At 50.0% G+C, this 72,089-nt stretch overlaps 1 protein-coding gene across 1 annotated transcript; it reads left to right on the top strand.

The window, feature by feature from the left end:
• The first annotated feature begins 44,575 nt into the window (after positions 1-44,575).
• On the top strand, positions 44,576-71,760 carry LOC140382524 (heterogeneous nuclear ribonucleoprotein Q-like). The gene is made up of 9 exons (XM_072465920.1): positions 44,576-44,719; positions 58,464-58,735; positions 61,309-61,530; positions 63,121-63,297; positions 64,620-64,755; positions 64,827-65,035; positions 65,987-66,136; positions 66,219-66,340; positions 70,865-71,760. The coding sequence occupies exons 2-9, from the start codon at positions 58,466-58,468 to the stop codon at positions 71,451-71,453; spliced, it is 1,875 nt and encodes a 624-aa protein (XP_072322021.1). The 5' UTR covers positions 44,576-44,719; positions 58,464-58,465; the 3' UTR covers positions 71,454-71,760.
• Positions 71,761-72,089: the final 329 nt, after the last annotated feature.

Raw genomic sequence — 72,089 nt, 5'->3', positions numbered from 1 at the left:
GGTAACACACTGTCACACTGTAACCACGGTAACACACTGTCACACTGTAACCATGGTAACACACTGTCACACTGTAGCCATGGTAACACACTGTCACAATGTATCCATGGTAACACACTGTCACAGCTATAACCATGGTAACACACTGTCACAGCTGTAGCCATGGTAACACACTGTCACACCGTAGTCATGGTAACACACTGTCACACTGTAGCCATGGTAACATGCTGTCACACTGTAGTCATGGTAACACACTGTCACAGCTGTAGCCATGGTAACACACTGTCACAGCTGTAACCATGGTAACACACTCTCACTCTGTAGTCATGGTAACACACTGTCACAGCTGTAGCCATGGTAACACACTGTCACAGCTGTACCATGGTAACACACTGTAACAGCTGTAGCCATGGTAACACACTGTCACACTGTAGCCATGGTAACACACTGTCACAGCTGTAGCCATGGTAGCACACTGTCACACTGTAGTCATGGTAAAACACTGCCACAGCTGTAACCATGGTAACACACTGTCACAGCTATAGTCATGGTAACACACTGTCACAGCTGTAACCATGGTAACACACTGTCACAGCTGTAGTCATGGTAACACGCTGTCACACTGTAGTCATGGTAACACACTGTCACAGCTGTAACCATGGTAACACACTGTCACAGCTGTAGCCACAGTAACACACTGTAACACTGTAACCACGGTAACACAATGTCACACTGTAACCACGGTAACACACTGTCACACTGTAACCATGGTAACACACTGTCACACTGTAGCCATGGTAACACACTGTCACACTGTATCCATGGTAACACACTGTCACAGCTGTAACCATGGTAACACACTGTCACAGCTATAACCATGGTAACACACTGTCACAGCTGTAGCCATGGTAACACACTGTCACACCGTAGTCATGGTAACACACTGTCACAGCTGTAGCCCTGGTAACACACTGTCAAACTGTAGCCATGGTAACATGCTGTCACACTGTAGTCATGGTAAATCACTGTAACAGCTGTAACCATGGTAACACACTCTCACAGCTGTAGCCATGGTAACACACTGTCACATTTGTAACCACGGTAACACACTGTCACACTGTAACCACGGTAACACACTGTCACACTGTAACCATGGTAACACACTGTCACAGCTGTAGCCATGGTAACACACTGTCACACTGTAACCATGGTAACACACTGTCACACTGTAACCATGGTAACACACTGTCACACTGTAGCCATGGTAACACACTGTCACAGTTGAAGCCATGGTAACACACTGTCACAGCTGTAGTCATGGTAACACACTGTCACAGCTGTAACCACGGTAACACAATGTCACACTGTAACCACGGTAACACACTGTCACACTGTAACCACGGAAACACACTGTCACACTGTAGCCATAGTAACACACTTTCACAGCTGTAGTCATGGTAACACACTGTCACACTGTAGGAATGGTAACACACTGTCACACTGTTGTCATGGTAACACACATTCATACTGTGGCCATGGTAGCACTGTCACAGCTGTAGCCATGGTAACACACTTTCACAGCTGTAACCATGGTAACACATTGTCACACTTTAGTCATGGTAACACACTGTCAGAGTTGTAGCCATGGTAACACACTGTCACACTGTAACCACGGTAATACACTGTCACACTGTAGCCATAGTAACACACTTTCACAGCTGTAGTCATGGTAACACACTGTCACAGCTGTAGCCACAGCAACATACTGTCACACTGTAACCATGGTAACACACTGTCACAGCTGTAGCCATGGTAACATACTGTCACACTGTAACCATGGTAACACACTGTCACACTGTAGTCATGGTAACACACTGTCACAGCTGTAGCCATGGTAACACACTGTCACAGCTGTAGCCATAGTAACACACTGTCACACTGTAGCCATGGTAACACACTGTCACAGCTGTAACCATGGTAACACACTGTCAGACTGTAGCCATGGTAACACACTGTCACAGCTGTAACCATGGTAACACACTGTCACACTGTAGCCATGGTAACATACTCTCACAGCTGTAACCATGGCAACACACTGTAGCCATGGTAACACACTGTAGCCATAGTAACATACTCTCACAGCTGTAACCATGGTAACACACTGTCACACTGTAGCCATGGTAACACAGTGTGACACTGTAGGCATGGTAACACACTGTCACACTGCAGTTATGGTAACACACATTTTTACTGTAGCCATGGTAACACACTGTCACAGCTGTAACCATGGTAACACACTGTAGCCATGGTAACACACTGTCACAGCTGTAACCATGGTAACACACTGTAGCCATGGTAACACACTGTCACAGCTGTAACCATGATAAAACACTGTCACACTGTAGCCATGGTAACACACTGTCACATTGTAGCCATGGTAACACACTGTCACAGCTGTAACCATAGTAACAAACTGTCACACTGTAGCAATGGTAACACACTGTCACACCTTAGCCATGGTAACACACTGTCACACTGTAACCATGGTAACATACTCCAACAGCTGTAACCATGATAACACACTGTCACACTGTAGCCATGGTAACATACTGTCACACTGTAGTCATGGTAACACACTGTCACAGCTGTAACCATGGTAACACACTGTCAAAGCTGTAGCCATGGTAACACACTGTCACACTGTAGCCATGGTAACACACTGTCACAGCTGTAGCCATGGTAACACACTGTCACACTGTAGCCATGGTAACACACTGTCACACTGTAATCATGGTAAAATACTGCCACAGCTGTAACCATGGTAACACACTGTCACAGCTGTAGTCATGGTAACACACTGTCACAGCTGTAACCATGGTAACACACTGTCACAGCTGTAGCCATGGTAACACACTGTCACACTGTAGCCATGGTAACACACTGTCACAATGTATCCATGGTAACACACTGTCACAGCTATAACCATGGTAACACACTGTCACAGCTGTAGCCATGGTAACACACTGTCACACCGTAGTCATGGTAACACACTGTCACACTGTAGCCATGGTAACATGCTGTCACACTGTAGTCATGGTAACACACTGTCACAGCTGTAGCCATGGTAACACACTGTCACACTGTAACAACGGTAACACACTGTCAAACTGTAACCACGGTAACACACTGTCAAACTGTAACCATGGTAACAAACTGTCACAACTGTAGCCATGGTAACACACTGTCACAGCTGTAACCATGCTAACACACTGTCACACTGTAGTCATGGTAACACACTGTCACAGCTGTAGCCACGGTAACACACTGTCACACTGTAACCACGGGAACACACTGTCACACTGTAGCCATAGTAACACACCTTCACAGCTGTAGTCATGGTAACACACTGTCACACTGTAGCCATGGTAACACACTGTAACACTGTAGGCATGGTAACACACATTCATACTGTGGCCATGGTAGCACTGTCACAGCTGTAGCCATGGTAACACACTTTCACAGCTGTAACCATGGTAACACATTGTCACACTGTCGTCATGGTAACACACTGTCACAGTTGTAGCCATGGTAACACACTGTCACACTGTAACCACGGTAATACACTGTCACACTATAACCATGTTAACACACTGTCAAAGCTGTAGCCACGGTAACACACTGTCACACTGTAACCACGGAATCACACTGTCACACTGTAGCCATAGTTACACACCTTCACAGCTGTAGTCACGGTAACACACTGTCACAGCTGTAGCCACGGTAACACACTGTCACAGCTGTAGCCATGGTAACACACTGTCACACTGTAGCCATGGTAACACACTGTCACAGCTGTAGCCATGGTAACACACTGTCACAGCTGTAACCATGCTAACACACTGTCACAGCTGTAACCATGGTAACACACTTTCACAGCTGTAGTCATGGTAACACACTGTCACACTGTAGTCATGGTAACACACTGTCACAGCTGTAACCATGGTAACACACTGTCACAGCTGTAGTCATGGTAACACACTGTCACAGCTGTAGCCACAGTAACACACTGTCACAGCTGTAGCCATGGTAACACACTGTCACACTGTAGCCATGGTAACACACTGTCACACTGTAACCACGGTAACACACTGTCACACTGTAACCATGGTAACACACTGTCACACTGTAGCCATGGTAACACACTGTCACAATGTATCCATGGTAACACACTGTCACAGCTATAACCATGGTAACACACTGTCACAGCTGTAGCCATGGTAACACACTGTCACACCGTAGTCATGGTAACACACTGTCACACTGTAGCCATGGTAACATGCTGTCACACTGTAGTCATGGTAACACACTGTCACAGCTGTAGCCATGGTAACACACTGTCACAGCTGTAACCATGGTAACACACTCTCACTCTGTAGTCATGGTAACACACTGTCACAGCTGTAGCCATGGTAACACACTGTCACAGCTGTACCATGGTAACACACTGTAACAGCTGTAGCCATGGTAACACACTGTCACACTGTAGCCATGGTAACACACTGTCACAGCTGTAGCCATGGTAGCACACTGTCACACTGTAGTCATGGTCAAACACTGCCACAGCTGTAACCATGGTAACACACTGTCACAGCTGTAGTCATGGTAACACACTGTCACAGCTGTAACCATGGTAACACACTGTCACAGCTGTAGTCATGGTAACACACTGTCACACTGTAGTCATGGTAACACACTGTCACAGCTGTAACCATGGTAACACACTGTCACAGCTGTAGCCACAGTAACACACTGTAACACTGTAACCACGGTAACACAATGTCACACTGTAACCACGGTAACACACTGTCACACTGTAACCATGGTAACACACTGTCACACTGTAGCCATGGTAACACACTGTCACACTGTATCCATGGTAACACACTGTCACAGCTGTAACCATGGTAACACACTGTCACAGCTATAACCATGGTAACACACTGTCACAGCTGTAGCCATGGTAACACACTGTCACACCGTAGTCATGGTAACACACTGTCACAGCTGTAGCCCTGGTAACACACTGTCAAACTGTAGCCATGGTAACATGCTGTCACACTGTAGTCATGGTAAATCACTGTAACAGCTGTAACCATGGTAACACACTCTCACAGCTGTAGCCATGGTAACACACTGTCACATTTGTAACCACGGTAACACACTGTCATACTGTAACCACGGTAACACACTGTCACACTGTAACCATGGTAACACACTGTCACAGCTGTAGCCATGGTAACACACTGTCACACTGTAACCATGGTAACACACTGTCACACTGTAACCATGGTAACACACTGTGACACCATAGCCATGGTAACACACTGTCACACTGTAGCCATGGTAACACACTGTCACAGTTGAAGCCATGGTAACACACTGTCACAGCTGTAGTCATGGTAACACACTGTCACAGCTGTAGCCACAGTAACACACTGTCACACTGTAACCACGGTAACACAATGTCACACTGTAACCACGGTAACACACTGTCACACTGTAACCACGGAAACACACTGTCACACTGTAGCCATAGTAACACACTTTCACAGCTGTAGTCATGGTAACACACTGTCACACTGTAGGCATGGTAACACACTGTCACACTGTTGTCATGGTAACACACATTCATACTGTGGCCATGGTAGCACTGTCACAGCTGTAGCCATGGTAACACACTTTCACAGCTGTAACCATGGTAACACATTGTCACACTGTAGTCATGGTAACACACTGTCACAGTTGTAGCCATGGTAACACACTGTCACACTGTAACCACGGTAATACACTGTCACACTGTAGCCATAGTAACACACTTTCACAGCTGTAGCCACAGCAACATACTGTCACACTGTAACCATGGTAACACACTGTCACAGCTGTAGCCATGGTAACATACTGTCACACTGTAACCATGGTAACACACTGTCACACTGTAGTCATGGTAACACACTGTCACAGCTGTAGCCATGGTAACACACTGTCACAGCTGTAGCCATAGTAACACACTGTCACACTGTAGCCATGGTAACACACTGTCACAGCTGTAACCATGGTAACACACTGTCACACTGTAGCCATGGTAACACACTGTCACAGCTGTAACCATGGTAACACACTGTCACACTGTAGCCATGGTAACATACTCTCACAGCTGTAACCATGGCAACACACTGTAGCCATGGTAACACACTGTAGCCATAGTAACATACTCTCACAGCTGTAACCATGGTAACACACTGTCACACTGTAGCCATGGTAACACAGTGTGACACTGTAGGCATGGTAACACACTGTCACACTGCAGTTATGGTAACACACATTTTTACTGTAGCCATGGTAACACACTGTCACAGCTGTAACCATGGTAACACACTGTAGCCATGGTAACACACTGTCACAGCTGTAACCATGGTAACACACTGTAGCCATGGTAACACACTGTCACAGCTGTAACCATGATAAAACACTGTCACACTGTAGCCATGGTAACACACTGTCACACTGTAGCCATGGTAACACACTGTCACAGCTGTAACCATAGTAACAAACTGTCACACTGTAGCAATGGTAACACACTGTCACACCTTAGCCATGGTAACACACTGTCACACTGTAGCCATGGTAACACACTGTCACACTGTAGCCATGGTAACATACTCCAACAGCTGTAACCATGATAACACACTGTCACACTGTAGCCATGGTAACATACTGTCACACTGTAGTCATGGTAACACACTGTCACAGCTGTAACCATGGTAACACACTGTCAAAGCTGTAGCCATGGTAACACACTGTCACACTTTAGCCATGGTAACACACTGTCACAGCTGTAGCCATGGTAACACACTGTCACACTGTAGCCATGGTAACACACTGTCACACTGTAATCATGGTAAAACACTGCCACAGCTGTAACCATGGTAACACACTGTCACAGCTGTAGTCATGGTAACACACTGTCACAGCTGTAACCATGGTAACACACTGTCACAGCTGTAGTCATGGTAACACACTGTCACACTGTAGTCATGGTAACACACTGTCACAGCTGTAACCATGGTAACACACTGTCACAGCTGTAGTCATGGTAACACACTGTCACAGCTGTAGCCACAGTAACACACTGTCACACTGTAACCACGGTAACACAATGTCACACTGTAACCACGGTAACACACTGTCACACTGTAACCATGGTAACACACTGTCACACTGTAGCCATAGTAACACACTGTCACACTGTATCCATGGTAACACACTGTCACAGCTGTAACCATGGTAACACACTGTCACAGCTATAACCATGGTAACACACTGTCACAGCTGTAGCCATGGTAACACACTTTCACACCGTAGTCATGGTAACACACTGTCACACTTCAGCCATGGTAACATGCTGTCACACTGTAGTCATGATAACACACTGTCACAGCTGTAGCCATGGTAACACACTGTCACAGCTGTAACCATGGTAACACACTGTCACACTGTAGTCATGGTAACACACTGTCACAGCTGTACCATGGTAACACACTGTCACAGCTATAACCATGGTAACACACTGTCACAGCTGTAGCCATGGTAACACACTGTCACACTGTAGCCATGGTAACACACTGTCACAGCTGTAGCCATGGTAACACACTGTCACACTGTAGCCATGGTAACACACTGTCACACTGTAGTCATGGTAAAACACTGCCACAGCTGTAACCATGGTAACACACTGTCACAGCTGTAGTCATGGTAACACACTGTCACAGCTGTAACCATGGTAACACACTGTCACAGCTGTAGCCATGGTAACACACTGTCACAACGTAGTCATGGTAACACACTGTCACACTGTAGCCATGGTAACATGCTGTCACACTGTAGTCATGATAACACACTGTCACAGCTGTAGCCATGGTAACACACTGTCACACTGTAGTCATGGTAACACACTGTCACAGCTGTACCATGGTAACACACTGTCACAGCTGTAGCCATGGTAACACACTGTCACACTGTAGCCATGGTAACACACTGTCACAGCTGTAGCCATGGTAACACACTGTCACACTGTAGCCATGGTAACACACTGTCACACTGTAGTCATGGTAAAACACTGCCACAGCTGTAAACATGGTAACACACTGTCACAGCTGTAGTCATGGTAACATACTGTCACAGCTGTAACCATGGTAACACACTGTCACAGCTGTAGCCATGGTAACACACTGTCACACCGTAGTCATGGTAACACACTGTCACACTGTAGCCATGGTAACATGCTGTCACACTGTAGTCATGGTAACACACTGTCACAGCTGTAGCCATGGTAACACACTGTCACACTGTAACAACGGTAACACACTGTCAAACTGTAACCACGGTAACACACTGTCAAACTGTAGCCATGGTAACAAACTGCCACAACTGTAGCCATGGTAACACACTGTCACACTGTAGCCATAGTAACACACTTTCACAGCTGTAGTCATGGTAACACACTGTAGCCATGGTAACACACTGTAACACTGTAGGCATGGTAACACACATTCATACTGTGGCCATGGTAGCACTGTCACAGCTGTAGCCATGGTAACACATTGTCACACTGTAGTCATGGTAACACACTGTCACAGTTGTAGCCATGGTAACACACTGTCACACTGTAACCACGGTAATACACTGTCACACTATAACCATGTTAACACGCTGTCAAAGCTGTAGCCACGGTAACACACTGTCACAGCTGTAGTCATGGTAACACACTGTCACAGCTGTAACCATGGTAACACATTGTCACAGCTGTAGTCATGGTAACACACTTTCACACTGTAACCATGGTAACACACTGTCACAGCTGTAGCCATGGTAACACACTGTCACACCTGTAGCCATGGTAACACACTGTCACACTGTAACCATGGTAAAACACTGTCACACTGTAGCCATGGTAACACACTGTCACACTGTAGCCATGGTAACACACTGTCACAGCTGTAGCCATGGTAACACACTGTCACACTGTAGCCATGGTAACACACTGTCACAGCTGTAGCCATGGTAACACACTGTCACAGCTGTAACCATGCTAACACACTGTCACAGCTTTAACCATGGTAACACACTTTCACAGCTGTAGTCATGGTAACACACTGTCACACTGTAGTCATGGTAACACACTGTCACAGCTGTAACCATGGTAACACACTGTCACAGCTGTAGTCATGGTAACACACTGTCACAGCTGTAGCCACAGTAACACACTGTCACAGCTGTAGCCATGGTAACACACTGTCACACTGTAGCCATGGTAACACACTGTCACACTGTAACCACGGTAACACACTGTCACACTGTAACCATGGTAACACACTGTCACACTGTAGCCATGGTAACACACTGTCACAATGTATCCATGGTAACACACTGTCACAGCTATAACCATGGTAACACACTGTCACAGCTGTAGCCATGGTAACACACTGTCACACCGTAGTCATGGTAACACACTGTCACACTGTAGCCATGGTAACATGCTGTCACACTGTAGTCATGGTAACACACTGTCACAGCTCTAGCCATGGTAACACACTGTCACAGCTGTAACCATGGTAACACACTCTCACTCTGTAGTCATGGTAACACACTGTCACAGCTGTAGCCATGGTAACACACTGTCACAGCTGTACCATGGTAACACACTGTAACAGCTGTAGCCATGGTAACACACTGTCACACTGTAGCCATGGTAACACACTGTCACAGCTGTAGCCATGGTAGCACACTGTCACACTGTAGTCATGGTAAAACACTGCCACAGCTGTAACCATGGTAACACACTGTCACAGCTATAGTCATGGTAACACACTGTCACAGCTGTAACCATGGTAACACACTGTCACAGCTGTAGTCATGGTAACACGCTGTCACACTGTAGTCATGGTAACACACTGTCACAGCTGTAACCATGGTAACACACTGTCACAGCTGTAGCCACAGTAACACACTGTAACACTGTAACCACGGTAACACAATGTCACACTGTAACCACGGTAACACACTGTCACACTGTAACCATGGTAACACACTGTCACACTGTAGCCATGGTAACACACTGTCACACTGTATCCATGGTAACACACTGTCACAGCTGTAACCATGGTAACACACTGTCACAGCTATAACCATGGTAACACACTGTCACAGCTGTAGCCATGGTAACACACTGTCACACCGTAGTCATGGTAACACACTGTCACAGCTGTAGCCCTGGTAACACACTGTCAAACTGTAGCCATGGTAACATGCTGTCACACTGTAGTCATGGTAAATCACTGTAACTGCTGTAACCATGGTAACACACTCTCACAGCTGTAGCCACAGTAACACACTGTAACACTGTAACCACGGTAACACAATGTCACACTGTAACCACGGTAACACACTGTCACACTGTAACCATGGTAACACACTGTCACAGCTGTAGCCATGGTAACACACTGTCACACTGTAACCATGGTAACACACTGTCACACTGTAACCATGGTAACACACTGTCACACTGTAGCCATGGTAACACACTGTCACAGTTGAAGCCATGGTAACACACTGTCACAGCTGTAGTCATGGTAACACACTGTCACAGCTGTAGCCACAGTAACACACTGTCACACTGTAACCACGGTAACACAATGTCACACTGTAACCACGGTAACACACTGTCACACTGTAACCACGGAAACACACTGTCACACTGTAGCCATAGTAACACACTTTCACAGCTGTAGTCATGGTAACACACTGTCACACTGTAGGAATGGTAACACACTGTCACACTGTTGTCATGGTAACACACATTCATACTGTGGCCATGGTAGCACTGTCACAGCTGTAGCCATGGTAACACACTTTCACAGCTGTAACCATGGTAACACATTGTCACACTATAGTCATGGTAACACACTGTCAGAGTTGTAGCCATGGTAACACACTGTCACACTGTAACCACGGTAATACACTGTCACACTGTAGCCATAGTAACACACTTTCACAGCTGTAGTCATGGTAACACACTGTCACAGCTGTAGCCACAGCAACATACTGTCACACTGTAACCATGGTAACACACTGTCACAGCTGTAGCCATGGTAACATACTGTCACACTGTAACCATGGTAACACACTGTCACACTGTAGTCATGGTAACACACTGTCACAGCTGTAGCCATGGTAACACACTGTCACAGCTGTAGCCATAGTAACACACTGTCACACTGTAGCCATGGTAACAAACTGTCACAGCTGTAACCATGGTAACACACTGTCACACTGTAGCCATGGTAACACACTGTCACAGCTGTAACCATGGTAACACACTGTCACACTGTAGCCATGGTAACATACTCTCACAGCTGTAACCATGGCAACACACTGTAGCCATGGTAACACACTGTAGCCATAGTAACATACTCTCACAGCTGAAACCATGGTAACACACTGTCACACTGTAGCCATGGTAACACAGTGTGACACTGTAGGCATGGTAACACACTGTCACACTGCAGTTATGGTAACACACATTTTTACTGTAGCCATGGTAACACACTGTCACAGCTGTAACCATGGTAACACACTGTAGCCATGGTAACACACTGTCACAGCTGTAACCATGGTAACACACTGTAGCCATGGTAACACACTGTCACATTGTAGCCATGGTAACACACTGTCACAGCTGTAACCATAGTAACAAACTGTCACACTGTAGCAATGGTAACACACTGTCACACCTTAGCCATGGTAACACACTGTCACACTGTAGCCATGGTAACATACTCCAACAGCTGTAACCATGATAACACACTGTCACACTGTAGCCATGGTAACATACTGTCACACTGTAGTCATGGTAACACACTGTCACAGCTGTAACCATGGTAACACACTGTCAAAGCTGTAGCCATGGTAACACACTGTCACACTGTAGCCATGGTAACACACTGTCACAGCTGTAGCCATGGTAACACACTGTCACACTGTAGCCATGGTAACACACTGTCACACTGTAATCATGGTAAAACACTGCCACAGCTGTAACCATGGTAACACACTGTCACAGCTGTAGTCATGGTAACACACTGTCACAGCTGTAACCATGGTAACACACTGTCACAGCTGTAGTCATGGTAACACACTGTCACACTGTAGTCATGGTAACACACTGTCACAGCTGTAGTCATGGTAACACACTGTCACAGCTGTAGCCACAGTAACACACTGTCACACTGTAACCACGGTAACACAATGTCACACTGTAGCCATGGTAACAAACTGTCACAGCTGTAACCATGGTAACACACTGTCACACTGTAGCCATGGTAACACACTGTCACAGCTGTAACCATGGTAACACACTGTCACACTGTAGCCATGGTAACATACTCTCACAGCTGTAACCATGGCAACACACTGTAGCCATGGTAACACACTGTAGCCATAGTAACATACTCTCACAGCTGAAACCATGGTAACACACTGTCACACTGTAGCCATGGTAACACAGTGTGACACTGTAGGCATGGTAACACACTGTCACACTGCAGTTATGGTAACACACATTTTTACTGTAGCCATGGTAACACACTGTCACAGCTGTAACCATGGTAACACACTGTAGCCATGGTAACACACTGTCACAGCTGTAACCATGGTAACACACTGTAGCCATGGTAACACACTGTCACATTGTAGCCATGGTAACACACTGTCACAGCTGTAACCATAGTAACACACTGTCACAGCTGTAGCCACAGTAACACACTGTCACACTGTAACCACGGTAACACAATGTCACACTGTAACCACGGTAACACACTGTCACACTGTAACCATGGTAACACACTGTCACACTGTAGCCATAGTAACACACTGTCACACTGTATCCATGGTAACACACTGTCACAGCTGTAACCATGGTAACACACTGTCACAGCTATAACCATGGTAACACACTGTCACAGCTGTAGCCATGGTAACACACTGTCACACCGTAGTCATGGTAACACACTGTCACACTGTAGCCATGGTAACATGCTGTCACACTGTAGCCATGATAACACACTGTCACAGCTGTAGCCATGGTAACACACTGTCACAGCTGTAACCATGGTAACACACTGTCACACTGTAGTCATGGTAACACACTGTCACAGCTGTACCATGGTAACACACTGCCACAGCTATAACCATGGTAACACACTGTCACAGCTGTAGTCATGGTAACACGCTGTCACACTGTAGTCATGGTAACACACTGTCACAGCTGTAACCATGGTAACACACTGTCACACTGTAGCCATGGTAACATACTCTCACAGCTGTAACCATGGCAACACACTGTAGCCATGGTAACACACTGTAGCCATAGTAACATACTCTCACAGCTGAAACCATGGTAACACACTGTCACACTGTAGCCATGGTAACACAGTGTGACACTGTAGGCATGGTAACACACTGTCACACTGCAGTTATGGTAACACACATTTTTACTGTAGCCATGGTAACACACTGTCACAGCTGTAACCATGGTAACACACTGTAGCCATGGTAACACACTGTCACAGCTGTAACCATGGTAACACACTGTAGCCATGGTAACACACTGTCACATTGTAGCCATGGTAACACACTGTCACAGCTGTAACCATAGTAACAAACTGTCACACTGTAGCAATGGTAACACACTGTCACACCTTAGCCATGGTAACACACTGTCACACTGTAGCCATGGTAACATACTCCAACAGCTGTAACCATGATAACACACTGTCACACTGTAGCCATGGTAACATACTGTCACACTGTAGTCATGGTAACACACTGTCACAGCTGTAACCATGGTAACACACTGTCAAAGCTGTAGCCATGGTAACACACTGTCACACTGTAGCCATGGTAACACACTGTCACAGCTGTAGCCATGGTAACACACTGTCACACTGTAGCCATGGTAACACACTGTCACACTGTAATCATGGTAAAACACTGCCACAGCTGTAACCATGGTAACACACTGTCACAGCTGTAGTCATGGTAACACACTGTCACAGCTGTAACCATGGTAACACACTGTCACAGCTGTAGTCATGGTAACACACTGTCACACTGTAGTCATGGTAACACACTGTCACAGCTGTAGTCATGGTAACACACTGTCACAGCTGTAGCCACAGTAACACACTGTCACACTGTAACCACGGTAACACAATGTCACACTGTAACCACGGTAACACACTGTCACACTGTAACCATGGTAACACACTGTCACACTGTAGCCATAGTAACACACTGTCACACTGTATCCATGGTAACACACTGTCACAGCTGTAACCATGGTAACACACTGTCACAGCTATAACCATGGTAACACACTGTCACAGCTGTAGCCATGGTAACACACTGTCACACCGTAGTCATGGTAACACACTGTCACACTGTAGCCATGGTAACATGCTGTCACACTGTAGCCATGATAACACACTGTCACAGCTGTAGCCATGGTAACACACTGTCACAGCTGTAACCATGGTAACACACTGTCACACTGTAGTCATGGTAACACACTGTCACAGCTGTACCATGGTAACACACTGCCACAGCTATAACCATGGTAACACACTGTCACAGCTGTAGCCATGGTAACACACTGTCACACTGTAGCCATGGTAACACACTGTCACAGCTGTAGCCATGGTAACACACTGTCACACTGTAGCCATGGTAACACACTGTCACACTGTAGTCACGGTAAAACACTGCCACAGCTGTAACCATGGTAACACACTGTCACAGCTGTAGTCATGGTAACACACTGTCACAGCTGTAACCATGGTAACACACTGTCACAGCTGTAACCATGGTAACACACTGTCACAGCTGTAGTCATGGTAACACACTGTCACACTGTAGTCATGGTAACACACTGTCACAGCTGTAACCATGGTAACACACTGTCACAGCTGTAACCATGGTAACACACTGTCACAGCTGTAGTCATGGTAACACACTGTCACACTGTAACCACGGTAACACAATGTCCCACTGTAACCACGGTAACACACTGTCACACTGTAACCATGGTAACACACTGTCAGACTGTAGCCATGGTAACACACTGTCAGACTGTAACCATGGTAACACACTGTCAGACTGTAGCCATGGTAACACACTGTCACACTGTAACCATGGTAACACACTGTCACACTGTAGCCATGGTAACACACTGTCACAGCTGTAGCCATGGTAACACACTGTCACACCGTGGTCATGGTAACACACTGTCACAGCTGTAGCCCTGGTAACACACTGTCAAACTGTAGCCATGGTAAGATGCTGTCACACTGTAGTCATGGTAACACACTGTCACAGCTGTAACCATGGTAACACACTGTCACACTGTTGTCATGGTAACACACTCTCACAGCTGTAGCCATGGTAACACACTGTCACAGCTGTAACCACGGTAACACACTGTCACACTGTAACCACGGTAACACACTGTCACACTGTAACCATGGTAACACACTGTCACAGCTGTAGCCATGGTAACACACTGTCACACTGTAACCACGGTAACACACTGTCACACTGTTACCATGGTAACACACTGTGACACCATAGCCATGGTAACACACTGTCACACTGTAACCATGGTAACACACTGTGACACCATAGCCATGGTAACACACTGTCACACTGTAGCCATGGTAACACACTGTCACAGTTGTAGCCATGGTAACACACTGTCACACTGTCACCACGGTAACACACTGTCACACTGTAGCCATGGTAACACACTGTCACACTGTAGCCATGGTAACACACTGTCACACTGTAACCATGGTAACACATTGTCACAGCTGTAGCCACGGTAACACACTGTCACACTGTAACCATGGCAACACACTGTCACAGCTGTAGCCACGGTAACACACTGTCACAGCTGTAGCCATGGTAACACACTGTCACACTGTAGCCACGGCAACAAACTGTCACACTGTAACCATGGTAACACACTGTCACAGCTGTAGCCACGGTAACACACTGTCACAGCTGTAGCCATGGTAACACACTGTCACAGCTGTAGCCATGGTAACACACTGTCACACTATAGCCACGGCAACAAACTGTCACACTGTAACCATGGTAACACACTGTCACAGCTGTAGCCACGGTAACACACTGTCACAGCTGTAGCCATGGTAACACACTGTCACAGCTGTAGCCATGGTAACACACTGTCACACTATAGCCACGGCAACAAACTGTCACACTGTAACCATGGTAACACACTGTCACAGCTGTAGCCATGGTAACATGGCTACAGAGAGGAGAGGATCTGTGTCAAACCTCAAGGTCACAGAGAGGATCTGTGTCAAACCTCAAGGTCACAGAGAGGATCTGTGTCAAACCTCAAGGTCACAGAGAGGATCTGTGTCAAACCTCAAGGTCACAGAGAGGATCTGTGTCAAACCTCAAGGTCACAGAGAGGATCTGTGTCAAACCTCAAGGTCACACCTGATTGGAGACGGTGCGATAAGTCACAGGGTCCTGAGGAGATATATAGAGAAGAGAGGAATGAGAGAAGAATTCCTGCTCCATCAGCCAGAGACAATGTTTCAACATCAACAGCACCACAACCTCAGCCTCCACCAGAGGATCCATCAGCAGCTGCTCCACCTTCACCTCCACCGCCTCCAGCGAAGGACTCATCAGCAACAGCACCACAACAATCTTCAAAGGCCTCGGACCCATCTGTGACAGGCTCGACAACATCCCTGTCATCGCCCCTGTCATTGCCCCAGTCATCGCCCCTGCCTTCAGAGCAGCCCTGGGTTCCCCCTGCAACATCTTCTCCCACTACAGATTCCTCACTCTCCTTCTCATCTCCTCCCTCACCTAGGGGCCTTCTCATCTCCTCCCTCCCCCAGGGGCCTTCTCATCTCCTCCCTCCCCCAGGGGCCTTCTCATCTCGTCCCTCCCCCAGGGCCCTTCTCATCTCCTCTCTCCCCCAGGGGCCTTCTCATCTCCTCCCTCCCCCAGGGGCCTTCTCATCTCCTCCCTCCCCCAGGGGCCTTCTCATCTCCTCTCTCCCCCAGGGGCCTTCTCATCTCCTCTCTCCCCCAGGGGCCTTCTCAGTCATTTTGAATGTCTGATCAAATCAGGACTTCAGATAGCTCCACGATAGCTTCACCGCACAAGCCGACTACCAACAAGAACCCCTCTCACCTGGTATCTCCCCCCTCCCCTCTCACCTGGTATCTCCCCCCTCCCCTTTCAACTGGTATCTCCCATAAATAGGATGCACTGGGTCTCAGCGTTGCCGGGACTTATTGTCACATTAAAAATCAAATCAAACCCGGGGCCCCGTGTAAAAAGAGCCCCCCCTAGTGCTGTTTCTGTGTCACATCACACAGTGGTGGCGCCCGAGCGCCACAAGCTGGCGAGAGGCCTATTAGTCTCGTAAGGCCGTGCGAAGCACGGCTGCGAAAGTGCGCACGTAGTGTGCACGAAATCGAGCGCCAAGCGCTCGCCCACTTCCAAACACTCACTAACGCACTCCTCCTCACGCCCCGTGCAGACTAATTAGTAGTAGGAAAATGGAACATTACCGTTGTAAACGGGCGAAGCCCGTGCAAAAGTTCGCACTAAACGAGCACTTTACATTGGGATGACGACCCCATATAAAGCACTCATTTGCGCTAAGTAGCTCACGAATACGTTCCCCATCTCTTGCATGTTCCGTGCATATAAGCATGTAATGCAAAAATTGAACATTATTACTGTATAGAGGGCCAAAAACACAAAGTGGGCGGAGGCCACTCAAAATTATCGAAAGTACCCGTAAGTGACCAGGGACCCACACCATGAGGTAGGAAAGCGCGAGCGCTTTCCGAAAATGTATAGTTTATGATATTTGAAAAATGGGAAACATTGTTTTCGCATCGGAATATTCTTCTTCTTCTTCTCGGGACCAACCCCCCTATTTTTCACCCAGTGAAGATTGACAAAAAGTCACAAAAATTTACACACCTCTAAAAATCGTGCCTCTCTACATTCTGGCTATCTCCCTTTTCTAAAATTTAAAAAATTGGCGTGTCAGCGCCCCCAAATGTACCAAAAATGCATTAAGATAGAAAATGACCCCAAAAAAATCTTATCGTAGAATCATGAAATTTGGCGCAGAGGTAGATGGTGACAAGAGAAGTAAAAAATATTATTACGGCAACGCCGTCCGCCCAACCAAATGTTGGCCATATTGGTTCAAAAATGGCTAATTATGACTTGGGAATTTTTCCAAACGTCTTACTTTTACAAACTCCTCCCAGGGCGTTGGCCCTAAAAAGCTGAAATTTGGTGAAAATGCTACTGAGGAGTGGGACATCAAAAGTTATCCAAATTACATTGACCCTGTCACGGTCTCTGTGCGGCGAAGCCGCAAACTGTAGCTAGAATTTCAGAAATCTCCCAAATTTAACATTTCTGCCGTTTGCGCAGATAAAGTCCGAATTGCGTCAAATTAGAATCAGTTGTTAAACTCTTTGCGCTTAACGTACTTGAAGTGAAATAAATTAATTTGGCGCCACAACGCCCCCTACAGATTGTATATGGAGGTTAAATGTTTAGTTTTGCGAAATTTAATGAAATTTGACACACAACTCAATTTTAGCATCCCCATCAAAAAAGTCAATGAGACCCATGTCATAATTGTTATGGTTTTGCCGTAATGATGACCAAAACCTGCCATGTTATTCCAATGGGGAAATCGCCAGAACATGTTTACACTTTAGACTTTCACAAACTCCTCCCAGGGCGTCAGCCCTATTAACCTGAAATTTGGTGAGACTCATCTTCAGGGGTGAACCATCAAAAGTTATTCACATTTTTATTCAAAGAGTCACGGTGTCTGTGCGACAAAGCCGCACATTTTGCCAAGAATTCAAAATAAAATAGCTCGTGGTGCCGCACGCACCACGAGCGAGCGGCGCCGCTTCTCCTCCGCTGCACCTGCGTTTCCACGCCCGAACACCGGCTCCGCGCTCCCGCACCCGCCGCCCCGGAGGTCTGTACCTGGGCGAAGGTGTGGCCCCAGCCCGCCACAGGAGCAGACACGGAGAGCGGGGCACCGGCTCCACCCGGAGAAAAGCAGCCCCATACAACCAAGGTACAGCCCCGTTTCTCTGCTTTCCCCGCTCCACAGACGGGGGCGATCTGGTCACAAAACTGGACTCAAATGCGTCTTGATTGGGCTAGAGCAACGCCGGCGTCTGGTATGTGGACTGCCGCTTCTGTCCCAACGTCTTTGTTTTGTTAGTCGTTTCCATTGTTTTGTTTTGTTCCCGCGTCTCTGTGTTGTCTTCTGTCTACATCCCTGTTCCTTCACTTCATCGGACATTACTGCACCGTCCATCGCTCATCTCCTCCCTCACTCCTGGACTATCTACTGCCCTAGCCGCCAGCTAACAGCTGGCTTAACACCTGCTGAGGTCCGTCATGGTATCGCGGGGCCTCCCTGCCGTGCAGACAAGGTCTGGGGCAACCAACGCCACTCACTCCACCAGCTTCAACACCCGGTCCACTGCTGCTTTTTCACAACTCTCTGCCCACCAGCTTCTAGTTAACCAGCCTCTAGCCACCGCCAACATTCTAACTGGATTACTCTCATCTGCTGCTACGTTCCATCTCCTCCTCGGACTATCACTCCCACGCCTCCAGGCCACCGCTCCACCAACTTCTCGCCTACTCGCCTACACCGCTGCTGACCTTCACCTCCTCAACCATAACCACCGTCTCCCAGCTGCTGCTGCCTCTGCAGCTAGCTCAGCTGGGATCCTTCGCCGGCCCCGCTACATCCACAGGGGCTCTGGTCTCTCCCATAACCAACACTCCAACGACGGCTCACCTATCCCCTCACTCTGGACTAGTTTTCGCCCTCCCGTCACCCCCACCTGCCGCACTGCCAACCTCAGCAACCTCCGCCCCCCCACCCCTGCGCCCCCATCCATCTCCGCGCCCCCATCCATCTCCCTTGCACTGCTGAACTGCCGCTCCCTCTCCAACAAATCACCTGTTATATCTGAACTGCTACTGGACAATAACATTGATCTGCTTCTCCTCTGTGAAACATGGCAACAGCCCCTGGACTTCTATGCTCTCAACCAAGCCACTCCCTCCAACTACACTTACACTGCCAAACCCCGCCTCTCCGGGCGTGGGGGAGGTCTTGCTGTTATTCATAAAAAATCTACATCCATCACTGAACTGAACCTCAACCTTCCATCCATCTCATCATTTGAATACCTCGCCTTCTCCCTCCCCAACTCTATCACCGCTATCCTGATCTATCGTCCCCCAAAGCCCCACCCCTCTTTCCTCACTGAATTGTCTGAACTCCTCACCATCGCATCCTCTCTCTCTGCCCGCCTCCTACTCACTGGTGACTTCAACATCCACATTGACTGCCCCAACGCCCCACTGACATCCGACTTCCTCTCTCTCCTGGACTGCTTCCATCTCACCCAACATATTGACTTCCCCACCCATACCAAAGGCCACACTCTGGACTTAGTCTGTTCCTCTCTCCTACCCATATCTAAGCCCCACCCCCTCCCCTTCCCACTCTCTGATCATCTCTGCATCCTTTTCTCCGCCCCCCTACCCTCGCCCCACAACCCCAAAAAACGCACCATCACCTACCGCAATATCAAGTCAGTCAACCCCCTCACGCTCTCCCAGCTCATATCCTCTGCTTTCCCCCCTGACTCCCCCCCCCTCTTCCCCCAACGACTATGCTGTCATGCTCAACACCACCCTCTCCGACTCCCTTGACTCCCTAGCCCCCTGGAAAACCTCCTCCGTCTCATACATCAACCCCGCCCCCTGGTACACCCCTGAACTCCGCACCATGAAGCAGACTGGCCGCCAACTCGAACGACTCCTCAAAAGAACCCGCCTCACCGTCCACGCCGAAGCTTTCAAATTACACATCTCCTCCTACCGTGACGCTCTCCAAGCCGCCAAATCTGCCCACCTCTCCACCCTCATCAACAGCTCCCACCGGAGCCCTCGCACCCTGTTCTCCACCGTCAACAAGCTGCTCCAGCCACCGGACATTACTCCACCCTCCTCCCCTGACCTCTGCAACTCTTTCCTCCTTGCCTTCAATGACAACATTTCCAAAATCAACAGCTCCATGACTGCCGTCTCCATTAACTCCATCACCACCCCCACCCCTGCCCCCCCTCCTCTCCCTGACCACCCACCCTTCCCTGCCCTCACCACCTTCTCCTCTGTTAACTCCTCTCATATCATAGACCTCATCACCGCTTCCAAAATCACCACCTGCTCTCTCGACCCCCTCCCAACGACTCTAACCAAGGCCTGCCTCCTGCTCTCATCCCCCATCTCACCACCCTCTTCAACCAGTCTTTATCCCTCGGCCATGTTCCTTCCATCTACAAACTGGCCTCCATCACCCCCATCCTCAAAAAACCCACCCTCGACTCCGCCAACCTCTCCAACTACCGCCCCATCTCCAACCTGCCGTTCCTCTCAAAAACGCTGGAACGCATCGTCGCCGCCCAACTTCACACCCACCTCCAGTCAAACAACCTCTATGAACCCCTCCAATCTGGCTTCCGCCCACTTCACAGCACTGAAACAGCCCTGGTCAAAGTACTCAACGATCTCCTCACCTCTGCAGACTCCGGGGCCCTCAACATCCTGTTACTACTAGACCTCAGCGCAGCCTTTGACACTATAAACCATTCCATCCTCCTACAAAGGCTGCGCCAACTGGGTGTTGAGGGCTCTGCACTCGACTGGCTCACATCCTACCTCACCAACAGGCAAGAGTTCATTTCCCTCTCCGGTCACTCATCCACCCTCTCCCCAGTAACGCAGGGGGTCCCCCAGGGCTCAGTCCTCGGCCCCCTCCTCTTCATCTGCTACATCTTCCCCCTTGGTCACATCCTCCGCCAACTCAACCTGGACTTTCACTGCTACGCTGACGACACCCAGATATACCTCACCACCAAATCCACCCAAAACCCTCCCCTCAGCCACATCCAAACCTGCATCTCTACAATAAAATCATGGCTCACTCTCAACTTCCTCAAACTGAACAGTGACAAAACAGAGCTCCTCCTCATTGGCACCAAATCCACTCTCAATAAAACTGGCCCCTTTTCACTCAGCATCGACACCTCGACCATCACCCCCTCTACCCTGGTACGCAATCTCGGTGTCATCATGGACCCCACCCTCTCCTTCACTCCCCATGTCAGCCACATCGTCAAGACCTCATACTTCCACCTCCGCCGCATCGCCAAAATCCGACACTGCCTCACCCTCCCCGCTGCTGAATCCCTCATCCAGGCCATCATCTCCTCCCGCCTCGACTACTGCACCTCCCTCCTCACTGGCATCTTCTCCCATTCCCTCCACAGACTCCAAATGGTCCAAAACTCCGCTGCCCGCCTCCTCACCCACACCCGCCTCCTCACCCACACCCGCCTCCTCACCCACACCCGCCTCCTCACCCACACCCGGTCCCGTGATCACATCACTCCCGTTCTCCGCTCTCTCCACTCTCTCCCCATCAAGCAGCGCATAAACTTTTAAATACTCCTCCTCACCTTCAAAGCTCTTCACCACCTTGCCCCCCCCTACCTGTCTGACCTCCTCATCCCCCACCGCCCCACCCGAGCTCTCCGATCCTCCTCCTCTCTCACCCTGACTGCACCAACATCCCGACTCAAAACTTTTGGCAACAGAGCATTCTCCCGAACAGCACCCCGACTCTGGAACTCCCTCCCCCAACCTGTCCCCCACTCTCCCTCACTCACAACATTCAAATCCCGCCTAAAAACATACCTCTTCACCCAAGCCTATGACCTCCCCTACCCCTAGCCTCCTCTACCCCATTGCCTACTCTTCTACCCCCTGTTACATCCCCATCTTTTTCTCTCTACTTCTTCTGTCTTGTTCATTTTATCTGTATATTAATGTGTATTGTACGTGTTGTCCCCCCTGTCTGTAAATACACCCCCTTTTTTTATTATGTTCAGCGTCTTTGGGTCACTGAAAAGCGCTATATAAATAAAAGTTATTATTATTATTATTATTAAAACAAAGGGGAGAAGATGTGAGAGTGTCACAGATTCAGCAGTAGGCGTAATAAAAGGACCATTGGCGTTAGCACCCCCTCCTCTTGCGGCGTGGCGGCGGCGTAGCGGTGGCGGCGTGCCGATCATTGCCGCTTGCGGCTTTAATTTTATTTCTTCTTATAATCTTGATTTTATGTTTTTAACTGAAACATGACTTGACAAAAACACAGGAAATGTAGTTCTGATAGAATCTGCTCCACCCAACTTTAAGTTTGAATCTGAAACACGAGAAAACAAAAAAGGGGGTGGAGTCTGTGCTGTCTTTAGAGATGAAATAATGACCCGCAGGTTGTTCTTTTGGGGTGTTTTCATCATTTGAGTTTGTCTCCTTTAAAATGGAGCTAAAACAGTCTCATTCTCTTCATTGTTTTACACAAGCCTCTCCAGCACTGACAACGTTTCACTGATGATTTTACTGAGATGTTTCAGTCGCACGGACTTTGATGGTTTGGTCATTACAGGTGATTTCAATGTTCATGTTGATAATATTTGTGACAGAAACGCTAAAGAGATGGATGCTGTCCTTGAAACCTTCAGTCTTACTCAGCATGTGAGGCCCCACCCACAGCAGGGTGGCCCCACCCACAGCAGAATAGCCCCACCCACAGCAGAGGGCTCACTTCAGATCTCATAATTACAAAGGGGGTAAATATTTCAAATGTCAGATGTTGCTCTGTCTGATCATTTCTGTGTCTTTGACCCGTCTGTTTCTCCCAAACCACCGGCTGCTCCTGCAGCTGTTCAGAGGCTGCTCCTGCAGCTGTTCAGAGGCTGCTCCTGCAGCTGTTTAGAGGCTGCTCCTGCAGCTGTTTAGAGGCTGCTCCTGCAGCTGTTTAGAGGCTGCTCCTGCAGCTGTTCAGAGGCTGGTCCTGCAGCTGTTCAGAGGCTGGTCCTGCAGCTGTTCAGAGGACAAGTTCCTATGTCCGTGAGTTATGTTCATTGACAAATGGCAATAAACTTTATTCTGATTCTGGTCCTGCAGCTGTTCAGAGGCTGGTCCTGCAGTTGTTCAGATTATTCGTTCAATTATTACAGCTTGAATATGAAGAAAACACATGATTTTATTATCTTTCCAGCAGGAGGCGCAAAGGGACCTGTGTTTTATCATCTTATTGTAATAGAAATCACTGCAAAATTAAAATATGAGTAACAGTAATAATTCTGCTGATGTAACAAGATCTCTGAGATAAAAGAGGAAGTTTGAGGAAAGAGCGCGAGAGAAGGGGAAGTGAGAGAAGACAAGAGAGAAGACGAGAGAAGGAGAGAGAGAAGACAAGAGAGAAGACAAGAGAAGGAGAGAGAAGAAGAGAGAGAAGACGAGAGAGAAGACGAGAGAGAAGACGAGAGAGAAGACGAGAGAAGGAGAGAGAAGATGTCGGGGTTCGGAACAATCCTTTTCGTCCTGATCCTTCTGCCGTTCACTGGTGAAAAACTCTTCATATTTCTACAGATCTGAGTTGTTTTCGGGATGTTTGCAGTTTGACTTTCCTGAGCAGTTTTTACAGACGTGATCATCTGTTTGTGAGTTGAAACACCCTGAAGTTTAAATTCAGTGAAGGGTCTGATGTCTTTATTTAAAGGTTGTTAAAATCCAGGAAGTGCTGCTAAATGAGGAAGAATATTTGACAGTGTAACTAAGAAGACACAGATCTGCTTTATTTCACTCCTAAACTATTTAGACAAAGTAAAAGTGTCTAAACTTTTCACTTTTTTCAAGATCTTTCCTTGTAGTGGAGAAAAGAGGAGCATAGATTCTTATAGTTTAGTTCTTCATGCAGGACCACACCTAAATATTTAAAGGATTCCGCTTGCCAATGGGTAGGTCTAATGGACAGAGGGGGGCGCCAGTGAGAGGTGGTTTCATTTTTTTGTACATTTAATTTGTATTGTCGAAAAAGGTTCAGTTGTTTCATCTGGACTCATCATTTCGACTCTCATCCAAGAGTCATTCTCAATCTGTGAATCAGGACCAGGAACTCAGATATTTATGGACCATCAGCCTCCTATTGTCCCTGGCTCACTCTCTCTCCTCCTGTGTAACTGATGACATCAGAATGCTCTGGGCGTCGACCTCTTCAGGGATTTAAAATTCCATTATGAACAACAGGAAGGTTGGATCTTAAACCCTTTGTTCCTATTTAATGATGGTCTTTCTTTTTCTCCTCTTTAACTCTTTCAAACCATCTTTTCTCATGTTTGAGCTTTTGTACGAACATGATCTGATTCTTGTTCTTGAGAGTTCCTTTCTGTTGAACTCGTCTGATCAAAGGGTGAGATAGAGATCTTTCTGTTGAACTCGTCTGATCAAAGGGTGAGATAGAGATCCTTCTGTTGAACTCGTCTGATCAAAGGGTGAGATAGAGATCCTTCTGTTGAACTCGTCTGATCAAAGGGTGAGATAGAGATCCTTCTGTTGAACTCGTCTGATCAAAGGGTGAGATAGAGATCCTTCTGTTGAACTCGTCTGATCAAAGGGTGAGATAGAGATCCTTTCTGTTGAACTCGTCTGATCAAAGGGTGAGATAGAGATCCTTCTGTTGAACTCGTCTGATCAAAGGGTGAGATAGAGATCTTTCTGTTGAACTCGTATGATCAAAGGGTGAGATGCAGATGCTTTTGCTTGTGCGGTGCTGACTCGAGGTTGCTGGTTCAATCCGTTTGTTTTATTTCTCCTCCACAGAAACAGAATCCGCTCGGTTTGTGAGGGAAGGAGAAGATGCTGTTTTACCCTGTGACAGTTTCAGACCAGAACAGGACGGGTGCATTCAGACCACATGGGCGTTTGCTGCAGCCGGTGGACGCGCCGCGGTGGAGGTCATCACACTGGGACAGGTCGGCTCCAGTGTCCAGGGTCAGTCACACAGATTAGGACTGACGGAGACGTGTGCTCTGAGGGTCAAACAGGTCCAACCTCAGGACGCCGGAGAGTTCCACTGTCAGCAGTACGATCGACCACACGGATCACTCGGCAAGTCTTCTGTTACTGACCTGTCTGTGGTCTCGTGTGAGTACTTTAATATACTGACCTGTCTGTGGTCTCGTGTGAGTACTTTAATATACTGACCTGTCTGTGGTCTCGTGTGAGTACTTTAATATACTGACCTGTCTGTGGTCTTGTGTGAGTACTTTAATATACTGACCTGTCTGTGGTCTTGTGTGAGTACTTTAATATACTGACCTGTCTGTGGTCTTGTGTGAGTACTTTAATATACTGACCTGTCTGTGGTCTTGTGTGAGTACTTTAATATACTGACCTGTCTGTGGTCTTGTGTGAGTACTTTAATATACTGACCTGTCTGTGGTCTTGTGTGAGTACTTTAATATACTGACCTGTCTGTGGTCTCGTGTGAGTACTTTAATATACTGACCTGTCTGTGGTCTCGTGTGAGTACTTTAATATACTGACCTGTCTGTGGTCTCGTGTGAGTACTTTAATATACTGACCTGTCTGTGGTCTCGTGTGAGTACTTTAATATACTGACCTGTCTGTGGTCTTGTGTGAGTACTTTAATATACTGACCTGTCTGTGGTCTCGTGTGAGTACTTTAATATACTGACCTGTCTGTGGTCTCGTGTGAGTACTTTAATATACTGACCTGTCTGTGGTCTTGTGTGAGTACTTTAATATACTGACCTGTCTGTGGTCTCGTGTGAGTACTTTAATATACTGACCTGTCTGTGGTCTCGTGTGAGTACTTTAATATACTGACCTGTCTGTGGTCTCGTGTGAGTACTTTAATATACTGACCTGTCTGTGGTCTCGTGTGAGTACTTTAATATACTGACCTGTCTGTGGTCTCGTGTGAGTACTTTAATATACTGACCTGTCTGTGGTCTCGTGTGAGTACTTTAATATACTGACCTGTCTGTGGTCTCGTGTGAGTACTTTAATATACTGACCTGTCTGTGGTCTCGTGTGAGTACTTTAATATACTGACCTGTCTGTGGTCTCGTGTGAGTACTTTATATACTGACCTGTCTGTGGTCTCGTGTGAGTACTTTAATATACTGACCTGTCTGTGGTCTTGTGTGAGTACTTTAATATACTGACCTGTCTGTGGTCTCGTGTGAGTACTTTAATATACTGACCTGTCTGTGGTCTCGTGTGAGTACTGTAATATACTGACCTGTCTGTGGTCTCGTGTGAGTACTTTAATATACTGACCTGTCTGTGGTCTCGTGTGAGTACTTTAATATACTGACCTGTCTGTGGTCTCGTGTGAGTACTTTAATATACTGACCTGTCTGTGGTCTTGTGTGAGTACTTTAATATACTGACCTGTCTGTGGTCTCGTGTGAGTACTTTAATATACTGACCTGTCTGTGGTCTCGTGTGAGTACTTTAATATACTGACCTGTCTGTGGTCTTGTGTGAGTACTTTAATATACTGACCTGTCTGTGGTCTCGTGTGAGTACTTTAATATACTGACCTGTCTGTGGTCTCGTGTGAGTACTTTAATATACTGACCTGTCTGTGGTCTCGTGTGAGTACTTTAATATACTGACCTGTCTGTGGTCTCGTGTGAGTACTTTATATACTGACCTGTCTGTGGTCTCGTGTGAGTACTTTAATATACTGACCTGTCTGTGGTCTTGTGTGAGTACTTTAATATACTGACCTGTCTGTGGTCTCGTGTGAGTACTTTAATATACTGACCTGTCTGTGGTCTCGTGTGAGTACTTTAATATACTGACCTGTCTGTGGTCTCGTGTGAGTACTTTAATATACTGACCTGTCTGTGGTCTCGTGTGAGTACTGTAATATACTGACCTGTCTGTGGTCTCGTGTGAGTACTTTAATATACTGACCTGTCTGTGGTCTCGTGTGAGTACTTTAATATACTGACCTGTCTGTGGTCTCGTGTGAGTACTTTAATATACTGACCTGTCTGTGGTCTTGTGTGAGTACTTTAATATACTGACCTGTCTGTGGTCTCGTGTGAGTACTTTAATATACTGACCTGTCTGTGGTCTCGTGTGAGTACTTTAATATACTGACCTGTCTGTGGTCTTGTGTGAGTACTTTAATATACTGACCTGTCTGTGGTCTCGTGTGAGTACTTTAATATACTGACCTGTCTGTGGTCTCGTGTGAGTACTTTAATATACTGACCTGTCTGTGGTCTCGTGTGAGTACTTTAATATACTGACCTGTCTGTGGTCTCGTGTGAGTACTTTAATATACTGACCTGTCTGTGGTCTCGTGTGAGTACTTTATATACTGACCTGTCTGTGGTCTCGTGTGAGTACTTTAATATACTGACCTGTCTGTGGTCTCGTGTGAGTACTTTAATATACTGACCTGTCTGTGGTCTCGTGTGAGTACTTTAATATACTGACCTGTCTGTGGTCTCGTGTGAGTACTTTAATATACTGACCTGTCTGTGGTCTCGTGTGAGTACTTTATATACTGACCTGTCTGTGGTCTCGTGTGAGTACTTTAATATACTGACCTGTCTGTGGTCTTGTGTGAGTACTTTAATATACTGACCTGTCTGTGGTCTCGTGTGAGTACTTTAATATACTGACCTGTCTGTGGTCTCGTGTGAGTACTGTAATATACTGACCTGTCTGTGGTCTCGTGTGAGTACTTTAATATACTGACCTGTCTGTGGTCTCGTGTGAGTACTTTAATATACTGACCTGTCTGTGGTCTCGTGTGAGTACTTTAATATACTGACCTGTCTGTGGTCTTGTGTGAGTACTTTAATATACTGACCTGTCTGTGGTCTCGTGTGAGTACTTTAATATACTGACCTGTCTGTGGTCTCGTGTGAGTACTTTAATATACTGACCTGTCTGTGGTCTTGTGTGAGTACTTTAATATACTGACCTGTCTGTGGTCTCGTGTGAGTACTTTAATATACTGACCTGTCTGTGGTCTCGTGTGAGTACTTTAATATACTGACCTGTCTGTGGTCTCGTGTGAGTACTTTAATATACTGACCTGTCTGTGGTCTCGTGTGAGTACTTTATATACTGACCTGTCTGTGGTCTCGTGTGAGTACTTTAATATACTGACCTGTCTGTGGTCTTGTGTGAGTACTTTAATATACTGACCTGTCTGTGGTCTCGTGTGAGTACTTTAATATACTGACCTGTCTGTGGTCTCGTGTGAGTACTTTAATATACTGACCTGTCTGTGGTCTCGTGTGAGTACTTTAATATACTGACCTGTCTGTGGTCTCGTGTGAGTACTGTAATATACTGACCTGTCTGTGGTCTCGTGTGAGTACTTTAATATACTGACCTGTCTGTGGTCTCGTGTGAGTACTTTAATATACTGACCTGTCTGTGGTCTCGTGTGAGTACTTTAATATACTGACCTGTCTGTGGTCTTGTGTGAGTACTTTAATATACTGACCTGTCTGTGGTCTCGTGTGAGTACTTTAATATACTGACCTGTCTGTGGTCTTGTGTGAGTACTTTAATATACTGACCTGTCTGTGGTCTCGTGTGAGTACTTTAATATACTGACCTGTCTGTGGTCTTGTGTGAGTACTTTAATATACTGACCTGTCTGTGGTCTCGTGTGAGTACTTTAATATACTGACCTGTCTGTGGTCTCGTGTGAGTACTTTAATATACTGACCTGTCTGTGGTCTCGTGTTGATACTGTAACACGTCTGTGTGTTCCAGTGACTGAAGAAGAGACAGAGCAGAGTCTGAAGCTTCAGTGTGATGTTCGGTCCTCGGAGTCTGACCTCACGGTGCGATGGCTGCTCAGTGGACACATTCTGCAGATGGAGCATTCTCAGATACAGACCACCTCAGAGCAGAGAAGATCCGTCCTCCAGGTTTTGGAACCACATTTCCTTTTTCAGAACAAACATCTGCTCAAATGTGAAGTGATGAAAGGAGCTCAATCCCAGAAGAACTTCACCTTCACCAAGACTCAAGGTGAGACCAGGGCAGGGAGAGCATCTGACAGGGTCATGGAGCATCCGACAGGGTCATGGAGCATCTGACAGGGTTATGGAGCATCTGACAGGGTCATGGAGCATCCGACAGGGTCATGGAGCATCCGACAGGGTTATGGAGCATCCGACAGGGTCATGGAGCATCCGACAGGGTCATGGAGCATCTGACAGGGTCATGGAGCATCCGACAGGGTTATGGAGCATCTGACAGGGTCATGGAGCATCCGACAGGGTCATGGAGCATCTGACAGGGTCATGGAGCATCTGACAGGGTCATGGAGCATCCGACAGGGTCATGGAGCATCCGACAGGGTTATGGAGCATCCGACAGGGTCATGGAGCATCCGACAGGGTCATGGAGCATCCGACAGGGTTATGGAGCATCCGACAGGGTCATGGAGCATCCGACAGGGTCATGGAGCATCCGACAGGGTTATGGAGCATCTGACAGGGTCATGGAGCATCCGACAGGGTCATGGAGCATCCGACAGGGTTATGGAGCATCTGACAGGGTCATGGAGCATCCGACAGGGTCATGGAGCATCTGACAGGGTCATGGAGCATCTGACAGGGTCATGGAGCATCCGACAGGGTTATGGAGCATCTGACAGGGTCATGGAGCATCCGACAGGGTCATGGAGCATCCGACAGGGTTATGGAGCATCTGACAGGGTCATGGAGCATCCGACAGGGTCATGGAGCATCCGACAGGGTCATGGAGCATCTGACAGGGTCATGGAGCATCTGACAGGGTTATGGAGCATCCGACAGGGTCATGGAGCATCTGACAGGGTTATGGAGCATCTGACAGGGTTATGGAGCATCCGACAGGGTTATGGAGCATCTGACAGGGTTTATGAAGAATATTTTCTATTTTCAGATAAAACAAACACAAACCCTCGGATTAAGAGTAGAGACAGTGACGACGACGGTGAAAACGACGACGGCGACATAGGTGAGGACAGGATTTAATTTAAAGGTTTAGTCCTGGTTTGGACTTGTTCTGGTTCTGGTCCAGGTTCTGGTTCTGGTCCAGGTTCTGGTTCTGGTTCTGGTTCTGGTTGGATCATGCCAGCGTGTGCTGTGGCTCTGGTTTTTCTGGTTCTGGTCATTTTGGGGTTGATCTTCTGGACGAAACTCAGAGGTGAGAAAACAAACTTCTGTGAATAATATATTGGAGTTCTGAAGGATTTAAACTTGTGCTTCTGCTACAGCGAAACCAGGAGACACGAGAACGTCTCCTCAGAAGCCTGGAGACACGTCCTGGAGACACGTCCTGGAGACACGTCCTGGAGACACGTCCTGGAGACACGTCCTGGAGACACGTCCTGGAGACACGTCCTGGAGACACGTCCTGGAGACACGTCTCAGGTCAGGCACATCCTCATATTTTACTTCAGTAAAAGGTCCTTCCCATGTCATACGTTGCCGCCCCCTTGTCATACGTTGCCGCCCCTTGTCATACGTTACCGCCCCCTTGTCATACGTTGCCGCCCCCTTGTCATACGTTGCCGCCCCCTTGTCATACGTTGCCGCCCCCTTGTCACACGTTGCCGCCCCCTTGTCATACGTTGCCGCCCCCATGTCATACGTTGCCGCCCCCTTGTCATACGTTGCCGCCCCTTGTCATACGTTACCGCCCCCTTGTCATACGTTGCCGCCCCCTTGTCATACGTTGCCGCCCCCTTGTCATACGTTGCCGCCCCCTTGTCACACGTTGCCGCCCCCTTGTCATACGTTGCCGCCCCCTTGTCATACGTTGCCGCCCCCATGTCATACGTTGCCGCCCCCTTGTCATACGTTGCCGCCCCTTGTCATACGTTGCCGCCCCTTGTCATACGTTGCCGCCCCCTTGTCATACGTTGCCGCCCCCTTGTCATACGTTGCCGCCCCCTTGTCATACGTTGCCGCCCCCTTGTCATATGTTGCCGCCCCCTTGTCATATGTTGCCGCCCCTTGTCATACTTTACCGCCCCCTTGTCATACGTTGCCGCCCCCTTGTCATACGTTGCCGCCCCCATGTCATACGTTGCCGCCCCCTTGTCATACGTTGCCGCCCCCTTGTCATACGTTGCCGCCCCCTTGTCATACGTTGCCGCCCCCATGTCATATGTTGCCGCCCCTTGTCATACGTTACCGCCCCCTTGTCATACGTTGCGGCCCCCTTGTCATACGTTGCCGCCCCCTTGTCATACGTTGCCGCCCCTTGTCATACGTTACCGCCCCCTTGTCATACGTTGCCGCCCCCTTGTCATACGTTGCCGCCCCCTTGTCATACGTTGCCACCCCCTTGTCATACGTTGCCGCCCCTTGTCATACGTTACCGCCCCCTTGTCATACGTTGCCGCCCCCTTGTCATACGTTGCCGCCCCTTGTCATACGTTACCGCCCCCTTGTCATACGTTGCCGCCCCCATGTCATACGTTGCCGCCCCCTTGTCATACGTTGCCGCCCCCTTGTCATACGTTGCCGCCCCCTTGTCATACGTTGCCGCCCCCATGTCATACGTTGCCGCCCCCATGTCATACGTTGCCGCCCCCATGTCATACGTTACCGCCCCCTTGTCATACGTTGCCGCCCCCTTGTCATACGTTGCCGCCCCCTTGTCACACGTTGCCGCCCCCTTGTCACACGTTGCCGCCCCCTTGTCATACGTTGCCGCCCCCATGTCATACGTTGCCGCCCCCTTGTCATACGTTGCCGCCCCTTGTCATACGTTGCCGCCCCCTTGTCATACGTTGCCGCCCCCTTGTCATACGTTGCCGCCCCCATGTCATACGTTGCCGCCCCCTTGTCATACGTTGCCGCCCCTTGTCATACGTTGCCGCCCCCTTGTCATACGTTGCCGCCCCCTTGTCATACGTTGCCGCCCCCATGTCATACGTTGCCGCCCCCTTGTCATACGTTGCCGCCCCCATGTCATACGTTGCCGCCCCCTTGTCATACGTTGCCGCCCCCTTGTCATACGTTGCCGCCCCCTTGTCATACGTTGCCGCCCCCATGTCATACGTTGCCGCCCCCTTGTCATACGTTGCCGCCCCCTTGTCATACGTTGCCGCCCCCTTGTCATACGTTACCGCCCCCTTGTCATACGTTACCGCCCCCTTGTCATACGTTGCCGCCCCCTTGTCATACGTTGCCGCCCCCTTGTCATACGTTGCCGCCCCCTTGTCACACGTTGCCGCCCCCTTGTCATACGTTGCCGCCCCCTTGTCATACGTTGCCGCCCCCATGTCATACGTTGCCGCCCCTTGTCATACGTTGCCGCCCCCTTGTCATACGTTGCCGCCCCCTTGTCATACGTTGCCGCCCCCTTGTCATACGTTGCCGCCCCCTTGTCATACGTTGCCGCCCCCTTGTCATACGTTGCCGCCCCCATGTCATACGTTGCCGCCCCCTTGTCATACGTTGCCGCCCCCTTGTCATACGTTGCCGCCCCCTTGTCATACGTTGCCGCCCCCTTGTCATACGTTGCCGCCCCCTTGTCATACGTTGCCGCCCCTTGTCATACGTTACCGCCCCCTTGTCATACGTTGCCGCCCCCATGTCATACGTTGCCGCCCCCTTGTCATACGTTGCCGCCCCCTTGTCATACGTTGCCGCCCCCTTGTCATACGTTACCGCCCCCTTGTCATACGTTGCCGCCCCCATGTCATACGTTGCCGCCCCCTTGTCATACGTTGCCGCCCCCTTGTCATACGTTGCCGCCCCCTTGTCATACGTTGCCGCCCCCATGTCATACGTTGCCGCCCCCATGTCATACGTTGCCGCCCCCATGTCATACGTTACCGCCCCCTTGTCATACGTTGCCGCCCCCATGTCATACGTTGCCGCCCCCTTGTCACACGTTGCCGCCCCCTTGTCACACGTTGCCGCCCCCTTGTCATACGTTGCCGCCCCCTTGTCATACGTTGCCGCCCCCTTGTCATACGTTGCCGCCCCCTTGTCACACGTTGCCGCCCCCTTGTCATACGTTGCCGCCCCCTTGTCATACGTTGCCGCCCCCTTGTCATACGTTGCCGCCCCTTGTCATACGTTGCCGCCCCCTTGTCATACGTTGCCGCCCCCTTGTCATACGTTGCCGCCCCCTTGTCATACGTTGCCGCCCCCATGTCATACGTTGCCGCCCCTTGTCATACGTTGCCGCCCCCTTGTCATACGTTGCCGCCCCCTTGTCATACGTTGCCGCCCCCATGTCATACGTTGCCGCCCCCTTGTCATACGTTGCCGCCCCCATGTCATACGTTGCCGCCCCCTTGTCATACGTTGCCGCCCCCTTGTCATACGTTGCCGCCCCCTTGTCATACGTTGCCGCCCCCTGTCATACGTTGCCGCCCCCATGTCATACGTTGCCGCCCCCTTGTCATACGTTGCCGCCCCTTGTCATACGTTGCCGCCCCCTTGTCATACGTTGCCGCCCCCTTGTCATACGTTGCCGCCCCCATGTCATACGTTGCCGCCCCCTTGTCATACGTTGCCGCCCCCTTGTCATACGTTGCCGCCCCCTTGTCATACGTTGCCGCCCCCATGTCATACGTTGCCGCCCCCTTGTCATACGTTGCCGCCCCCATGTCATACGTTGCCGCCCCCTTGTCATACGTTGCCGCCCCCATGTCATACGTTGCCGCCCCCTTGTCATACGTTGCCGCCCCTTGTCATACGTTGCCGCCCCCTTGTCATACGTTGCCGCCCCCTTGTCATACGTTGCCGCCCCCTTGTCATACGTTACCGCCCCCTTGTCATACGTTACCGCCCCCTTGTCATACGTTGCCGCCCCCTTGTCATACGTTGCCGCCCCCTTGTCACACGTTGCCGCCCCCTTGTCATACGTTGCCGCCCCCTTGTCATACGTTGCCGCCCCCATGTCATACGTTGCCGCCCCTTGTCATACGTTGCCGCCCCCTTGTCATACGTTGCCGCCCCCTTGTCATACGTTGCCGCCCCCTTGTCATACGTTGCCGCCCCTTGTCATACGTTGCCGCCCCCTTGTCATACGTTGCCGCCCCCATGTCATACGTTGCCGCCCCCTTGTCATACGTTGCCGCCCCTTGTCATACGTTGCCGCCCCCTTGTCATACGTTGCCGCCCCCTTGTCATACGTTGCCGCCCCCTTGTCATACGTTACCGCCCCCTTGTCATACGTTACCGCCCCCTTGTCATACGTTGCCGCCCCCTTGTCATACGTTGCCGCCCCCTTGTCATACGTTGCCGCCCCCTTGTCACACGTTGCCGCCCCCTTGTCATACGTTGCCGCCCCCTTGTCATACGTTGCCGCCCCCATGTCATACGTTGCCGCCCCTTGTCATACGTTGCCGCCCCCTTGTCATACGTTGCCGCCCCCTTGTCATACGTTGCCGCCCCTTGTCATACGTTACCGCCCCCTTGTCATACGTTGCCGCCCCCTTGTCATACGTTGCCGCCCCCTTGTCATACGTTGCCGCCCCCTTGTCATACGTGGCCGCCCCCTTGTCACACGTTGCCGCCCCCTTGTCATACGTTGCCGCCCCCTTGTCATACGTTGCCGCCCCCATGTCATACGTTGCCGCCCCCTTGTCATACGTTGCCGCCCCTTGTCATACGTTGCCGCCCCTTGTCATACGTTGCCGCCCCCTTGTCATACGTTGCCGCCCCTTGTCATACGTTACCGCCCCCTTGTCATACGTTGCCGCCCCCATGTCATACGTTGCCGCCCCCTTGTCATACGTTGCCGCCCCCTTGTCATACGTTGCCGCCCCCTTGTCATACGTTGCCGCCCCCATGTCATACGTTGCCGCCCCCTTGTCATACGTTGCCGCCCCCTTGTCATACGTTGCCGCCCCCATGTCATACGTTACCGCCCCCTTGTCATACGTTGCCGCCCCCTTGTCATACGTTGCCGCCCCCTTGTCACACGTTGCCGCCCCCTTGTCACACGTTGCCGCCCCCTTGTCACACGTTGCCGCCCCCATGTCATACGTTGCCGCCCCCTTGTCATACGTTGCCGCCCCTTGTCATACGTTGCCGCCCCCTTGTCATACGTTGCCGCCCCCTTGTCATACGTTGCCGCCCCCATGTCATACGTTGCCGCCCCCTTGTCATACGTTGCCGCCCCTTGTCATACGTTGCCGCCCCCTTGTCATACGTTGCCGCCCCCTTGTCATACGTTGCCGCCCCCATGTCATACGTTGCCGCCCCCTTGTCATACGTTGCCGCCCCCATGTCATACGTTGCCGCCCCCTTGTCATACGTTGCCGCCCCCTTGTCATACGTTGCCGCCCCCTTGTCATACGTTGCCGCCCCCATGTCATACGTTGCCGCCCCCTTGTCATACGTTGCCGCCCCCTTGTCATACGTTGCCGCCCCCTTGTCATACGTTGCCGCCCCCATGTCATACGTTGCCGCCCCTTGTCATACGTTACCGCCCCCTTGTCATACGTTGCCGCCCCCTTGTCATACGTTGCCGCCCCCTTGTCATACGTTGCCGCCCCTTGTCATACGTTGCCGCCCCCTTGTCATACGTTGCCGCCCCCTTGTCATACGTTGCCGCCCCCTTGTCATACGTTGCCGCCCCTTGTCATACGTTGCCGCCCCCATGTCATACGTTGCCGCGCCCTTGTCATACGTTGCCGCCCCCTTGTCATACGTTGCCGCCCCCTTGTCATACGTTGCCGCCCCCATGTCATACGTTGCCGCCCCCTTGTCATACGTTGCCGCCCCCTTGTCATACGTTGCCGCCCCCTTGTCATACGTTGCCGCCCCTTGTCATACGTTACCGCCCCCTTGTCATACGTTGCCGCCCCCTTGTCATACGTTGCCGCCCCCATGTCATACGTTGCCGCCCCCTTGTCATACGTTGCCGCCCCTTGTCATACGTTACCGCCCCCTTGTCATACGTTGCCGCCCCCTTGTCATACGTTGCCGCCCCCTTGTCATACGTTGCCGCCCCCTTGTCACACGTTGCCGCCCCCTTGTCATACGTTGCCGCCCCCTTGTCATACGTTGCCGCCCCCATGTCATACGTTGCCGCCCCCTTGTCATACGTTGCCGCCCCTTGTCATACGTTGCCGCCCCCTTGTCATACGTTGCCGCCCCCTTGTCATACGTTGCCGCCCCTTGTCATACGTTACCGCCCCCTTGTCATGCGTTGCCGCCCCCTTGTCATACGTTGCCGCCCCCATGTCATACGTTGCCGCCCCCTTGTCATACGTTGCCGCCCCTTGTCATACGTTGCCGCCCCTTGTCATACTTTGCCGCCCCCTTGTCATACGTTGCCGCCCCCTTGTCATACGTTGCCGCCCCCTTGTCATACGTTGCCGCCCCCTTGTCACACGTTGCCGCCCCCTTGTCACACGTTGCCGCCCCCTTGTCATACGTTGCCGCCCCCATGTCATACGTTGCCGCCCCTTGTCATACGTTGCCGCCCCTTGTCATACGTTGCCGCCCCCTTGTCATACGTTGCCGCCCCCTTGTCATACGTTGCCGCCCCCTTGTCATATGTTGCCGCCCCCTTGTCATATGTTGCCGCCCCTTGTCATACGTTACCGCCCCCTTGTCATACGTTGCCGCCCCCTTGTCATACGTTGCCGCCCCCATGTCATACGTTGCCGCCCCCTTGTCATACGTTGCCGCCCCTTGTCATACGTTGCCGCCCCCTTGTCATACGTTGCCGCCCCCTTGTCATACGTTGCCGCCCCCTTGTCATACGTTGCCGCCCCTTGTCATACGTTGCCGCCCCCTTGTCATACGTTGCCGCCCCTTGTCATACGTTGCCGCCCCCTTGTCATACGTTGCCGCCCCCTTGTCATACGTTGCCGCCCCCTTGTCATACGTTGCCGCCCCCTTGGCCGACACTTGTTGCGTTCCTTTGCATTGATAGAGCGCGGAAAGTGATCTCAAATGTACATTATGGAGCTCCAGAGCTTTCAGAGTCCACAAACTCCATGGATGAGCTACACAGAGGTCAATATTTAGAAAAGCTGCGATCAATCAACTCAGATCAATATGTTATACCTAAATCATGACTCTTCCAGATATCTCCAAGCCACTGGTCCCATGGTTCACAAGTCACAATTTTGATTAAACGCTCCACGGCTGAATAAAACTGAAGTTATTCTACAGCGTTTATGCTCCAGAACTCCAGCGCAGGCGGTGCGTGAGGCTGCACGCCCGGGGTTCGGTCACCTACACCAGGCTGATCAGCTGTAAGGTCCCTGTGCCGCGAGCCGCTCCGTCCGCGCGCGAGTGAGTGACAACCGATAAAACTTCAGATTAACGTCAGAGCTACTTTGACCCAAAATAAAACTGAAGTTAATTCTACAGCGTGCGCAGAACAGATTATATATATATATATATATATATATATATATATATATATATATATATATATATATATATATATATATATATATATATATATATATATATATATATATATATATATATATATATATATATATATATATATATATATATATATATAAAAGTATATGTCCATCACGCTCTTATTTCCGGGTTTCTCGGTATCGGATAGAACTTTATCTTCTATATTTTCCCGGTTGCTGCATCAACTGCCACATAAACCTTCACCATTGTGATAATAGTAAAGAGCGCGATATCATTCATGAAGTTTTGGGCCTCTTTGAGCCGTGTTTCCTCGTAAATCGAAGCAGAAAAACTCCGGTATAGAATGGGCTTGTATAGGGGGACACGCACTGATGACGGCCAAGAGCCTGGAGGAGCCTGGGGGAGCGTGGGAGGAGCCTGGGGGAGCGTGGGGGGAGCCTGGGGGAGCGTGGGGGGAGCCTGGGGGAGCGTGGGGGGAGCGTGGGGGAGCGTGGGGGGAGCGTGGGGGGCGGCAGTGTGACGTCACGTGAGTGCTCTCTACAGGAGGTGCAGCGGTAACAACCTGGAGTACAACGCCCAGAAGACAGTGGAGATGATGGTGCAGTTCTACACGGCCTTCACCTCCTCCCTCACCTCCTCATCACCTCCTCCCTCACCTCCTCATCACCTCCTCCGTCACCTCCTCCATCACCTCCTCCATCACCTCCTCATCACCTCCTCATCACCTCCTCATCACCTCCTCCATCACCTCCTCCATCACCTCCTCCATCACCTCCTCCGTCACCTCCTCCATCACCTCCTCCATCACCTCCTCCATCACCTCCTCCGTCACCTCCTCCATCACCTCCTCCATCACCTCCTCCATCACCTCCTCCGTCACCTCCTCCATCACCTCCTCCATCACCTCCTCCATCAGCGTGTGGTTACGCTGGAGCCACAGACAGGGACAAAAAGAGACTACAGTGCCCTCTGCTGAGAAGATGATCGGCTGCAGACTTCATCTCTGCAGGAGGCCACTCCCCTCAGGCAGGAGGCCACTCCCCTCAGGCAGGAGGCCACTCCCCTCAGGCAGGAGGCCACGCCCCTCAGGCAGAAGACCACTCCCCTCAGACAGGAGGCCACTCCCCTCAGGCAGGAGGCCACGCCCCTCAGGCAGAAGACCACTCCCCTCAGGCAGAAGGCCACGCCCCTCAGGCAGGAGACCACTCCCCTCAAGCAGGAGGCCACTCCCCTCAGGCAGGAGGCCACGCCCCTCAGGCAGGAGGCCACTCCCCTCAGACAGGAGGCCACTCCCCTCAGGCAGGAGGCCACTCCCCTCAGGCAGAAGACCACTCCCCTCAGACAGGAGGCCACTCCCCTCAGGCAGGAGGCCACGCCCCTCAGGCAGGAGGCCACTCCCCTCAGGCAGGAGGCCACGCCCCTCAGGCAGGAGGCCACTCCCCTCAGACAGGAGGCCACTCCCCTCAGGCAGGAGGCCACACCCCTCAGGCAGGAGGACACTCCTCTCAGGCAGGAGGACACTCCCCTCAGGCAGGAGGCCACTCCCCTCAGGCAGGAGGCCACGCCCCTCAGGCAGAAGACCACTCCCCTCAGGCAGAAGGCCACGCCCCTCAGGCAGGAGACCACTCCCCTCAAGCAGGAGGCCACTCCCCTCAGGCAGGAGGCCACGCCCCTCAGGCAGGAGGCCACTCCCCTCAGACAGGAGGCCACTCCCCTCAGGCAGGAGGCCACTCCCCTCAGGCAGAAGACCACTCCCCTCAGACAGGAGGCCACTCCCCTCAGGCAGGAGGCCACTCCCCTCAGGCAGGAGGCCACTCCCCTCAGGCAGGAGGCCACGCCCCTCAGGCAGGAGGCCACTCCCCTCAGACAGGAGGCCACTCCCCTCAGGCAGGAGGCCACGCCCCTCAGGCAGAAGACCACTCCCCTCAGGCAGGAGGCCACGCCCCTCAGGCAGGAGGCCACTCCCCTCAGGCAGGAGACCACTCCCCTCAGGCAGGAGGCCACTCCCCTCAGGCAGGAGGCCACGCCCCTCAGGCAGAAGACCACTCCCCTCAGGCAGGAGGCCACGCCCCTCAGGCAGGAGGCCACTCCCCTCAGGCAGGAGGCCACGCCCCTCAGGCAGAAGACCACTCCCCTCAGACAGGAGGCCACTCCCCTCAGGCAGGAGGCCACGCCCCTCAGACAGGAGGCCACTCCCCTCAGGCAGGAGGCCACGCCCCACAGGCAGGAGGCCACTCCCCTCAGGCAGGAGGCCACTCCCCTCAGGCAGGAGGCCACGCCCCTCAGGCAGGAGGCCACTCCCCTCAGGCAGAAGACCACTCCCCTCAGACAGGAGGCCACTCCCCTCAGACAGGAGGCCACTCCCCTCAGACAGGAGGCCACGCCCCTCAGGCAGAAGACCACTCCCCTCAGGCAGGAGGCCACTCCCCTCAGGCAGAAGACCACTCCCCTCAGACAGGAGGCCACTCCCCTCAGACAGGAGGCCACTCCCCTCAGACAGGAGGCCACTCCCCTCAGGCAGAAGACCACTCCCCTCAGGCAGGAGGCCACTCCCCTCAGGCAGAAGACCACTCCCCTCAGACAGGAGGCCACTCCCCTCAGACAGGAGGCCACTCCCCTCAGGCAGAAGACCACTCCCCTCAGACAGGAGGCCACTCCCCTCAGACAGGAGGCCACTCCCCTCAGACAGGAGGCCACTCCCCTCAGGCAGAAGACCACTCCCCTCAGACAGGAGGCCACTCCCCTCAGGCAGAAGACCACTCCCCTCAGACAGGAGGCCACTCCCCTCAGGCAGAAGACCACTCCCCTCAGGCAGGAGGCCACTCCCCTCAGGCAGAAGACCACTCCCCTCAGGCAGGAGGCCACTCCCCTCAGACAGGAGGCCACTCCCTTCAGGCAGAAGACCACTCCCCTCAGGCAGGAGGCCACTCCCCTCAGGCAGAAGACCACTCCCCTCAGACAGGAGGCCACTCCCCTCAGACAGGAGGCCACTCCCCTCAGGCAGAAGACCACTCCCCTCAGACAGGAGGCCACTCCCCTCAGACAGGAGGCCACTCCCCTCAGACAGGAGGCCACTCCCCTCAGACAGGAGGCCACTCCCCTCAGGCAGAAGACCACTCCCCTCAGACAGGAGGCCACTCCCCTCAGGCAGAAGACCACTCCCCTCAGACAGGAGGCCACTCCCCTCAGGCAGGAGGCCACTCCCCTCAGGCAGAAGACCACTCCCCTCAGACAGGAGGCCACTCCCCTCAGACAGGAGGCCACTCCCCTCAGGCAGAAGACCACTCCCCTCAGGCAGGAGGCCACTCCCCTCAGGCAGGAGGCCACTCCCCTCAGACAGGAGGCTACGGTCCATCTGGACCAGAACCTCCTGCCACAAATGTACAACTGTAAATTTCTGTACATATTAAGCCTATTTTTTTAACTTTATTTTTACTTATTTCTTATATCTGGTTGTTGTTATGACTTTGTTCATTGTTCATTGTTTTATTGTTTTGTGTTGCCCTGTATCACCAGGACAAGTTCCAATGTTTGTGAATTTTGTTCAATGACAATAAACCTGTGATTCTGAGTTTGAACTGGTTCTTTAGATGAGAAATATAATGATGTCATGTTTTCTCTAAAGACTGAACCTGAAGTCGAGGAGGGAGCGTTCTACACCACCGTCAGCTACAGCAGAAGTACACGCCCCAGGTAAGGACTAAAGCAGGACTAAAGCAGGACTAAAGCAGGTCTAAAGCAGGTCTAAAGCAGGACTAAAGCAGGACTAAAGCAGGACTAAAGCAGGACTAAAGCAGGACTAAAGCAGGACTAAAGCAGGTCTAAAGCAGGACTAAAGCAGGACTAAAGCAGGACTAAAGCAGGACTAAAGCAGGTCTAAAGCAGGACTAAAGCAGGACTAAAGCAGGACTAAAGCAGGACTAAAGCTGGACTAAAGCAGGTCTAAAGCAGGACTAAAGCAGGACTAAAGCAGGACTAAAGTAGGACTAAAGCAGGACTAAAGCAGGTCTAAAGCAGGACTAAAGCAGGACTAAAGCAGGACTAAAGCAGGTCTAAAGCAGGACTAAAGCAGGACTAAAGCAGGTCTAAAGCAGGACTAAAGCAGGACTAAAGCAGGTCTAAAGCAGGACTAAAGCAGTTCTAAACCAGGACTAAAGCAGGTCTAAAGCAGGACTAAAGCAGGACTAAAGCAGGTCTAAAGCAGGACTAAAGCAGTTCTAAACCAGGACTAAACCAGGACTAAAGCAGGTCTAAAGCATGACCATACAATGCCTCCTTTTGTTGTCTGCTCAGGTCAGAGAGAGCGAGGAGACCGTGACCTACAGCTCAGTGAGATGAACTAAAGCCTCTGAGGATCAGCTCAACGCAACTGACGTCAATTGATTGATTCACCAGCACACAACCAACACAACTCAACACAACCGACTCAACCAACACAACTCAACACAACCGACACGACCAACACAACTCAACACAACCAACACAACCAACACAACCAACACAACCGACACGACCAACACAACGCAACACAACTCAACACAACCAACACAACCAACACAACCAACACAACCAACACAACCGACACGACCGACACGACCGACACGACCGACTCAACCAACACAACCGACACGACCAACACAACGCAATACAACTCAACACAACCAACACAACTCAACACAACCAACACAACCAACACAACCGACACGACCAACACAACGCAACACAACCAACACAACCGACACGACCGACACGACCGACACGACCGACTCAACCAACACAACCAACACAACCAACACAACCGACACGACCAACACAACGCAACACAACTCAACACAACCAACACAACTCAACACAACCAACACAACCAACACAACCGACACGACCAACACAACGCAACACAACCAACACAACCGACACAACCGACACGACCAACACAACCACCTCAACACAAAACTGAGGACATGTCAGCTCTGTTCTTTTACGTCACAATCATCAAACCAAACCAAGCACAAGCCACTGTTTCCTGAAAACCTTTGGACCAGAGTTGAGCAAACAAGTGTATTTGAAAGGTTTTGTGATTTATTTGAATTTATTTAAAATGTGTTTTTGTGTTTCAGAATAGGATCATAACAGTGCCTGGCTAGCTCGCAGTTAGCCCACAGTTTTGCTACGTTCCTATGAGGGGTCAAAGTAACAAAAATTAAATTGAACTATGTTTGATGTAAAATCTCAATCATTGAACGTTAATGTGTTAATAATGTTGTTATGAATCGTTTGACTTGGTTAATTTTGATTTCCTAATCACGTAATTACAATCAAATGTAATGTTTTTTATAATTTAATGTAACATGTTCATCATTCAACGTTCGCGTCTACACCATTCATCTATCCAGAGCGTTCGCGTCTACACCATTCATCTGTCCAGAGCGTTCGCGTCTACACCATTCATCTATCCAGAGCGTTCGCGTCTACACCATTCATCTGTCCAGAGCGTTCGCGTCTACACCATTCATCTGTCCAGAGCGTTCGCGTCTACACCATTCATCTATCCAGAGCGTTCGCGTCTACACCATTCATCTGTCCAGAGCGTTCGCGTCTACACCATTCATCTGTCCAGAGCGTTCGCGTCTACACCATTCGTCTGTCCAGAGCGTTCGCGTCTACACCATTCGTCTGTCCAGAGCGTTCGCGTCTACACCATTCGTCTGTCCAGAGCGTTCGCGTCTACACCATTCATCTGTCCAGTGCAGAGTGGGTCAATATGGCATCAGTTAAATACTTTAAAATTAACGACATATTGAACCATTCAAATAATCAAACATTTTAACAAAAATGAGAAAAGACAGAATGAACATTATATATTTACATTTCAATTCGACATAAAACAAACCAACAACATGTTGTTTTATTTCATATCGACATAAAAATGCATCAAACACAAATATATACGACTTTTTAAGTTTGTTTTTGGCGCTTTGTCCTCCTAACGTCACTTCCACTTCCGTAAAACGAGCCGCCCCTGAAAACCGGCGGCGGAGACCCCGCGGCCGCTATACGTCACGGGCCGCCATTTTGTGTCCGGAGTTACCGCCAGCGCACCGCAGCAGCCTGTTTTCTTTACTTTTCTTTTATTTAAGCAGCTCTACTGCGGACCCCCGGGACCCCACGCTCACGACTGATCCGTGCGGGTACGTGCGCGTCTTTGTGCCGTGTAATGTCGCTTATGCGCCGGGTTCGGAGCACGTTTGGCCGCTGACTGTGGAGAGCACGTCGTGTGCGCTTTGTACCCGGCTTTCCGGAAAGCTGGGCCTTTGGAGCCTTTGCCGCGCGTCCTCCTGCACCAAACTGCCCCAGAGCAGCCCGCGCGCTCCAGGGGCCGCAGCCCGCGCGCTCCAGGGGCCGCAGCCCGCGCGCGCGAGGCCATGTGGAGTTTGTGTGTGTGTTTAGCGCGTTAGCCCCGCTCGGAGCCCATGTGGAGCAGTGCGGCCTGTGGAGCCTGTGTCTCCAGAGGCTCCAGAGGCGTGGTGTGTGAGGAGCTGCAGGGAGAGGAGAGCTGCAGAGAGAGGAGGGAGAGAGCTGCAGGGAGGAGCAGGAGGGAGAGAGCTGCAGGGAGGAGCTGCAGGGAGGAGCAGGAGGGAGAGAGCTGCAGGGAGGAGCAGGAGGGAGAGAGCTGCAGGGAGGAGCAGGAGGGAGAGAGCTGCAGGGAGGAGCAGGAGGGAGAGAGCTGCAGGGAGGAGCTGCAGGGAGGAGCAGGAGGGAGAGAGCTGCAGGGAGGAGCAGGAGGGAGAGAGCTGCAGGGAGGAGCTGCAGGGAGGAGCAGGAGGGAGAGAGCTGCAGGGAGGAGCAGGAGGGAGAGAGCTGCAGGGAGGAGCTGCAGGGAGGAGCAGGAGGGAGAGAGCTGCAGGGAGGAGCAGGAGGGAGAGAGCTGCAGGGAGGAGCAGGAGGGAGAGAGCTGCAGGGAGGAGCTGCAGGGAGGAGCAGGAGGGAGAGAGCTGCAGGGAGGAGCAGGAGGGAGAGAGCTGCAGGGAGGAGCAGGAGGGAGCTGACTCTGCAGAGCCATTTAAAGAGTTTAAACTTTCACTCCTTTTGTCTCTGCTGCTCCTTCTTTTCCTCAAACTCTGACAAAGTCCTGGACACGTTTGGACTGTTTTTCTCTGAACAGGAAGTCCTCCCGGCTCCTCCCACATTCTCCCGGCTCCTCCCACATTTCACTCATGGATGAATGGAGCTGTCGTTATGTCACATGTGCAGAAGAGATGAAGCTGGAGAACGTTTGTCTCTGGTTCACAAAATGTGACAGTCCATTACACCAAATGTGTTATGGACTGTTTCTGCTGAGGGGGCGTGTCCTGTTTCTGCTGGAGGGGGCGTGTCCTGTTTCTGCTGAGGGGGGGCGTGTCCTGTTTCTGCTGGAGGGGGCGTGTCCTGTTTCTGCTGAGGGGGGGCGTGTCCTGTTTCTGCTGAGGGGGCGTGTCCTGTTTCTGCTGAGGGGGGGCGTGTCCTGTTTCTGCTGAGGGGGCGTGTCCTGTTTCTGCTGAGGGGGCGTGTCCTGTTTCTGCTGGAGGGGGCGTGTCCTGTTTCTGCTGGAGGGGGCGTGTCCTGTTTCTGCTGAGGGGGCGTGTCCTGTTTCTGCTGGAGGGGGCGTGTCCTGTTTCTGCTGGAGGGGGCGTGTCCTGTTTCTGCTGGAGGGGGCGTGTCCTGTTTCTGCTGAGGGGGCGTGTCCTGTTTCTGCTGGAGGGGGGCGTGTCCTGTTTCTGCTGGAGGGGGGCGTGTCCTGTTTCTGCTGGAGGGGGCGTGTCCTGTTTCTGCTGAGGGGGCGTGTCCTGTTTCTGCTGAGGGGGCGTGTCCTGTTTCTGCTGAGGGGGCGTGTCCTGTTTCTGCTGAGGGGGCGTGTCCTGTTTCTGCTGGAGGGGGCGTGTCCTGTTTCTGCTGGAGGGGGGGCGTGTCCTGTTTCTGCTGGAGGGGGCGTGTCCTGTTTCTGCTGGAGGGGGCGTGTCCTGTTTCTGCTGGAGGGGGGCGTGTCCTGTTTCTGCTGGAGGGGGCGTGTCCTGTTTCTGCTGGAGGGGGCGTGTCCTGTTTCTGCTGGAGGGGGGCGTGTCCTGTTTCTGCTGAGGGGGCGTGTCCTGTTTCTGCTGGAGGGGGCGTGTCCTGTTTCTGCTGAGGGGGGGCGTGTCCTGGAGGGGGCGTGTCCTGTTTCTGCTGGAGGGGGCGTGTCCTGTTTCTGCTGGAGGGGGCGTGTCCTGTTTCTGCTGGAGGGGGCGTGTCCTGTTTCTGCTGGAGGGGGCGTGTCCTGTTTCTGCTGGAGGGGGCGTGTCCTGTTTCTGCTGGAGGGGGCGTGTCCTGTTTCTGCTGGAGGGGGCGTGTCCTGTTTCTGCTGGAGGGGGCGTGTCCTTTTTCTGCTGGAGGGGGCGTGTCCTTTTTCTGCTGGAGGGGGCGTGTCCTGTTTCTGCTGAGGGGGGGCGTGTCCTGTTTCTGCTGAGGGGGCGTGTCCTGTTTCTGCTGAGGGGGGGCGTGTCCTGTTTCTGCTGAGGGGGCGTGTCCTGTTTCTGCTGAGGGGGCGTGTCCTGTTTCTGCTGAGGGGGGGCGTGTCCTGTTTCTGCTGAGGGGGCGTGTCCTGTTTCTGCTGGAGGGGGCGTGTCCTGTTTCTGCTGGAGGGGGCGTGTCCTGTTTCTGCTGGAGGGGGCGTGTCCTGTTTCTGCTGGAGGGGGCGTGTCCTGTTTCTGCTGGAGGGGGCGTGTCCTGTTTCTGCTGAGGGGGCGTGTCCTGTTTCTGCTGAGGGGGCGTGTCCTGTTTCTGCTGAAGGGGGGCGTGTCCTGTTTCTGCTGGAGGGGGGCGTGTCCTGTTTCTGCTGGAGGGGGCGTGTCCTGTTTCTGCTGAGGGGGCGTGTCCTGTTTCTGCTGAGGGGGCGTGTCCTGTTTCTGCTGAGGGGGCGTGTCCTGTTTCTGCTGAGGGGGCGTGTCCTGTTTCTGCTGGAGGGGGCGTGTCCTGTTTCTGCTGGAGGGGGGGCGTGTCCTGTTTCTGCTGGAGGGGGCGTGTCCTGTTTCTGCTGGAGGGGGCGTGTCCTGTTTCTGCTGGAGGGGGGCGTGTCCTGTTTCTGCTGGAGGGGGCGTGTCCTGTTTCTGCTGGAGGGGGGCGTGTCCTGTTTCTGCTGAGGGGGCGTGTCCTGTTTCTGCTGGGGGGGGCGTGTCCTGTTTCTGCTGAGGGGGGGCGTGTCCTGGAGGGGGCGTGTCCTGTTTCTGCTGGAGGGGGCGTGTCCTGTTTCTGCTGGAGGGGGCGTGTCCTGTTTCTGCTGGAGGGGGCGTGTCCTGTTTCTGCTGGAGGGGGCGTGTCCTGTTTCTGCTGGAGGGGGCGTGTCCTGTTTCTGCTGGAGGGGGCGTGTCCTGTTTCTGCTGGAGGGGGCGTGTCCTGTTTCTGCTGGAGGGGGCGTGTCCTTTTTCTGCTGGAGGGGGCGTGTCCTTTTTCTGCTGGAGGGGGGCGTGTCCTGTTTCTGCTGGAGGGGGCGTGGCCTGTGTTTACATGATTCTGAAAAAAACGTTTTTTATAACATTGTGTTTTGAGGTGTTGGACGAGCTCTGTCCACCTCCTGAGGGGCGGTGTCCTCCTGAGGGGCGGTGTCCTCCTGAGGGCGCGGTGTCCTCCTGAGGGGCGGTGTCCTCCTGAGGGCGCGGTGTCCTCCTGAGGGCGCGGTGTCCTCCTGAGGGGCGGTGTCCTCCTGAGGGGCGGTGTCCTCCTGAGGGGCGGTGTCCTCCTGAGGGGGCGGTGTCCTCCTGAGGGGCGGTGTCCTCCTGCGGGGGTCATGGGTCAGCGGGGGTCAGCAGGTGTCATGGGTCAGCGGGGGTCATGGGTCAGCGGGGTCAGCGGGTGTCATGGGTCAGCGGGGGTCATGGGTCAGCGGGGGTCATGGGTCAGCGGGGTCAGCGGGTGTCATGGGTCAGCGGGTGTCATGGGTCAGCGGGGGTCATGGGTCAGCGGGGGTCATGGGTCAGCGGGGGTCATGGGTCAGCGGGGGTCATGGGTCAGCGGGGTCAGCGGGTGTCATGGGTCAGCGGGTGTCATGGGTCAGCGGGTGTCATGGGTCAGCGGGGGTCATGGGTCAGCGGGGGTCATGGGTCAGCGGGGGTCATGGGTCAGCGGGTGTCATGGGTCAGCGGGTGTCATGGGTCAGCGGTGTCAGCGGGTGTCATGGGTCAGCGGGTGTCATGGGTCAGCGGGGGTCATGGGTCAGCGGGGGTCATGGGTCAGCGGGGTACTTGTAGCATAGTAGCCGAGGCAAAACTCTGTTGGTTCCTGACAATTGGTGCGTCCATTGCACTGCAGGATTGACCCATCTTGTTTTCGTGCGTCATGTATGTCATGTATGTCATGTATGTCATGTATGTCATGTATGTCATGTATGTCATGTATGTCATGTATGTAGCCTCGGCTGCTAGCGCGCTGCTAGTAGCACGTAAACACACCTGAAACATGGCAGATTTCGGCTAATATTGGAGTCATCCTGCCGCGGCTACAAATAGCCCTACATAATGTATTTTGCACATTTTTTGTGGCAGTAGAACAGGCTGTGAAATAGATGGGGGCCCGTAGGCCCTCAAATGGCCGGCGGGCCCCGGGTTTGAATTAGGAGGGGCCCCCCGTATCAAAATTCCTTGAAAAAAATCAAGATTTAACCAGTAATTTGTCCATATTTGGGGCATTTTCATGGCTTAAGTTTCAATTTGACAGAAATGCCACTTCACAGTATCCTCGCTTCTCATTGGCCGAGCTGTATCCGTGATCTAATTTCGATAAAAGCGGTGCATCTGATTGGCCGCTGCGTTCGGTTGTACTTGGAAATGTTTGTTCTAACTTTGCCCCAAACGTGAAATCTCTGTTGGCGACGTCAATCTACAATTCAGTCTTTTTAAAGTTGTTTGCAACAAAAGCTGTGTCAATGTAGAAGTATCCAAGGGCCCCAAGGGCCCCGCCCTTTCAGGCTGAGAAATAGATTTTCAAAGTTAGGCCCCAGCAATTTCAGGGGCCCACAAGTGCGCGGCATCGCAGCGTCATAATAACAAGATAAATGTGTTTTAAAGCTGGTTATTAGCACGTAAAACAATTTAAACACTTTTTTATCTTTTATTTGATATGAAGAGCACGAATACTGAATCATCTAAACCAGAGATCATGATCTTTAAAACAGTTTAATTCAATATAATCATGTTTCTTAGATACAAAATGAATACTGTTTACAGCATTTGACACAAGGAGATCTTATATGTTCTGTTCTGTTATAATAAATATTCTAGAGCTGCAGCTATCGATTCTTTTAGTAATGAACCGGTTAAAGTTTGAATGGACGATTTTTTTTGACCCAAATCTGAGTCTTATTTCCTCGTGGCGTGGACGGCCGATTAGTCCTGCCACGTGTCAATCATCAAACGCACCTGTCGCTCACCTGCAGCCGCGTGTGGCTCGTCCCACATTTCCACGTGTCTAAGCGCATTGATCTATCATAATATAGTTCCCTCAGTGTACGGGGCAAAATGAAGACGGAGAAAGACTGTTTTAGCTGTCTCATAAGACCTGGAAATCTGCGGGAGACGAGAGATGTGATTCTAGTCGCACCTGTAGTAGATCCATGTGTCGCACCTGTAGTAGATCCACGTGTCGCACCTGTAATAGATCCATGTGTCGCACCTGTAATAGATCCATGTGTCGCACCTGTAGTAGATCCATGAGTCGCACCTGTAATAGATCCATGTGTCGCACCTGTAATAGATCCATGTGTCGCACCTGTAATAGATCCATGTGTCGCACCTGTAATAGATCCATGTGTCGCACCTGTAATAGATCCATGTGTCGCACCTGTAATAGATCCATGTGTCGCACCTGTAATAGATCCATGAGTCGCACCTGTAGTAGATCCATGTGTCGCACCTGTAGTAGATCCATGAGTCGCACCTGTAATAGATCCATGAGTCGCACCTGTAATAGATCCATGAGTCGCACCTGTAATAGATCCATGAGTCGCACCTGTAGTAGATCCATGTGTCGCACCTGTAGTAGATCCATGAGTCGCACCTGTAATAGATCCATGTGTCGCACCTGTAATAGATCCATGAGTCGCACCTATAATAGATCCATGAGTCGCACCTATAATAGATCCATGAGTCGCACCTGTAATAGATCCATGTGTCGCACCTGTAATAGATCCATGTGTCGCACCTGTAATAGATCCATGTGTCGCACCTGTAATAGATCCATGTGTCGCACCTGTAATAGATCCATGTGTCGCACCTGTAATAGATCCATGAGTCGCACCTGTAATAGATCCATGTGTCGCACCTGTAATAGATCCATGAGTCGCACCTGTAATAGATCCATGAGTCGCACCTGTAATAGATCCATGAGTCGCACCTGTAACAGATCCATGTGTCGCACCTGTAATAGATCCATGTGTCGCACCTGTAATAGATCCATGAGTCGCACCTATAATAGATCCATGAGTCGCACCTATAATAGATCCATGTGTCGCACCTGTAATAGATCCATGAGTCGCACCTGTAACAGATCCATGTGTCGCACCTGTAACAGATCCATGTGTCGCACCTGTAATAGATCCATGAGTCGCACCTATAATAGATCCATGAGTCGCACCTGTAACAGATCCATGTGTCGCACCTAGATCCATGTGTCGCACCTGTAATAGATCCATGTGTCGCACCTGTAATAGATCCATGAGTCGCACCTGTAATAGATCCATGTGTCGCACCTGTAATAGATCCATGTGTCGCACCTGTAATAGATCCATGTGTCGCACCTGTAATAGATCCATGAGTCGCACCTGTAATAGATCCACGAGTCGCACCTGTAATAGATCCACGAGTCGCACCTGTAATAGATCCACGTGTCGCACCTGTAGTAGATCCACGTGTCGCACCTGTAGTAGATCCACGTGTCGCACCTGTAGTAGATCCACGTGTCGCACCTGTAGTAGATCCACGTGTCGCACCTGTAGTAGATCCACGTGTCGCACCTGTAGTAGATCCACGTGTCGCACCTGTAGTAGATCCACGTGTCGCACCTGTAGTAGATCCATGTGTCGCACCTGTAGTAGATCCATGTGTCGCACCTGTAGTAGATCCATGTGTCGCACCTTTAGTAGATCCATGTGTCGCACCTTTAGTAGATCCATGTGTCGCACCTGTAGTAGATCCATGTGTCGCACCTGTAGTAGATCCATGTGTCGCACCTGTAATAGATCCATGTGTCGCACCTGTAATAGATCCATGTGTCGCACCTGTAATAGATCCATGTGTCGCACCTGTAATAGATCCATGTGTCGCACCTGTAATAGATCCATGAGTCGCACCTGTAACAGATCCATGAGTCGTGCTTCAGCTCCGTGGGAAACAAAAGCGCCACAGATTCACCTGTTTTTAATGAAATATGTAAATTAAACAAAGCATCAAAGCAATAAAATAATAAATTAAGCTTTTGTAATCAAATTATTCGATTAACTCGAATAATCGTTGCAGCCCTAAAATATTCTGATTCATAATCTTCTTCAGGAACAAATCAAGTGTCAGTATTGTTCAAATAGAAGCTGTGAGTTCTGGTCAATACCACCACCTGTCTCACCGCTCCATATACTGTCTGTCTCACCGCTCCATATACTGTCTGTCTCACCGCTCCAAATACTGTCTGTCTCACCGCTCCATATACTGTCTGTCTCACCGCTCCATATACTGTCTGTCTCACCGCTCCATATACTGTCTGTCTCACCGCTCCATATACTGTCTGTCTCACCGCTCCATATACTGTCTGTCTCACCGCTCCATATACTGTCTGTCTCACCGCTCCATATACTGTCTGTCTCACCGCTCCATATACTGTCTGTCTCACCGCTCCATATACTGTCTGTCTCACCGCTCCATATACTGTCTGTCTCACCGCTCCATATACTGTCTGTCTCACCGCTCCATATACTCTCTGTCTCACCGCTCCATATACTGTCTGTCTCACCGCTCCATATACTGTCTGTCTCACCGCTCCATATACTGTCTGTCTCACCGCTCCATATACTGTCTGTCTCACCGCTCCATATACTGTCTGTCTCACCGCTCCATATACTGTCTGTCTCACCGCTCCATATACTGTCTGTCTCACCGCTCCATATACTGTCTGTCTCACCGCTCCATATACTGTCTGTCTCACCGCTCCATATACTGTCTGTCTCACCGCTCCATATACTCTCTGTCTCACCGCTCCATATACTGTCTGTCTCACCGCTCCATATACTGTCTGTCTCACCGCTCCATATACTGTCTGTCTCACCGCTCCATATACTGTCTGTCTCACCGCTCCATATACTGTCTGTCTCACCGCTCCATATACTGTCTGTCTCACCGCTCCATATACTGTCTGTCTCACCGCTCCATATACTGTCTGTCTCACCGCTCCATATACTGTCTGTCTCACCGCTCCATATACTGTCTGTCTCACCGCTCCATATACTGTCTGTCTCACCGCTCCATATACTGTCTGTCTCACCGCTCCATATACTGTCTGTCTCACCGCTCCATATACTGTCTGTCTCACCGCTCCATATACTCTCTGTCTCACCGCTCCATATACTGTCTGTCTCACCGCTCCATATACTGTCTGTCTCACCGCTCCATATACTGTCTGTCTCACCGCTCCATATACTGTCTGTCTCACCGCTCCATATACTGTCTGTCTCACCGCTCCATATACTGTCTGTCTCACCGCTCCATTTGACGCTCGCCAACCTAGATTTCACTTTTGGTGCAAAATTAGTCCGGGCATTTCCGAGTACACCCTACGGGCCCCGGGGCCCTGTCTATTTTGCAGCCTGGTGTGCGTGTACTGTGTATCTGTGTACCGTGTGTTTGTATCCGTGTACCCCTGCGCGTGTACCGTGTATTGGATTAAAGCAACGATTTGCTTTTTGGTTTCCATGGAAACGCCCTGACTGAGACCGCTCCGCAGGACCGGATCTGGACTTGTAAAAACGTTTCGGTTCAGGTCCAAAAGAAACGAAACCCGGTGATTCGGTTCTGGACTCATAACAAATCTAGCTCTCACATTCTATATCCTTTACGTTCTAGAATCTAAACCATCTTAAAACTTCCATAAATCGCCAAATTTGCGTTGGAAAAGACGTAAACTCTGACATGGCTGTCACTGGCCCGGAGCATCAGCGACGCACGAGTCTTCACCGCCGCAGAAGTTGAAGCCGGCGAAATTAGACGCGAGACCGAACACTGAGGTGGCTGTAAGATCAAGGGCTTTATTTGAAGCGTTTCAAGCCGCCGCTTGTGCCGCTTGTGCCGCTTGTGCCGCTCCGTGAGTTAACTTAAGACATTGTTAAAGGAGCAGGTTGTGCTCTGGTTTGGGTGTAAATATTGTAACTTCTCGCTCAGGTCAGTGAGGCTGGTTTAATGTCACAAGTTGTCACTTTATTTCTTGAACAGAGTTGGTTACTGTTGGCCGTAACCATGGTGATGGAACAGGAACATCAGAAACCACCTGGTCTCCTGAGCCGCTCTTAGCTCCGCCCCAGAGACCACACACACACACTAGAGACTAGAGACACTACAATATGAATGAAATAACTGTTATGTTGTGATGTAGCATTTATTTAGGTGGGTTAATGTGCAATATACATATTTATACATCTAAGTAAATACTAAGTCAAAGTAATATTGTTTTAATTGCTGGATTAATTCATTGGAGCTTATATTTTGTAATAGTATTTGTATTCTACAGTTGTTAAATATGGTCTTGTGTTTAATGCTGTTAATATGATGTATTGTGTAAAATATTGTCATTTTTTTGATACTGCTAAAGTTGATTGATTTATAGTGATTCTAGTCGAGTTATGAGGTTTTTACATGACTTTGATGCCAATGGATCTGAAAATTAAAGAGTGTAAATGTATCTAAAGCATTAAACTTCATGTGTGGGAAACAGCCCAGTCAAACCAGTAACACACTTACACACCAGTAACACACTTACACACCAGTAACACACTTACACACAGTAACACACTTACACACAGTAACACACTTACACACCAGTAACACACTTACACACCAGTAACACACTTACACACCAGTAACACACTTACACACCAGTAACACACTTACACACCAGTAACACACTTACACACCAGTAACACACTTACACACACAGTAACACACTTACACACACAGTAACACACTTACACACCAGTAACACACTTACACACCAGTAACACACTTACACACCAGTAACACACTTACACACCAGTAACACACTTACACACACAGTAACACACTTACACACCAGTAACACACTTACACACCAGTAACACACTTACACACCAGTAACACACTTACACACCAGTAACACACCTACACACCAGTAACACACTTACACACCAGTAACACACTTACACACCAGTAACACACTTACACACACAGTAACACACTTACACACCAGTAACACACTTACACACCAGTAACACACTTACACACCAGTAACACACTTACACACCAGTAACACACTTACACACCAGTAACACACTTACACACCAGTAACACACTTACACACCAGTAACACACCTACACACCAGTAACACACTTACACACCAGTAACACACTTACACACCAGTAACACACTTACACACCAGTAACACACTTACACACCAGTAACACACTTACACACCAGTAACACACTTACACACCAGTAACACACTTACACACACAGTAACACACTTACACACACAGTAACACACTTACACACCAGTAACACACTTACACACCAGTAACACACTTACACACCAGTAACACACCTACACACCAGTAACACACTTACACACCAGTAACACACTTACACACCAGTAACACACTTACACACCAGTAACACACTTACACACACAGTAACACACTTACACACACAGTAACACACTTACACACCAGTAACACACCTACACACCAGGAACACACTTACACACCAGTAACACACTTACACACCAGTAACACACTTACACACACAGTAACACACTTACACACACAGTAACACACTTACACACACAGTAACACACTTACACACCAGTAACACACTTACACACCAGTAACACACTTACACACCAGTAACACACTTACACACACAGTAACACACTTACACACACAGTAACACACTTACACACCAGTAACACACTTACACACCAGTAACACACTTACACACACAGTAACACACTTACACACCAGTAACACACTTACACACCAGTAACACACTTACACACCAGTAACACACCTACACACCAGTAACACACTTACACACCAGTAACACACTTACACACCAGTAACACACTTACACACCAGTAACACACTTACACACCAGTAACACACTTACACACCAGTAACACACTTACACACACAGTAACACACTTACACACCAGTAACACACTTACACACCAGTAACACACTTACACACCAGTAACACACTTACACACCAGTAACACACTTACACACCAGTAACACACTTACACACCAGTAACACACCTACACACCAGTAACACACTTACACACCAGTAACACACTTACACACCAGTAACACACTTACACACCAGTAACACACTTACACACCAGTAACACACTTACACACACAGTAACACACTTACACACCAGTAACACACCTACACACCAGTAACACACCTACACACCAGTAACACACTTACACACCAGTAACACACTTACACACCAGTAACACACTTACACACCAGTAACACACTTACACACACAGTAACACACTTACACACACAGTAACACACTTACACACCAGTAACACACTTACACACCAGTAACACACTTACACACCAGTAACACACCTACACACCAGTAACACACCTACACACCAGTAACACACTTACACACCAGTAACACACTTACACACCAGTAACACACTTACACACCAGTAACACACTTACACACCAGTAACACACTTACACACACAGTAACACACTTACACACCAGTAACACACTTACACACCAGTAACACACTTACACACCAGTAACACACTTACACACCAGTTACACACCAGTAACACACTTACACACCAGTAACACACTTACACACCAGTAACACACTTACACACCAGTAACACACCTACACACCAGTAACACACTTACACACCAGTAACACACTTACACACCAGTAACACACTTACACACCAGTAACACACCTACACACCAGTAACACACCTACACACCAGTAACACACCTACACACCAGTAACACACTTACACACCAGTAACACACTTACACACCAGTAACACACCTACACACCAGTAACACACCTACACACCAGTAACACACTTACACACCAGTAACACACCTACACACCAGTAACACACCTACACACCAGTAACACACCTACACACCAGTAACACACCTACACCTACACACCAGTAACACACTTACACACCAGTAACACACTTACACACCAGTAACACACTTACACACCAGTAACACACTTACACACCAGTAACACACTTACACACCAGTAACACGTAACACACTTACACACCAGTAACACACTTACACACCAGTAACACACTTACACACCAGTAACACACTTACACACCAGTAACACACTTACACACCAGTAACACACTTACACACCAGTAAAACACTTACACACCAGTAACACACCTACACACCAGTAACACACTTACACACCAGTAACACACTTACACACCAGTAACACACTTACACACCAGTAACACACCTACACACCAGTAACACACCTACACACCAGTAACACACTTACACACCAGTAACACACTTACACACCAGTAACACACTTACACACCAGTAACACACCTACACACCAGTAACACACTTACACACCAGTAACACACTTACACACCAGTAACACACTTACACACCAGTAACACACTTACACACCAGTAACACACTTACACACCAGTAACACACTTACACACACAGTAACACACTTACACACCAGTATCACACTTACACACCAGTAACACACTTACACACCAGTAACACACTTACACACACAGTAACACACTTACACACCAGTAACACACTTACACACCAGTAACACACCTACACACCAGTAACACACCTACACACCAGTAACACACCTACACACCAGTAACACACCTACACACCAGTAACACACTTACACACCAGTAACACACTTACACACCAGTAACACACTTACACACCAGTAACACACTTACACACCAGTAACACACTTACACACCAGTAACACACTTACACACCAGTAACACACTTACACACCAGTAACACACCTACACACCAGTAACACACTTACACACCAGTAACACACTTACACACCAGTAACACACTTACACACCAGTAACACACTTACACACCAGTAACACACTTACACACCAGTAACACACTTACACACCAGTAACACACCTACACACCAGTAACACACTTACACACCAGTAACACACTTACACACCAGTAACACACTTACACACCAGTAACACACTTACACACCAGTAACACACTTACACACCAGTAACACACCTACACACCAGTAACACACCTACACACCAGTAACACACTTACACACCAGTAACACACCTACACACCAGTAACACACTCGACTTGCTCTTGTTCCTCAAGTGTCTGAACTGTTAAGTTATAGTTAAGCTGCTTGTGATTTGTAAATTGTATTTTCTGTTAAAAACAGTGAATAAATCAGACAAGTTGACTTTATTTCACTGTAGTTAATCCTTGTGTTTGACAGTCGTCCTTGTTCAAGTGTCTAGTGTTCTGTAAAAATGGCCTGTGTTCAGGTCCCGACTCATTAGATCCGGACCTGAACCTGAACGTAGCTTTAGCGCTGCATCCCGGACTGAGAACACCTTCTTCTTGTGTTCAGAGATGGCCACTGATCATGTGAACGGGAACGGCACCGAGGAGCCCATGGAAGCCTCCTCCTCGTCCACCCAGCGCTCCGAGAGCTACCCCGCCCTGCTGGAGGCGGGGCTCCCAGAGGCGGTGGCGGAGAAGCTGGATGACCTTTACGTGGCAGGTCTGGTGGCTCATAGCGACCTGGACGAGCGCGCCATCGAGGCTCTGAAGGAGTTTAACGAAGAAGGAGCGCTGCAAGTCCTGCTGCAGTTCAAGGAGAGCGACCTTTCACACGTGCAGGTCAGTGAGCGCCTAAAACACCACGCAAGAGGCTCATTTACACACGTGCAGGTCATTTACACACGTACAGGTCATTTACACACGTACAGGTCATTTACACACGTACAGGTCACTTACACACGTACAGGTCACTTACACACGTACAGGTCACTTACACACGTACAGGTCACTTACACACGTACAGGTCATTTACACACGTACAGGTCACTTACACACGTACAGGTCATTTACACACGTACAGGTCATTTACACACGTACAGGTCACTTACACACGTACAGGTCACTTACACAGGTACAGGTCACTTACACACGTACAGGTCATTTACACACGTACAGGTCATTTACACACGTACAGGTCATTTACACACGTACAGGTCATTTACACACGTACAGGTCATTTACACACGTACAGGTCATTTACACACGTACAGGTCACAAACGTACAGGTCATTTACACACGTACAGGTCATTTACACACGTACAGGTCACTTACACACGTACAGGTCACTTACACACGTACAGGTCATTTACACACGTACAGGTCATTTACACACGTACAGGTCACTTACACACGTACAGGTCACTTACACAGGTACAGGTCATTTACACACGTACAGGTCATTTACACACGTACATGTCATTTACACACGTACAGGTCATTTACACACGTGCAGGTCATTTACACACGTGCAGGTCATTTACACACGTACAGGTCATTTACACACGTACAGGTCACTTACACACGTACAGGTCATTTACACACGTACAGGTCATTTACACACGTACAGGTCATTTACACACGTACAGGTCACTTACACACGTACAGGTCACTTACACACTTACAGGTCACTTACACACGTACAGGTCATTTACACACGTACAGGTCACTTACACACGTACAGGTCACTTACACACGTACAGGTCACTTACACACGTACAGGTCACTTACACACGTACAGGTCATTTACACACGTACAGGTCATTTACACACGTACAGGTCACTTACACACGTACAGGTCACTTACACACGTACAGGTCACTTACACACGTACAGGTCACTTACACACGTACAGGTCATTTACACACGTACAGGTCACTTACACACGTACAGGTACAGGTCACTTACACACGTACAGGTACAGGTCATTTACACACGTACAGGTCACTTACACACGTACAGGTACAGGTCACTTACACACGTACAGGTACAGGTCATTTACACACGTACAGGTCACTTACACACGTACAGGTCACTTACACACGTACAGGTCACTTACACACGTACAGGTCACTTACACACGTACAGGTCACTTACACACGTACAGGTCATTTACACACGTACAGGTCACTTACACACGTACAGGTCACTTACACACGTACAGGTCACTTACACACGTACAGGTCATTTACACACGTACAGGTCACTTACACACGTACAGGTCATTTACACACATACAGGTCATTTACACACGTACAGGTCACTTACACACGTACAGGTACAGGTCATTTACACACGTACAGGTACAGGTCATTTACACACGTACAGGTCACTTACACACGTACAGGTACAGGTCATTTACACACGTACAGGTCACTTACACACGTACAGGTACAGGTCATTTACACACGTACAGGTACAGGTCACTTACACACGTACAGGTCACTTACACACGTACAGGTACAGGTCATTTACACACGTACAGGTCACTTACACACGTACAGGTCACTTACACACGTACAGGTCATTTACACACGTACAGGTCATTTACACACGTAGAGGTCACTTACACACGTACAGGTCATTTACACACGTACAGGTCATTTACACAGGTACAGGTCACTTACACATGTACAGGTCACTTACACACGTACAGGTCACTTACACAGGTACAGGTCATTTACACACGTACAGGTCACTTACACACGTACAGGTCATTTACACACGTACAGGTCATTTACACACGTACAGGTCACTTACACACGTACAGGTCACTTACACACGTACAGGTCACTTACACACGTACAGGTCATTTACACACGTACAGGTCATTTACACACGTACAGGTCATTTACACACGTACAGGTCACTTACACACGTACAGGTCACTTACACACGTACAGGTCACTTACACAGGTACAGGTCATTTACACACATACAGGTCATTTACACACGTGCAGGTCATTTACACACGTGCAGGTCACTTACACACGTACAGGTCATTTACACAGGTACAGGTCATTTACACACGTACAGGTCACTTACACACGTACAGGTCATTTACACACGTACAGGTCATTTACACACGTACAGGTCACTTACACACGTACAGGTCACTTACACACGTACAGGTACAGGTCATTTACACACGTACAGGTCACTTACACACGTACAGGTCACTTACACACGTACAGGTCACTTACACACGTACAGGTCACTTACACACGTACAGGTACAGGTCATTTACACACGTACAGGTCACTTACACACGTACAGGTCACTTACACACGTACAGGTCATTTACACACGTACAGGTCAGTGTGAGTCCGTCTTAAACCTCATGTTCCGTCTGTAGAACAAAAGTGCCTTCCTGTGTGGCGTGATGAAGACGTTCCGACAGAGGGAGAAGAGCGGGACAAAGGTCTCGGACACAAACAAAGGTCCAGACGAGGCAAAGATCAAGGAGCTGCTGGACCGGACCGGCTACACTCTGGACGTGACGACGGGTCAGAGGAAGTACGGCGGTCCACCACCCGAGAGCGTGTACGCGTGTGCACAGCCGCCTGCAGGGACGGAGGTGAGGTCACCACACAAGGTCATGCAGCACTAAAACTGGGCTGAACAATGACGGGGGACAGAACAATGACGGGGGACAGAACAATGACGGGGGACAGAACAGTGACGGGGGACAGAACAGTGACGGGGGACAGAACAGTGACGGGGGACAGAACAGTGACGGGGCGGCAGGACAATGACGGGGGACAGAACAATGACGGGGACAGAACAATGACGGGGGACAGAACAGTGACGGGGGACAGAACAGTGACGGGGGACAGAACAATGTGACGGGGGACAGAACAATGTGACGGGGGACAGAACAATGTGACGGGGGACAGAACAATGTGACGGGGGACAGAACAATGTGACGGGGGGACAGAACAATGTGACGGGGGGACAGAACAATGTGACGGGGGACAGAACAATGACGGGGGACAGAACAATGACGGGGCGGCAGGACAATGACGGGAGACACCTTTGACCCTTCGTAGGTCTGTGTAGAAGTGTGTAGTGTCTGTAGAAGTGTGTGTGTGTGTGTGTGTAGAAGTGTGTGTGTGTGTGTGTGTGTAGAAGTGTGTGTGTGTAGAAGTGTGTGTGTGTGTGTAGAAGTGTGTGTGTGTAGAAGTGTGTGTGTGTGTGTAGAAGTGTGTAGTGTAGAAGTGTGTGTGTGTAGAAGTGTGTGTGTGTGTGTGTGTAGAAGTGTGTCTGTAGAAGTGTGTGTGTAGAAGTGTGTGTGTGTGTAGAAGTGTGTCTGTAGAAGTGTGTGTGTAGAAGTGTGTGTGTGTAGAAGTGTGTGTGTGTAGAAGTGTGTGTGTAGAAGTGTGTGTGTGTGTGTGTGTGTGTGTGTAGAAGTGTGTCTGTAGAAGTGTGTGTGTAGAAGTGTGTCTGTAGAAGTGTGTCTGTAGAAGTGTGTCTGTAGAAGTGTGTGTGTAGAAGTGTGTGTGTGTAGAAGTGTGTGTGTAGAAGTGTGTGTGTAGAAGTGTGTGTGTAGAAGTGTGTGTGTAGAAGTGTGTGTGTAGAAGTGTGTGTGTGTAGGAGTGTGTGTGTGTGTAGAAGTGTGTGTGTGTGTAGAAGTGTGTGTCTGTAGAAGTGTGTGTCTGTAGAAGTGTGTGTCTGTAGAAGTGTGTGTCTGTAGAAGTGTGTGTCTGTAGAAGTGTGTGTCTGTAGAAGTGTGTGTCTGTAGAAGTGTGTGTCTGTAGAAGTGTGTGTGTGTCTGTAGGTGTGTGTGTGTCTGTAGGTGTGTGTGTGTGTAGAAGTGTGTGTGTGTGTGTGTGTGTAGAAGTGTGTGTGTCTGTAGAAGTGTGTGTCTGTAGAAGTGTGTGTCTGTAGAAGTGTGTGTGTGTCTGTAGGTGTGTGTGTGTGTGTAGAAGTGTGTGTGTGTGTAGAAGTGTGTGTAGAAGTGTGTGTAGAAGTGTGTGTAGAAGTGTGTGTAGAAGTGTGTGTGTAGAAGTGTGTGTGTAGAAGTGTGTGTGTAGAAGTGTGTGTGTAGAAGTGTGTGTGTAGGAGTGTGTCTGTAGAAGTGTGTGTCTGTAGAAGTGTGTCTGTAGAAGTGTGTGTGTAGAAGTGTGTCTGCGTCTGAAGTTCAGGCCTTTGTCTGCTTCTGCTGCAGATTTTCGTGGGGAAGATTCCTCGGGACCTGTTCGAGGACGAGCTGGTTCCTCTGTTTGAAAAGGCCGGTCCGATCTGGGACATGCGGCTCATGATGATGCCTCTGAGCGGAATCAACCGCGGCTACGCCTTTGTCACCTTCTGCTCCAAGGAGGCCGCCATGGAGGCCGTCAGACTGGTGAGAGAAAGATTACTCCCCTTAAAGTTCTGCTTCATAAGCCTTGATGAACATCTCAGTCAGAGGTTATAAAGGTCATGACTTTGTTTATTGTCTTGGTTATAATAACTCTATGTGTAAAAACCTATAAAAGTCCTGTTTCTCTTAACATATCAAAGCTTTTCATCTGAACATCTGTTTAGTTTGTATGTTCTGATCAGCTCCTTCCATGTTGCGAGCACAGATTTGACCCAGGGATTCTTCACTTCCTCCGTCAGACTCAAGCGTCTGTCATCTGCAGTAAAACCTGTACAGGAACTTCCGGCACCACAAGACTCTCAGTATAAGACCTGTACAGGAACCTCAGGCACCACATGACTCTCAGTATAAGACCTGTACAGGAACCTCAGGCACCACATGACTCTCAGTATAAGACCTGTACAGGAACCTCAGGCACCACATGACTCTCAGTATAAGACCTGTACAGGAACCTCAGGCACCACATGACTCTCAGTATAAGACCTGTACAGGAACTTCCGGCACCACAAGACTCTCAGTATAAGACCTGTACAGGAACCTCAGGCACCACAAGACTCTCAGTAGAAGACCTGTACAGGAACCTCAGGCACCACATGACTCTCAGTATAAGACCTGTACAGGAACCTCAGGCACCACATGACTCTCAGTATAAGACCTGTACAGGAACTTCCGGCACCACATGACTCAGTATAAGACCTGTACAGGAACCTCAGGCACCACATTACTCTCAGTATAAGACCTGTACAGGAACCTCAGGCACCACATGACTCTCAGTATAAGACCTGTACAGGAACCAGCGGCACCACATGACTCTCAGTATAAGACCTGTACAGGAACCTCAGGCACCACATGACTCTCAGTATAAGACCTGTACAGGAACCTCAGGCACCACATGACTCTCAGTATAAGACCTGTACAGGAACCCCCGGCACCACATGACTCTCAGTATAAGACCTGTACCTGGGGTCGGAGCTCGGTGGGTCGGAGCTCGGTGGGTCGGAGCTCGGTGGGCGGAGCTCAGGGGGGCGGAGCTCATGGGGGCGGAGCTCAGGGTTCTGGCGTTATGTTGTAGTTGACGTGCTTTTGTCGTGTGGCGAATGAAGACGGCGTAAACAAAGGTTTAAACAGACTTGACAAAGTCCTGTAGGAACTGAATCATCCACAATCTGCAGCAGGTCTTGGATCAGCTGAGATGTGAGTCCAGCTTATCACAGTTTGCTGCATGTCCTTCCCTCTCTCATCCCCATTTCACACTACTGTTAAACCCTGTGAGTCCACCTAACCGCTTTTGTCTCTTGTCTCAGTACAACAACTACGAGATCCGCCCGGGAAAACACATCGGCGTCTGCATCTCTGTGGCCAACAACCGTCTGTTTGTGGGTTCAATTCCCAAGAGCAAGACAAAGGAGCAGATCCAGGAGGAGTTCGCCAAAGTCACAGGTGATGCTTTCAGAGTTTACATTCAGCTGAAAGTGCAGTGTCTTGACTGTGTTTCTGCTGGTGTCCACCAGAGGGCCTGACGGACGTGATCCTGTACCATCAGCCCGACGACAAGAAGAAGAACCGCGGCTTCTGTTTCCTGGAGTTTGAGGACCACAAATCTGCGGCGCAGGCTCGACGCAGACTCATGAGCGGGAAAGTCAAAGTTTGGAACAACGTGACTGTGACGGTGGAGTGGGCCGACCCCATCGAGGACCCCGATCCCGAGGTCATGGCCAAGGTCAGGGCGTAGACACACGCACGCACACAGAGTACTAACCGGAACCAAACCTTTAGAACCCACAGGCGGGTGGGGGGGGGCTGCACACTTAAGCGTCAGTTCTGTCTGTCCAAAACACGCTAAATCTACTGTTACACGCTCCTGCGCGCCGCGTCCCCTCCCTCTCCTCACGTGGTGCGTTTTAGGCAAAACATCTTTTGAAATTGAAATTATATTTATATTCATACACCGTCCGCCTGTGCAATATTTCATTAAAAAATCCGTAAACCAAGTAATAAAATGGCGGCCTAATGCTGCACTGACATAAGTCATAAGTGTGTCAAGACATTTACAGATGGACTGATGTCAACTTTTATTCATTCATTCTCTACCTACCGCTTGTTCCCTTTCGGGGTTGCGGGGGACTGGAGCCTATCCCAGTGACTTTGGGCCTTAGACGGGGTACACCCTGGACAGGGAGGAGCCGGAGAACCCGGCGAGAACCCATGGTAACACGGAGAGAACATGCAGACTCCACCCAGAGAGATCATGTGATGTTTGTCTGGTCCGGGAATCGAACCCATGATCTCCTTCTTGGGAGGCTAGCCGCCTTTGCCACCGTGCACCGGTCAACTTTTAATTCAGTTCCACTTTTAATATCAGCTGATCATTGTTTACATTACCCTATATGTGACGCCCAAGTTTCTAGAATAAGTTAAATTGGCTGTAAAATAAAATGGACCCAAGCTTTGATCAATCTGTTAAGTCCCAGTTTGCTCTGGCAACGCCTAACCCTTTGCCCCGACTTTGGTCCCGCTTTGGTCCCCCTTTGCCCCGACTTTGGTCCCGCTTTGGTCCCCCTTTGCCCCGACTTTGGTCCCGCTTTGGTCCCCCTTTGCCCCGACTTTGGTCCCGCTTTTCCCTCTGTTTATGGAATGTGAGGGTTGAACTGAACTCGCTTGTCGTTTCCAGGTGAAGGTGCTCTTCGTGAGGAACCTGGCGAATGACGTGACTGAAGAGGCTTTGGAGACGGCCTTCGGTGAGTTCGGGAAACTGGAGCGAGTTAAGAAGCTCAAAGACTACGCCTTCATCCACTTTGAGGAGCGCGACGGAGCTGTGAAGGTGCAGAGTGTTTTCTTCAGGGTTCTGGGCCTAAACTGTTCTGAGATTCTTGTTTTAACAGCATTTTGTGTCTTTGGTTCAGGCGCTGGAGGAGATGAACGGGAAGGAGCTGGAAGGAGAACAGATCGAGATCGTGTTCGCCAAACCTCCAGATCAGAAGAGAAAAGAGCGTAAGGCCCAGAGACAAGCAGCCAAGACCCAGATGTGAGTTCAGACCGGACAAACTGTAAATATGTGCTGCACATGTGTACCGAGACCCAGAGAGCGCTGCCATGACGACGGACTCACGGCGACGGACCCACGGCGACGGACTGTAGTGAGGCCCACACGTGAGGCCGCTCTAGTGCATCTGAGGACTGTAACGTGACTAAACATGTATGTAACGTGTAGTGAGGCCCACACGTGAGGCCGCTCTAGTGCATCTGAGGACTGTAACGTGACTAAACATGTATGTAACGTGTAGTGAGGCCCACACGTGAGGCCGCTCTAGTGCATCTGAGGACTGTAACGTGACTAAACATGTATGTAACGTGTAGTGAGGCCCACACGTGAGGCCGCTCTAGTGCATCTGAGGACTGTAACGTGACTAAACATGTATGTAACGTGTAGTGAGGCCCACACGTGAGGCCGCTCTAGTGCATCTGAGGACTGTAACGTGACTAAACATGTATGTAACGTGTAGTGAGGCCCACACGTGAGGCCGCTCTAGTGCATCTGAGGACTGTAACGTGACTAAACATGTATGTAACGTGTAGTGAGGCCCACACGTGAGGCCGCTCTAGTGCATCTGAGGACTGTAACGTGACTAAACATGTATGTAACGTGTAGTGAGGCCCACACGTGAGGCCGCTCTAGTGCATCTGAGGACTGTAACGTGACTAAACATGTATGTAACGTGTAGTGAGGCCCACACGTGAGGCCGCTCTAGTGCATCTGAGGACTGTAACGTGACTAAACATGTATGTAACGTGTAGTGAGGCCCACACGTGAGGCCGCTCTAGTGCATCTGAGGACTGTAACGTGACTAAACATGTATGTAACGTGTAGTGAGGCCCACACGTGAGGCCGCTCTAGTGCATCTGAGGACTGTAACGTGACTAAACATGTATGTAACGTGTAGTGAGGCCCACACGTGAGGCCGCTCTAGTGCATCTGAGGACTGTAACGTGACTAAACATGTATGTAACGTGTAGTGAGGCCCACACGTGAGGCCGCTCTAGTGCATCTGAGGACTGTAACGTGACTAAACATGTATGTAACGTGTAGTGAGGCCCACACGTGAGGCCGCTCTAGTGCATCTGAGGACTGTAACGTGACTAAACATGTATGTAACGTGTAGTGAGGCCCACACGTGAGGCCGCTCTAGTGCATCTGAGGACTGTAACGTGACTAAACATGTATGTAACGTGTAGTGAGGCCCACACGTGAGGCCGCTCTAGTGCATCTGAGGACTGTAACGTGACTAAACATGTATGTAACGTGTAGTGAGGCCCACACGTGAGGCCGCTCTAGTGCATCTGAGGACTGTAACGTGACTAAACATGTATGTAACGTGTAGTGAGGCCCACACGTGAGGCCGCTCTAGTGCATCTGAGGACTGTAACGTGACTAAACATGTATGTAACGTGTAGTGAGGCCCACACGTGAGGCCGCTCTAGTGCATCTGAGGACTGTAACGTGACTAAACATGTATGTAACGTGTAGTGAGGCCCACACGTGAGGCCGCTCTAGTGCATCTGAGGACTGTAACGTGACTAAACATGTATGTAACGTGTAGTGAGGCCCACACGTGAGGCCGCTCTAGTGCATCTGAGGACTGTAACGTGACTAAACATGTATGTAACGTGTAGTGAGGCCCACACGTGAGGCCGCTCTAGTGCATCTGAGGACTGTAACGTGACTAAACATGTATGTAACGTGTAGTGAGGCCCACACGTGAGGCCGCTCTAGTGCATCTGAGGACTGTAACGTGACTAAACATGTATGTAACGTGTAGTGAGGCCCACACGTGAGGCCGCTCTAGTGCATCTGAGGACTGTAACGTGACTAAACATGTATGTAACGTGTAGTGAGGCCCACACGTGAGGCCGCTCTAGTGCATCTGAGGACTGTAACGTGACTAAACATGTATGTAACGTGTAGTGAGGCCCACACGTGAGGCCGCTCTAGTGCATCTGAGGACTGTAACGTGACTAAACATGTATGTAACGTGTAGTGAGGCCCACACGTGAGGCCGCTCTAGTGCATCTGAGGACTGTAACGTGACTAAACATGTATGTAACGTGTAGTGAGGCCCACACGTGAGGCCGCTCTAGTGCATCTGAGGACTGTAACGTGACTAAACATGTATGTAACGTGTAGTGAGGCCCACACGTGAGGCCGCTCTAGTGCATCTGAGGACTGTAACGTGACTAAACATGTATGTAACGTGTAGTGAGGCCCACACGTGAGGCCGCTCTAGTGCATCTGAGGACTGTAACGTGACTAAACATGTATGTAACGTGTAGTGAGGCCCACACGTGAGGCCGCTCTAGTGCATCTGAGGACTGTAACGTGACTAAACATGTATGTAACGTGTAGTGAGGCCCACACGTGAGGCCGCTCTAGTGCATCTGAGGACTGTAACGTGACTAAACATGTATGTAACGTGTAGTGAGGCCCACACGTGAGGCCGCTCTAGTGCATCTGAGGACTGTAACGTGACTAAACATGTATGTAACGTGTAGTGAGGCCCACACGTGAGGCCGCTCTAGTGCATCTGAGGACTGTAACGTGACTAAACATGTATGTAACGTGTAGTGAGGCCCACACGTGAGGCCGCTCTAGTGCATCTGAGGACTGTAACGTGACTAAACATGTATGTAACGTGTAGTGAGGCCCACACGTGAGGCCGCTCTAGTGCATCTGAGGACTGTAACGTGACTAAACATGTATGTAACGTGTAGTGAGGCCCACACGTGAGGCCGCTCTAGTGCATCTGAGGACTGTAACGTGACTAAACATGTATGTAACGTGTAGTGAGGCCCACACGTGAGGCCGCTCTAGTGCATCTGAGGACTGTAACGTGACTAAACATGTATGTAACGTGTAGTGAGGCCCACACGTGAGGCCGCTCTAGTGCATCTGAGGACTGTAACGTGACTAAACATGTATGTAACGTGTAGTGACGCCGCTCTTAACCTCTTCCCATCCTCCTGAGGCCGGTGCATTTTCTATATCTCAAATATTCTCTTACATCATCACTTTTATTTCCTGGTCAATACCATAAGTTATACATCATTTTAAAGATTATTTTCTCAACAAAACAAATATTTCATTGATTTACATTGAATAATTTGCCCCAAGAAGCAATTGCCAATAGTTTGTGAGAAAGTCTCAACTTTTACAAACTCATGTCCTGTTTGTGTTTATGACGGAGGAAACGGCTTTAATTCTGTTCATCCTTGTGCTCAGTCTGTCCGTAAAGAACCATTGAACAACAATATACACTTGTGTTTTTACTGAAGTTTTCACATTTCCAGATATTGTCAAGTAAACAAACTTTTCCTCGTTTGACCTATAAGATGGTGTTTAACATCGATCTCTTCCTCAGACTGTTTCCTACAGAATGAGACCGTCCACTCCCGGGTTTGTTCTCTACAGCCTCTGGAGGAAAAAAATGCGGCGGTTCCGACGCGCGAAGCTAACGTGTTTGTAGCCACATAGCTAACGTCAGCAGTGACTGAGCGGACTTTGATTGACTTATTATTCTAGCCAATAAAAATAGCTTTCGAAAGAGGGGCGGGACTTAGGGGTCCCACACACAGAATCCTCTAATTCTCCTGCGTAACTGTAAAGAGAAGAGGGGACTAGAATTTGCGCGTAACGTTTTCTGATTTTATTAGCCTTTTGAACGCGCATTTTGTTAAATATATGTATTATATCAATACAAAAATAGAATAAAAATATTTTTATTTTTATTTTTAACCTCTATATGGGAAATTCATGGTTAAACTCATATTTACACATTTTCACATACATTGTTTTTAGCAGTTATAATAGGTATTAGTGGCCTACAAAACATCTAAATGTATGTTTTATGATCATAGAGGAGCTAAAATTGTAATAAAACAGTTTGGCACATATTTGGATCACTTGTTCCCAATATACTTTTTGATACAAAAAGGTCAAAGCACCAAAATGCTTCTGTTCTAGAGATCTGAAACTTGACACAGTTGTTGTCATGACAACAGCATGTGCAGTGAACAGCATAAACACAATGAAGTATGTCCTGCTCAGGACCTTTACAAATGGACAATATTCAGGCGAGACTAAAAAAGGATGTTTTGTTCATGTTTGTGCTTCTGTGGTGTAAGTTCTGAAGCCCTGACAGTGTCATAGTGTCATGTGCACATCTGCAGAAACTAGAAGGCCTAAGCTTTCTAATGATGCATCACACTCACATGTGGAACATAAGATCCTCTCTGACCAGTGTGCACAGGTCTGACCAGTGTGCACAGGTCTGACCAGTGTGCACAGGTCTGACCAGTGTGCACAGGTCTGACCAGTGTGCACAGGTCTGACCAGTGTGCACAGGTCTGACCAGTGTGCACAGGTCTGACCAGTGTGCACAGGTCTGACCAGTGTGCACAGGTCCAAAGAGGCGGGTGGAAACAGGTTAAAGGAGAAGCCGGTTTGTGACTGAATTTACAGAATGTCTTAAATGTTAAACTTTGTTCTGTTTCTCAGGTACGACGACTTCTACTATTACCCTCCTCCGCACCACATGACTCCCCCTGCTCGTGGGCGTGGTCGCGGCGGTAACCGTGGCGGTTACGGTTACCCTCAGGACTTCTACGGTTATGACGACTATGATTACTACTACAGCGACTACCACAGCGGTTACCGCGGCTATGACGACTACTCTTACGGCTACGAAGACTTCCAGTCTCCGCCCAGAGGCCGCGGCGCACGCTCTAGGGGAGGATCCTCGCCAGCGAGGGGGCGGGGCATCGCGCCAGGAGCTCCCAGAGCCAGGGCGGGCTTCCAGCAGCGAGGGGCGGGGCTGCGGGGCAGGGGAGCCCCGCGCGGACTGCCCCCCAGAGGCCGAGGCGCGGTACGTGGTGTGCGCGGCGCTCGTGGTGCGAATGTGGCCGGAAAACGCAAAGCCGATGGCTACAACCAGCCAGATTCCAAACGGCGGCAGACAAATGCTCAGAACTGGGGCTCTCAGCCCATCGCCCAGCAACCGCTGCATGGCGAGCACGGTAACTATTCCGGATACAAATCCGACCAGCAGGAGTTCTATCAGGACTCTTTCGGGCAGCAGTGGAAGTGACAGGGCCAGGCCCATGTACATATTTTAATATGGACTCCACCTGCCGAACTGCTCCTCATTTTACTTTGCTTTTTTAAAATGGCCTTTTCCACAAGTCCAATTTTTAGCGGGAGTATGTGCTGGCTGAGTGTCGGCTCTAGTGTATGTTTTTACATGGTTCATGTTGAGTAACAGCATTGTCCTTCTGTATTTAAAAAAGTGTGATGTTTAAACGTGGACCTGGAGGTCCTTCGGGCTTTACATTGGCTTGTATTCTTTGCTGTCTGTTGCTTAAATAAACTACACGCACACGTGTGCAAAACTCAAATTGTGTTCAAATTCCTGTTTGGCTTCTTCAAATTCCTCAAATTCTCCTGGAGTGTCCTGCATGTGTCCTCTGCAGTGTGCACTGCATGTGTCCTCTGCAGAGTGCACTGCATGTGTCCTCTGCAGTGTGTCCTGCATGTGTCCTCTGCAGTGTGCACTGCATGTGTCCTCTGCAGTGTGCACTGCATGTGTCCTCTGCAGAGTGCACTGCATGTGTCCTCTGCAGTGTGCACTGCATGTGTCCTCTGCAGAGTGCACTGCATGTGTCCTCTGCAGAGTGCACTGCATGTGTCCTCTGCAGAGTGCACTGCATGTGTCCTCTGCAGTGTG

Source organism: Eucyclogobius newberryi, unplaced genomic scaffold (genome assembly GCF_026437365.1).
Source record: "Eucyclogobius newberryi isolate DKJ021-1_F unplaced genomic scaffold, fEucNew1.0.hap1 SCAF_100, whole genome shotgun sequence".
In the NCBI taxonomy this organism is placed as follows: Eukaryota; Metazoa; Chordata; class Actinopteri; order Gobiiformes; family Gobiidae; genus Eucyclogobius; species Eucyclogobius newberryi.
Note: the sequence above shows the minus strand (reverse complement) of the source record. Positions and strands in the feature narration are given on the sequence as shown.

Coding starts and splice junctions, on each gene's coding strand:
- LOC140382524 (XM_072465920.1), top strand. CDS start 58,466: ATGGCCACTGATCATGTGAACGGGAACGGCACCGAGGAGCCCATGGAA. Junction 58,736..61,308: donor GCGACCTTTCACACGTGCAG/GTCAGTGAGCGC, acceptor TTCCGTCTGTAG/AACAAAAGTGCCTTCCTGTG. Junction 64,756..64,826: donor GGAGTTCGCCAAAGTCACAG/GTGATGCTTTCA, acceptor GGTGTCCACCAG/AGGGCCTGACGGACGTGATC.